Source organism: Nicotiana sylvestris, chromosome 12 (assembly GCF_000393655.2).
Source record: "Nicotiana sylvestris chromosome 12, ASM39365v2, whole genome shotgun sequence".
In the NCBI taxonomy this organism is placed as follows: domain Eukaryota; kingdom Viridiplantae; phylum Streptophyta; class Magnoliopsida; order Solanales; family Solanaceae; genus Nicotiana; species Nicotiana sylvestris.
The window spans coordinates 21,338,922-21,411,010 of record NC_091068.1 but is presented as its reverse complement, the minus strand read 5'-3'; positions in this window follow the sequence as shown (position 1 = coordinate 21,411,010).

The following is a 72,089-nucleotide window of genomic DNA, read 5'->3' as shown; positions in this document are numbered from 1 at the left end:
CAATTCTGAGACGTGGGCCCAATGGGCATTTTGGTCATTTTACCTATTTTGCGTATTAGCTTAGAATTTCTTTGTAGAACTAGTACTTGAAGTGTTATTTACATTATGGAATTGAATTGAATAGAATTGGGCCATTTGGAGTCGAGTACTCGTGGCAAGAGCGTGGTTTCAGATTGATTTGAGCTAGTTCGAGGTAAATGGCTTGCCTAACCTTATGTGGGGGACCTTCCCCTTAGGATTTGGTATTATTGATAATTGAAATGCCTTGTACGTGAGGTGACGAGTGCGTACTTGTGCTAATTATAGGAAATCCAATTTTCATTAAGTAATTCTAGTATGTTTCCTTTCCTGTTTTTATTACTTGCACTATTAAGGCTGTTGTTAGCTTAGGAAAGCATGTCTAAGTGATTTAATTATTTTATTTGCTCAAACTGCTTTATCTGAATTCTGTGCAGCATGCTAGACTAGAATTACTTGTTTGCCTTAATAAGAAATTTGACATTTCTGAATATTTTCCTATTACTGTTGTGTATTTACATTGGGACTACAGATGTGGGATTCCGATCATTCCCCCCCTCCCCTTGTTTGTTACATTTGGGACTATGGATGTGGGATTCCGGTAGATCCCCCTGCACAGTTATATGGAACTACAGGGCTGCACTCGGTAGATTCCCCCAGTACTGAGTATTTACATTTAGGACTACGGAACGGGATTCCGGTAGATCCCCATGCACTACGAGTTGAACTACGGGATAGTATCCCGGGAGACCCATTGGATATGTATATTTGGGACTACAGGATGGTATCCTGGGAGATCCCCGATTGTTATTTTAGTGCTGAGCCGTATTTCTTTTGTGTTTACCTTGCCTCTGCAACAGTTGTTGCTGCCTTTTATATCTTATGTAACTTTTACTACTGTACTTATTTATACTGTTCTGTTCTACACTGTTGAACTTTATATTTTATTTAACCTTAGTAGGGCCCTGACCTTCCTCGTCACTACCTGACCGAGGTTAGTCTTGGTACTTATTAAGTACCGATGTGGTGTACTCATGCCCTTTCTGCGCATGTTTTTCATGTGAAGATCCAGGTACTTCGACCCAGTCCTATCACCCTTGAGGCGAGGCGACTGTTCCAGAGACTTCGAGGTATATCTGCCGGCGTCCTCAGACCGAGGAGTCCCTTTCTACTCTCCCTATTGTATTATCCCTTATGTATTTCTTTTCTTTGTTAGATATTCTGGAGTTAGACACTGGTAGATATTCCTAGACTTGTGGTTTCATGAGATTCCGGATTTTGGGAAAATGCACTAGTTCTTGAGAGTTAATGTTGTATATGCCGAGCGGAACTTTTAAATGCTATTTTATTACACTATTTCTGTTTAAATTGTTTATCTTTAGCAAATTTGGTTTATCTTTCATATTTTAGGCTTACCTAGTTGTAGAGACTAGGTGTCATCACGATGGTTCATGGAAGGTGAACCAGGGTCGTGACAAAAGACTTGGCCTACACCCACAACACTGACGAAGGTTCGTAGGTTTCTCAGTTTGGCAGGCTATTATAGGAGATTTGTATAGGGATTTTTGTCCCTTTCAGCACCTTTGACAAAGTTGACTCAGAAGGGAGCAAAGTTTCAATGAACTGATGCTTGCGAACGGAATTTCCAGGCACTAAAGGACATATTAACTTCAGCACCGGTTCTAATGCTCCTAGAAGGGACCGATGGTTACGTTATCTATTGTGACGCTTCAGGCGTTGGATTGTGTTGTGTGTTGATGCATCATGGTAAGTTTGTAGCTTATGCTTCTAGACAACTATGAAAGCACGAGAAGAACTATCCGACTCACGATTTAGAGTTAGCCGCGGTGATTCATGCACTAAAGATGTAGAGGCAATACTTGTATGGCATTCATATTGGTATCTATACAGATCATAAGAGCCTCCAGTATATCTTCAAGTAAAAGAAATTTAATTTACGTCAAAGGAGATGGTTGGAGCTACTTAAAGATTATGACATTGATATTTTATACCATCTGGGAAAGGCGAACATAGTAGCCGACACCCTTAGCCGTAGATCTATGGGTAGCCTATCATATTTACAGCCGTAGATCTATGGGTAGCCTATTATATTTACATCCAGAAAAGAGGGGAATAGCCCATGAGGCTCATTAGCTAGCTAGTCTTGGTGTTCGGTTACTGGACTCAGGTGATATTGGAATTACTATTCAAGATACGACAACATCCTCGTTAGTAACTGAAGTGAAGGAACGCCAGTACGAGGATCTTATGTTAGTTCATTAAAGGGATACTACCCCTCAGAAGGAGAAAACAACCGTTTGAGATTTCAGAAGATGGGTCCTCAGATGTTAAAGACGATTATGTGTCCCTAGTGTTGCAGGGTTGCGTCAGCAAGTTATGGGAGAAACTCACTATTCTTGTTATTCTATCCATCCAGGAGCTACAAAGATGTATCATGATATCAAAGAGGTATATTGGTGGGACGAAATGAAAAAGGATATAACGGAGCTTGTTGCTCAGTGCCCTAACTGTCAGCAGGTTAAGATTGAGCATCAAAAGCCCGGTGGATTATTGCAGGCAATGGAGATCCCGACTTGGAAATGGGAAGTAATTAATATAGATTTCATCGTAGGCTTACCTCGTACCCAGTATAAGTTCGATTCGATATGGGTGATTGTTGATAGGCTTACAAAGTCAGCCCAATTTCTGCCCGTTAGGACTACATATTCCGCAGAGGATTATGCAAGGCTTTATATTAAGAAGACAGTACGACTGCATGGCGTCCCTATATCTATTATCTCGGATAGAGGAGCTCAATTTACAACTAACTTCTAGAGGTCCTTCCAAAAAGGATTGGGGACTCAGGTAAGTCTTAGTACAATATTCCATTCCCAGACAGACGGACAGGCTGAGCGTACTATTCAGACACTTGAGGATATGTTACGAGCTTGTGTGATAGACTTCAAGGGTAGCTGGGATGATCATCTGCTACTTATTGAGTTCACGTATAATAATAGCTACCATTTCAGTATTCATATGGCTTCATACGAAGCTCTTTACGGATGGAAGTCTAGGTCGCCTATAGGGTGGTTCGATGTTGGGGAAACTACGTTAGTAGGAACAAAATTAGTACAGCAGGCAATCGAGAAAATTAAATTTATACAGGAAAGGCTATTAGCAGCACAAATCTGTCAAAAGTCTTATGCGGATAATCGATGACGAGACTTGGAATTTCAGGTTGACGATTGGGTATTCCTAAAGATATGACCGGTGAAAGGCGTTGTGAGGTTCGGAAGAAGGGGAAAACTTAGCCCTCGGTACATTGGACCATATAGGATCATACGCAAGGTAGGACATGTAGCATATGGGTTAGACTTGCCTTCAGACTTGGAGTCTGTACATCTAGCCTTTCATGTGTCTATGCTCCGTAAATGTATCGAAGATCTTCCAGAGTTGTGTCAGTTGACAACGTTCAGTTGAATTATTTTTTTGGAACGGACTAATAAGGAAAGTGCCATTTAAATTGAAATGAAGGAAATATATTGTTACATCTCGCATTTTCGTACGTTAAAATTTCGTCTTCAGTTAATCGACGTAGACGCGAGATGAGGTTATCTTAAGGTTAACGTATTTATGCTATTTATAACAAGAGATAAGTAAGTGTCATGAAAGATATAGGGTAAACGAATTAAAGAAAATGAGTTTCATTGAAGGTTGTCGATTTGGGATAAAATACGACCCGAGCCATAATACCCGGTATTTATGGACTAGTGCTATACAAGGTACCCCATGACCACGATAGTAGGGTATGTAAAGTACATTAAGAGTGAGTAGTATTTTAAGTAAGTTAAGATAATTCTTAATTATATGGGTAATTGGTTGATTATTAGTTAATGGAGAAATTAATAAGTTAATTAAAATTAGTGGATAATTAATTAATAAAATAAGGTTAGGATGAGACTTAAATCCCCCCACACTAAGTGTGGGGGAAGGTGTCATACCTTAAGTGACACTAAGTTTTTTATGTGGAGCCACCTAGAGTTAAGATTAAAATCTCAAAAATATCAAAAATATCAAAATCTTTCCCTATAATATCTTATGAAAGCATTACAAAAAACTTTTCCATAACATTAGTAACGTTTTTGTTCTAAAAGAGCTTCATTCAAGCTTTTCATTTCATAAGCCACTTAAGGAAAATGGTTCAACCAAGATGGTCTTTGCATAAGTAACGTCATTGCTTTAGGCTTTTCATATAATTTGTTCCGTATTTTATCGTAATTAATGTGTGTTAGAGGATTGTCAAGAGATTCGACTCAGATATGTTAAGGTCATTCCTTCTTTCTTTTTGGCATGATCGATACGACACAAGCGAAACGAGCAAATGCACAACTTCCATAAATTACTCTATTCATAGAAATGCTAGAGATGTGTATATTCTTAATCTCCCATAAGTCATATTATTCTATCGTCTGTTCATGGGTCTCAGAAAATACGTAAGTTGATAAAGTCTATTTCATGATATTAACCGGAGGCAAAATGGTCTTATAACACTCCGAAAGATTTTATTGACATATTTATCATGCATTGCATTCATTTACATTGATCCATGACCAGATGGCGTTATATACGCGTATATATGTAAATATATGTATATGGGATATGGAAAAATATTACGTCGTTATATACGCACCACCACCTGATCAGTTAGTATATGTTGATGATGTTGTCCACAGTGGCCGAAACGATATGATGGGATGCCCTCAGAGGCTTGATGATGTAATGTACACCTATACCTATGCATGACATAATATTTATATGCACGTGCATGACATTATAAATGTTGCAGAATTTATAAAGCTATTCAGACTTACAGGTGGATGTCTTTATTCCATATTTCATCTATGTCTTTTATGTACTGATTTTTATGCCTTACATACTCAACACATTACTCGTATGACGCCCTATTTCTCGGAGCCTGCGTTTCATGCCCGCAAGTGCAGGCAGCCAAGCCGACGGTCCCCCTTCTTAGGATCCTTGATCAGCGAGAGTTGGCGTGCTCCACTTGATCTGAAACTGCTTTTGATTTTGGTACGATATGCTTATATATATATATATATATATATATATATATATATATATATATATATATATATATATGTGGGTATGACGTGGCTCAGTCCCGTGTTTGTACAGTTATATTTCTATTAGAGGTCTGTAGACAGTTATGTATAGTTGGATATTATGTGGACTTGTCGACTTTCAATTTTGAGTATTTAGTTGTCTAAAGCTGCCTTGCCGGCTCGCTCACTATATTTCGCATGTATATATACATATGTCTTTTGGATAGATTTCCCCCACGTATGTTATTCACGCTTATATCTTAAACGCATGCTTAAGGATATTCGACATGTAGAATTCGGGTATCCGTCGCGGCCTATCAGTTTGGGCCGTGACATATATTTTTAGGCTATTATTTAGAAAGTGATTGTATAATGTCTTTTTTCCTCTTCTGTTTGACACACGGATGATATTTCCTTTCTTGCCAAAGGAAAGTGTACAATCACTACGATAAGTAATTGGACTTGAAAGAGAAAGGACAACCGTCATAATAATTTAAGTTATAAAATATATTTACATCCTTGTATCATTTGTAAGAAATAATAAGTAAAATTTTAAAGTAAATCTTAATGGTAATATGGTAAAACTAATAACAAATGTTAAACTATTCAATATAAGTACATGCATTTTGTCCATCTCCTCTCTTATACTTTTTTGTTTCCTTTTTTACTTTTCTCGGTGGTGAAGATAACGTGGAAATTTGCGATGAAAACATGCTTAGAAGCTATAACTTGTCTTGAGACTTAATATTTGATTTACATCATTTGATAGTTGTCATTACCTAATCTCTAATAATAAAGTAACAATATCCACCCAAGCCTAATCATTTTCATAATATAAGAATATAATATCCCAAAGCCTTATCTCATGTGTCCTTTATTTCAAAAAATAAAGAATAAAATAAAATCCACTAGGATTCTAATTAATTATTCCCTGATCCACAATAAGTGACCATTTTACCTTTATCACATTCATTAAGAAAATACGAACTAATAGAGAAAAAAATATGTATTGACTAAATTAACCTTAATTAATTGTTATCTCGACACATTGGAATATGTAAATAAGGGTAAATTTTGGGAAAATAAAATTAATTCCTTCTTGATTATGTAAATGGACACTTATTTTGGACCATAATAAAAATGTAAAATGGTCACATATTATGGACCAGAGAGAGTAATTTGCAAGGTTCTAAATTGAATCGTACTCCTAATTCTTTAGTCAAAGCGCTCGAGTTACTTAACATGGGGCATTTGCATCCATATCCAGTTTTTGGGTCATCTTTTAACTTATACCCGCTTTGTAAAAAAATTGCAAGCATATCCACTTTTTGCGTAATCTCAGCCATACGGGCCTGAAGTAGCAAAAATTTATGTCTGAAGTTTGAACTTCAAAATTATTTGCCTGAAGTTTGGCCTGACTTGCAAAGGCAATCACGCAAATTTCAGTTCAATTGTGTATGTCTGAAGTTTGAACTTCATAATTTTTTGCCTGAAGTGTAGCCTTATCAAAGCAAAACTTCAGATATTTTTGCCTGAAGTTTGGCCCGATTGCAAAGGCAATCACGCAAACTTCAGTTCATAAACAAGGGCAAACTTCAGTTCAATTGTATACTTCAGATATTTTTCTATGAACTTCAGTCATTTTGATATAAACTTCAGATATTTTGACATAAACTTCAGACATTTGGTTATGAACTTTAGACATTTGGCTAAGATTGTCAAACATATGAGGTATATACTTTAGATACAAAAGTATAAACTTCAGATATTTGAGTCTAAAGTTAGGTGCTGCTATTGGCGAATTTCAGATGCCCAAGTCTGAAGTTTTATTTAATAATTTCAGTCCGACGAGTGTGCGAGTAGAAGAGAAAGGCAACACTACCAATGAAACCATGTATTACCAAGAAATGCAAATTCGGAGAGCGAAGATGACGATTTTATTCTTGCATATTGCCATGAACTAAGAGATACAGTTCAACTTGAACTCTCAAGATCTTAAACTGGGAACTCAATTGAAAAGAAGAGGAGGAAGAAAGGAATGCATATGTCAGGAAGAAGAATCGGAGGCGTCTGAAGCTGTTAAATAATTTTAAAAATATGAGTATAGGTTAAATGAGATCGACCAAATAGAGCGCCCCGTGCAGTTTTTACACTTAACTTAGTTAATACTATTTCTTTAATCCCTCCTCAAGTTCCAACTACTTTCCATTAGATATCCATTTGAAGTGGTCAATCAATATAATGACACCTGCAAGATCTAAAATTGAAATTAAAGCTTGAATAGAGTAGGACAATTTTAATAATAAGCCAAAGTGTGGATAAAAAAATGAGCTTACGTTAGGCTATAGATTTTTGATATATTTTTTCAATTTTTTTAAAAAAATATTTTGTTCATAAATATGATCATGTTTTGGAAAAAAAAATTTCAACTTTGCAAAAACTGGTTTATGCCGTATTTGGATGAATTTTTTTCACTCACAATACTTTAACTTTTCTTCGAATAAAATACATGTCCAAATACAATTTTAACTTCCAAAAATTATTTTTTAACACAACTTTAAAAATTCTTTTTTGAGATTTCAACTAAATCTATCTCCAAACTCCTGCTAAATTATGTGAAAAGAGTTTCATCATAAAGTTTTTATGTAACTTTATAACAAGTCATTTTTTCTTGAAAATATATAGGGGACAAGTATCGCAATTTTTCTTGCCTATCTGGACCTAACTCTTTATCAATCAGGTATACTAAACAAGTACATGACATTTGTCACTGTAGTACTTGATTAAAGTTGTTATCACTTAGCTTAAGAGAAATGAAAATTCTGGGGTAGCTTTCCTTACATGTAAATGAAATATGGTATCTTTTGGTGTAATGGACAGATGTCAGGTGGAATATCCACACAAGCTCAATCATTTTCATAATCTAAGAATATGCTATCCCAAGCCCTTTTGTCCTGTGTCATTTATTTCAAACAATAAAGAATAAAATAGAATCCACTAAGAATATGCTATCCCAAGCCCTTATGTCCCTTCTCAGTTCTCGTTTCTCAGTTCCAACCACCCCCATTAGATATCCCTTTTGAAGTAGTCAATAAATATAATGCAGCTAAGAGGGTATTAAATTGTGGTTTTGTATCGTGTTATTAATACTGTTTTTGTCTCAATTTATGTTATACTTTCTTTTTTAGTATGTCTAAAAAAGAATATCACACTTTTTTTATTTAAAAATAATTTAACCTAAAGTTCATATTTTACCCTTAATGAGATGATTTGTAATCATATAAATATTCATGAGTTGTTTCTACTCTGATGTGGAATTCAATGTAACGACCCGGCCGGTCGTTTCGAGAGTTGTAGCCCCGTTCCCCCATTTTCTGCTTCTTTTGTGTTCTGCAACTGTATTATGACTTACCGAGTTAGTTGGTTCGGGTCCGGAGTGATTTCGGAGTGAATTGAGACACTTAGTCTCTTAAGTAGAAGCCTAAGTTGGAAAAGTTGACCGGATTTCGACTTATGTGTAAACGACCTCAGATTTGTATTTTTATGGTTCCATTAGCTTCGTTAGGTGATTTTGGGCTTAGGAGCGCGTCCGGATTGTGTTTTGGAGGTCCGTAGTGGAATTAGGCTTGAAATGCCGAAAGTTGAAATTTTAGAAAGTTTGACCGAGAGTGGACTTTTTGATATCGGGGTCGTATTGGATTTTCGGAAGTTGGAGCAGGTTCATAGTGTCATTTATGTCTTGTGTGTAAAATTTGAGGTCAATTGGACGTAATTTGATGGGTTTTAACGTCGTTTGTAGAATTTGGAAATTTCAACGTTTATTAGGCTTGAATCCGTGTGTAATTCGTGTTTTTATATTGCTTGAGGTAATCTGAGGATTCGACTAAGTTCGTATCGGGTTATAAGACTTGTTGGTATATTTTGATTGAGATCGTGAGGGCCTTGGGTTGATTTCGGATGGTTAACGGGACAAGTTTTGAAGTTTGAAGATTGCTGAAGTTGGCCTGTTGCTGGTGTAAACGCACCTGCGAGGATATTGCTACAGGTGAAGTGGGGTTGGCGTAGATGCGGAGCTGGATCTAGCTTGGGGCAATCGTAGGCGCGAAGTAGAATGCCCATCTGCGAGCCTGCAGATGCGAGAATGGCTCCGCAGATGCGATATGTGAAGGCTTGGATGTTTCCGCAGAAGCGGACGAAGGGTCACAGTAGCGCGTCCGCAGGTGCGAGTCCTGGAGCGCAGGTGCGAGCCCAGTGATTTAACTGATTTCCACAAAAGCAAAGTTTTGACCGCGGAAGCGGCTCCACAGGTGCGGATAAATAGCCACAGGTGCGAAAGGCCTAGGCAGAATATATAAATATAGGACTTCGAGATTTTTCACCATTTTCATCACCTTGAGCTCGGATTTTGGAGGATTTTGAGAGGGATTTCGAAGTGATTACTGAGGTAAGCTCCTTGTGCCCATTTATCTTCAATAATATTGTTTTACCACTAATTTTACACCTAGTTCGTGAGTTTTTGAGGTGAAATTTAGGAGTTTTGTGCCTGGAATTTGGAGAGTGAATTTTGGGGATTGGATGACCAAATGGTGTCGGATTTTGATAAATTGGTATGGTTAGACTCTTGAGTGAATGAGCTTTTGGTTTTTTTTTACTTTTCTCAGATTTCAAGACGTAGGCTCGGGGGCCGGGTTTGAGCGGACTTCGGATTTTGGCTCTAATTTAGTAGTTTTCTTGTGGAAGTGATCCCTTTAGCCTATATTAATTGTATTGTACAACTTATGGTTAGATTCGGGACATTTAGAGGCCGACTCGCGAGGAAAAGGCATTGTGGAGTAGCGTTTTGCTCGGATTAAGGTAAGTAACAGTTATAAATCTGGTCCTTAGGTTATAAAACCCCAAATGTTGTGGTATGTAATTATTTTGGAGGCGACACACATTCTAGGTAACCGACATGTGGGCGTGCACCGTGGAAATTTTGACTTGGTCCATCCCATGGAACCGTAAATTGGAATAACTTGTTATTAGATATATGTTTCTCTCAGTGTTATAGAAATTGGACTGAAATCCATGTTAGAAATCATGCTTAGGCTATATGATGTCACTTTTGGGACCCGCAAAGGCATGTACTTGTTGAATTAACTGCTATTTGTTGTCTTGTACTTAGTCATGATTTTCTTGCGTATTATACCTCCATCTCTTCTTGTTCCTTGTTAATACATGTTATTATCTCTGTTTGGGCTGATTTATATGATTTCTGAGAGCCGGAGAGGCTGGAGAGGTTGGTGACTGAGATAGGGCTTGAGCGCCGAGTTGTGAGCTATGTGTGTATATATGGATCGGGTTGCATGCCGCAACGAGCCTGAGGGCTTTATGTATATGGATCGGGTTGCACACCGTAACGAGCCTTAGGGCTGTATATATATATATATATATATATATATATATATATATATATATATGGATCAGGTTGCGTGCCACAACGAGCCTTATGGTTATTTATATATTATGGATCGGGTTGCATACCGTAGTGATGTACCACTTGGGCTGAAGGATCCCTTCCGGAATCTGTACACTCCCAATGAGCGCATGCACCTATTGAGTGCGAGTACTGAGGGCTGAGAGGCTAGTGATTGAGCTGTTGAGATGAGTTGAGTGACTGTTTCCCTGAGAGGATGTACTTGCTTTCATTTGTTGTTGCACTTAGTTGCTATTATCATTGTTGCGAAATTTCTAAAAGATTTTATATCGGTTTACTTGAACTTGAAACTGTATAAAACTGATTTGACTTAAACTGTCAGATTTGAAAACATGTCTACTCTTTACTGAAACTACTGAAAATGAACTATAACTGTGTAGCTCGTCACTATCTTTAGTTCATTATTTATTATTGTTACTTACTGAGTTGGAAGTACTCATGTTACTCCCCGCACCTCGTGTGTAGATCCAGGTATTTTCGGACACGATGGACGTTGATCTCGTGTGTGGTAGACTGGTCGTTTAGATACTCATTGACTTAGTGATACCCTGATGTCGCGCTATTTTCTGCAGTTATGTTTTTGGGTTTACCCCATTTTTATGAAAAACTTCGATTATTGTAAATGTCTTAATTCATTTCTATTAAATGTTGAAAGTATTTTGAAAATGTTGGCTTGTCTAGTACCACGATAGGCACCATCACAACGGGTTAAGTTTTGGGTCGTGACAAGTTGGTATTAGAGCCTAGGTTACATAGGTCTTACGAGTCATGAGCAGGTTTAGTAGAGTCTTGCGGATCGGTATAGAGACATCTGTACTTATCTTCGAGAGGTTGTCGAACCCTTAGGAAACTTCACGTCTTTGAATTCTCGTCGTGCGAATCTGTTGATTCTAGCAACTAAACTTTTGTTATTGTTTTCTCTCACAGATGGTGAGGACACATGCTACTGGGCAGGACGGACAACCACTAGTACCACCAGTCAGCGCCGCGAGATGTCGAGGTCGCGGTAGAGGCCGTGGTAGGGGCAAAGGTGCAACTGATACAATAGCTAGGGCAGCACCTACAAATCCACCAGTTGCCCCAGTTCAGGATCAGGTCCCAATTGTGGATGTGCCAGTGGGACCAGCTTAGGCACCAACTGTGCCTAATGTTATTCCAGGACTTCAGGAAGATTTGTTTTAGATTTTGATCGTGTGCACCAGTCTTGCTCAGGCGGTCTCTATTCCGGCCGCCGCAACCACTTCTCAAGCCGGAGGAGGTACTCAGACTCCCATTGCCTGCACACCAGAGCAGGTGATGCAGGGACTCCTGACATTGGGGGCACTACCAGCACAGCCGCTGGCACCTACTAAGGCCTATGTGTTTCCTACTATGACTAATGATGAGCAACAGAGACTAGAGAGGTTTGGTAGACTTCAGCCTCCATCTTTCAGCAGGGCAGAGTCGGAGGATTCCCAGGGTTTCTTAGACAGATGTCAGAGGATCCACTATACAACAGGTATTCTGGAGACCAGAGGGGTCTCGTTCACTACTTTTCAGTTCACTGGAGCTGCCTTCACTTGGTGGGAGGCTTATGAGAGGAGTAGGTCGGTCTATGCAGCGCCACTTTTATGGTAGGAGTTCTCTGTTCTCTTTTTGGAGAAGTATGTACCGCAGTCTCGCATAGAGGAGCTGCGCAGACAGTTTGAGCAGTTGTGTCAGGATGATATGACTATAACGCAGTACGAGATAAGGTTTTCTTAGTTGGCCTGTCATGCGGTTTATCTAGTTTCCACTGATAGGGATAAGATTAGGAGTTTCGTTGATGGCCTCACATTTCAGCTGCGGGTGCTTATGACTAGAGAGAGGGTGTTTGGTGCCACTTTTGAGCAGGTTGTTGACATTTCTCGGGAGATAGAGTTGGTCCGTCTCCAGGAGCGGGTTGAGAGGGAGGCCAAGAGGTCTCGTGGATCAGGTAGTTTTGGTGGTGTTCCTTTTGGAGGTCAACTCCACCACGGCAGGGGTTGTCCTTGTAGGCATGCTCAGACGGCTCATCCAGTTCACCATGGTGCTTCATCTGGCCATGGTTCTCATAGTTCTCAGCAGGGACACTCATCTCTTAGTGCCCTTCCAGCTGAAAGTTCGTCTCGTTCTCCATTGGTTCAGGGCTTATCTATGCCAGGTTCTTCTACCAGTTATCCCGTTGTTCGGGGCTCCCTTCAGTTCCCACCACCAGCACCGAAGAGTTGTTACGAGTGTTGAGAGTTTGGTCATATCAGGAGGAAGTGTCCCCACCTAGTGGGAGGTACAGATCAGCAGATGAGCCAACCTGCGACTTCAACACCAGTTACTTTCCCACCCCCTAGTCATCTCGGGGTAGAGCTAAATCAGCTAAGGGTCGCCCTAGAGGGGAGGACGATCAGGTGGCTGTCAAGCCCGTTTCTATGCACTCCCAACCAGAACAGATGCTATTTCTTCAAACACAGTGATCACATGTATTGTCTCAGTATGTCACCGTGATGCTTCTGTATTATTTGACCATGGTTCCACCTATTCATATGTATCCTCGTATTTTTCTCATTATCTGGATATGCCCCGTTAGTCTTTAGTTTCATCTGTTCATCTATCTATACTGGTGGGCGATGCCATTATTATGGATCGTGTGTATCTGTCACGACCCTAATCCCCGAACTCGGTCGTGATGACGCCTCTCGTGAAGACAAGGCCAGCCAGACCAAAACAGAACACCTCATTTAAACTGTTAAATATCATAAATAGTTCTAAGACATGATATAGTAATCATAATTTGCGGAAATAACGATAACAACAGTAGAAACCATCCCGACACAGCCCTAACCGGTGTGTCACAAGTCACGAGCATCTATTAGAGTATAAATACAACAACAAGGCCTGAAACATACAAAATAGGACTAATGAACAAAAAGGGAGAAAAGCGACGCTGCAAACGCTGGCGGCCACCTTGCTAAACTCCGATAACTCTGCCTTCGATTAGTCATAACCCGATACCGGGTGTATAAATACCTGCATCTGCACACAAGGTGCAGGGAGTAAAGTGAGTACTCCAACTCAGTGAGTAATAAAGGTAAATAACAACTGAGAAGTAAGAAATCACGTAATGCAAATCAACATACTGTATAGAAGCAGTGTAAAACCTTTGAGAAAAGCAATGAAGCTGTGAAATCTTTAGAAACATCTTAGCTCAGTTTAAAACCTCTTTTGAAAATGGCTTCTTCAACAGTTAAGCAAATGAATGCAAAACAGTTAGTGCCGATAAGCACAGAACATCCGCCCCTCGGGCACAAATACCACAGTATAACAGGTAAAATGCCAAGTAAATATGAAAGATGAACACATAAAGGTTTGCCCCTAGGGCAATCTCTCAGAACAGTACCAGCCCCTCGGGCTCACTCTCAGAACAATATCAGCCTCTCGGGCTCACTCTCAGAACAATATCAGCCCCTCGGGCTCACTCTTAGATAAATATCAGCCCCTCGGGCTCACTCCCAGATCATGATGGGTACTCGCGCTCACTGTGGGTGTGCAGACTCTGGAGGGACCCCTTACGGCTCAAGCGTTATATCAAGCCACCTCGTCGTATCATCTTTCGGTACTCGGCCTCATATCACTCAAGCCACCTCGTGGCGTACAAAAATATCTCAGGGGCGCTAACAATTAAATCTTTATTAAGGAAATCCTGAAGTTTTTCCTTCCACTACTATAACTCCTCTCGGTGTCATACGATACGGTGCTCGACACCAAATCAATACTGAATTCAACAACCTTGCCCGGCGCCATGCCCGACCACAAGAAACACATCTGAAAAGTCCCTCACCACCGAAACTGAATCAATATAAGGAGCCTTATCACTGACACTCGTCACAAGAGCCCAAATAAGAAAGACAAATCCTTCCCAGCCGTCCGCTGGATCATCGGCATGTAAAATTCCTCCAATGGGACATAATCCGCCGAACATCGCCACTCAATCCATAGCACTTTCTGGCATAGTCAACAGCGCTGCCTTAGCGCAATAGTCCAGAATGACACCACACGAAGACAACCAGTCTGACCGCAATATCACTTCCAAATCTAACATACCAAGCAACAAAATATCCGCTCGGGTCTCCAAACCCCTATAGTCATTACACAGTGCTGACACACGCGACTCACGACTGCAACATAGCCTGAACATGAGGACTCCCAGTCTCCAACTCCATATAGCACACGAATCATCATACCTGATCCCAATTCTACCGTCCGAACACACACCACACCTCAAAAACCAAATCACTCCACGGGAGATATTCAAATATTCCCCTGTGCCCCCAAGCAAACTTGAATGTCACCAGTCAATCTAACAAGAAAGTGTCGTATTACTACCGAAGTGCCATCAACTTAATCACATTGCCCTTCTACTGAAACATATACTCTCGTAAAATCACTTCCAATTAGTAGTACCATTTCCTTAATCATCTGAGGCTACCCGCTGCTTAAGAGTGTCATGAACTTCCTTTCAGAACTGACCGTAACTTTACACATGCAAATCTCGAACCTCACAATATAATACATATACCATACCGTCCTAGGGTAACATGATAACTTCATCTCCCTTCCGAGCCACAGACAACTACACACTCCACTAGTCAAAACCTTCCATTGGTCCCATCTAGAAGAAAAATCACTATACATCCCATGCCCATAGAGTATATACATCTCCAAACCTCGGTAACAACCATCAAGAACTCTCCGAGTTCCCTTTACACAAATCAGACCTATTAGGACTGCATCATTCTAACTCAATCAAGCTAAGCAAGCCATCAAAACCTAAGAGCATCGCCACAAAATACCTGAAAGAACTTATTACCTCGAACACACGCAAAGAATTAATCATATCCTTATCATACCGGTTCAGTCAACTATCAAACTATTCCATCTATCTAAATTTCCTTCTGATTCATTTTCAATTTGATATTCTCTCTTGCTGTATCACCACAATTCCTCAACCCAGGCTCACCACACAAGACCCAAGCACAAGACCACACTGTCTAAGACCTATACGCCGCTGAATACTCACTCAATTACTCCCAGAAACACCACATCCCGGAATACTTTACTCTGAAGAGCTTTCTGCGAATTAACTTTGTTACCTTTACTTTCCTGATACCGATACATAGAGTCCCATAAGTAACATAGAAATACCACAAGTCTTGACCTCTTCCAATGAAAACTCAATTTCTAACCGCATATGCAACTTTAGAATACTCAATTGATGTATGCAGACTCTTTGAACGCATTAGAATCATTCTGGCAAGTCATTCACTCATATTCAAACTGCAATTTACCTGACCCAACGAACAGAACCACCCGTGCCTCATTGGCACTCCGACACCACAGAATGAAATCCTCATCCTAATACAACCAAGCAATTTCCTGCTCTATGCACCGAGCATTCTTTACCAACAACCACTTAAGACATCCCGTGATTCTCATACCCTATGAAGCATAATATAACCTTTGTAAAAAAATATGCCTTTACTCGAGCCATCCTCGGTCTCTATTTCCGCAACCATAACTGATTCGCCCGCACGCCTCCAACTAGAACTAACGTAGCACCTAACCGTGCAATCAACTACTCACAACAGACTCCCCCACTTGGCTCAGATCCATAGATCAAAATACTCTCAATAACTCATAACACTTATACTCTATTGATGCCACAATACCATAATGAGTTTAAACTCAAATCTTTTATAAACTGGTGAAAACACAGATAATCTAGAATTTTAACTCTTTTGCAAATCTCGCAATTCACTCACACAACAATCATGCCTGCTCTCTGAAGTGACCCATATTCAAATTTCAACACTTATATTTCACTGGTAAATGAGATCTTCTAACAGACACATAAGGATCACACAACCCCAGAATTCTTCGCAGGGGATAACCCACCTGCTTTGCCTTCAATTAATATTTCTATATATCTTACACCGTCACAAACCGTACGTAGTTACTTAGTCTTCTTGAGTCTGAAATCATACCGCAACATGAAATTTACTTCACTCTCAACTGGGAAACATTGAAAGATCTTTCATACGCCCATAACTCGGGGCTACACCTCGAATCAAGATGGAAATAACTTCCAAGTCATATAGATACATCTCGCAGTACTAACATACTCATCACATAGTTACCCAACCGTCATTCCCACTAATAGGGGCGCTACCAAACATATAAGTTCAAAAACAGTGCCTCACACAATCAGCACCTCGGTGCACAAGCCATAGGCAAAGATCCGTCACAAATCCTCCAGACTGGCCCAACATCAAACTCACAGAGATCATATCTCGCCCCTCGATCGGGGAATCTCAAGCCATAAAGGCATATCTGATACTGAGCGCTCATGCGCACATGAAAACGCGTGTAAAGAATTGCAAGAGTTACCTTTCAAGGATAAATACAGATGTCTCCGTACCGATCCGCGAGACTCTACTAAACCTGCTTATGACTCATGAGACCTATGTAACCTAGGCTCTGATACCAACTTATCACGACCCTAATCCCCGAACCCGGTTATGATGGCGTCTCTCGTGAAGACAAAACCAGCCATACCAAAACAGAACACCTCATTTAAACTGTTAAATATCATAAATAGTTCTAAGACATGATACAATAATCATAATTTGCGGAAATAACGACAATAATAGTAGTAGAAACCATCCCGACACAGCCCTAACCGGGATGTCACAATTCACAAGCATCTATTAGAGTATAAATACAACTACAAGGCCTGAACACATACAAAATAGGACTAATGAACGAAAAGGGAGAAAAGTGGTGCTGCGAACGCTGGCAGCCACCTTGCTAAACTCCGATAACTCTGCCTCCGATTAGCCATAATCCGCTACCAGGTGTATAAATACCTGCATCTGCACACAAGGTGCAGGGAAAATGCAAATGAATGCAAAATAGTTAGTGCCGATAAGCACAGAACATCCGCCCCTCGGGCACAAATACCATAGTATAACAGGTAAAATGCCAAGTAAATATGAAAGATGAACAAATAACGGTTTTCCCCTCGGGCAATCTCTCAGAACAGTACCAGCCCCTCGGGCTCACTCTCAGAATAATATCAGCCCCCCGGGCTCACTCTCAGAACAATATCAGCCCCTAGGGCTCACTCTCAGATCAATATCAACCCCTCGGGCTCACTCTCAGATCATGATGGGTACCCGCACTCACTGTGGGTGTGCAGACTCCATAGGCCCCTTTACGACCCAAGCACTATATCAAGCCACCTCGTGGCATCATTTCTCGGCACTCGACCTCACATCGCTCGACACTGGGCCTCACATCACTCAAGCCACCTCGTGGCGTATAAAAGTATCTCAAGCCCTCGGCCTCATATCACTCAGAATATCCTCACATATGGCCCTCGGCCTCACTCAGTCCGAAAATCATCACAAGCCCCTCAGGCATTAGTAAAACAGAAATTCTCAGCCCAAAATATCTTTTAGAAATATCATTTAAGTTTCAAATATGAGTAAAAATGTCTGAGTTTGTAAAACAATAAATACCAATAGGACTGAGTTCAAGTAATAAATCAATACAGTGAGGAAATAGTGATCAAAATTCCTGAAGGGTTCAAATAATTGGCACGAAGCCCAAATATGGCAATCAGCCCAAATCATGATGCTAACAAATAGGTTTCAGTCAAATACGCAGTAAAATCATCAATCGGGACGGACCAAGTCACAATCCCCAAATAATAAAACAACCCCACGCTCATCATCAGTGCGTATCTTACCTCAATATAGCACTACGATGTGCAAATCCAGGGTTTCAAACCTTCAGGGCATTATTTACAATCATTACTCACCTCAAACCGGCAAAATCTCTAGCTCGCGATGCTTTTGCCCCTCAAATCAGCCTCCATGCGCGTCGAATCTATTCAAAATCAAAACGAATACGTCACAATATGCTAAAGGAACAAAGCCCAAGCGAAAATAATCGAAAAATATAAAAAATCCCAAAATTAGCAAAATCCGAGCCCCGGGCCCACTTCTCGAAACTCAGAAATTTTCACATCATTCGATTCCTCGTCTCCCCACGAGTTCATGCATATCAAAAACACAAGAATTGGAGTTCAAATGACCCCTCGAATCCTCAATTTAAACCCTCTTAAACTCAAGCCCTAAACCTCCATTTTTCACCCTTAATTTCCATGATTTCTAGCTCTAATCCATAAAATAATAGCATAGGAACAAGTTTTAGGTCCAAAATCCTTACCTCAATGAAGTTCTCTTGAAATCCCTCCCACAAATCGCCCAAGAAGCTCCCAAGCCGAGGTCAAAAATGGTGAAATGACCAAAATTTCGTGAAGGGCTCTTTTAATTCTTCTGCCCAGTTATTCCGCATCTGCGGCTTCAATCGCCACTTATGCGGTACCGCATATGCGGTCGAACCACCGCTTCTACGGTCCCTCACTTAAAATCCAAAATCGCATTTGCGGTAGGACTTCCGCATTTGCGGCTTCGCAGATGCGGCCATTTTGACTGCTTCTGCGGTGCCTGCTGGCCAGGCTCATTTTCGCTTCTGTGACAACCCCATTGCGGCCCCTAAACCGCAGGTGTGAAAACACCAGAAGCAGTAATATCAGTTGCTGTAACAAGGTTCCAACCTCTCCGTTAGCCATCTGGAATCACCCCGAGGCCCCCGGAACCTCAACCAAAAGCATCAACATGACCCAATACCTTAATCAAACTTGTTCGAATCATCAAATCACCTCAAACAACATCAAATTAGTCGAAACACATCGGATTCAAGCCTAATTTTTTAGAAATCTTCCGAAATACGCTCTCGATCAAAAACCCAACGAAACCACCTCCGAATGACCTGAAAATTTGTACATATCTCAAATGACATAACGAAGCTACTGAAACTCTTGAAATTCTATTCCGACCATCGGATCAAAATCTCACCTACCAACCGGAAATCGCCAAAATACTAACTTCGCCAATTCAAGCCTACTTCTACACCGAACCTCCAAAACCAATTCCGATCACGCTCCTAAGCCATAAATCACCCAACAAAGCTAACCAAATCATAAAAATTCCGATCCGAGCTCATATACAAATAAGTAACTCTTGGTCAAACCTTTCAAATTCAAAGCTTTCAACTGAGAATGTTCTTTCAAATTCATACCGATTTCCGTGAAATCCAAAATCAACGATTTACATCAGTTATAATACATTACATGGGGAAAGTCATGCCCGAGAACTGGTGATAAAAGTGCAAAAGCTCAAAACAACCGGTCGGGTGTGTAAGCACGTGATTTTTGCCCTATATGAGAATTACTCCCAAAAAATTCAAAAATAAAATGATTTTTCTTTGGTGTACAATTTTGTGATATTTTGAAGAATTATTTGTATTTGTCTGTGCGTGTTTATTCGCTAAATTAATAAAAAATACAAAAATATGTCGCATTTTGCATGTAGGATTTAATTCTACAATTGTTAGTAATTAAAATTGTTTTACAAAAATTAAAAATTACAAAAATAGGCATCGTTTGCATTTTTAGCATTTAATGTCCAAATATACAATTTTATGCTTAATTAATACTTAATTGTGCGTTAATTGTTATTGGGAGTTAATTTGCGCCTTTATAACTTAATTTAGTTCTTAATAATAGTTTAAGTATTTTTATAATTTAGTTTTAGAAAAATAAAAGAAGAAAAGAGAGCGAAAATATAAAGAAAGTCGGAATTGGGTCTCTTCTTCAATTTCAAGCTATAGGCCCAAAAAATGGCCCAATCTTCCCTACGACCCAGTCCATTTCGAACTGGGTCGACCCAGTCCATTAACCCAACACCCCTTCTTCATTTTTGTCCAACACAAAACAAAACCAAAAAAAAAGTAAAAAAATAAAAAGTGAATTATCACTATAAATAGTTTTATTTTTTGTTTTTTTATATATATAAAAAAAAATCCGAAAATATTTTATTTTATTTATTATTTTTATTTTAAAAAAAATATATATATATATATATAGTAATTTCGGAAATGGTTTTAAAAAAATAAAAAAAAGTAAAAGAATGTAGAAAATTTTAAAAAAAAGTAAAAAGTTTTAAAAAATTTAAAAGTAAAAGAAGGTTGGAATTAAAAAATAAATATAAAGATATCTGAAAATTTAAAAAAATTTAAAGTAATTGAAAGTAGCATTTTTAAAAGAAAAAGAAAAGATAGTGGTTTATTTTTTAAAGAAAAGTTAAATAAAGTGAGATTCTCTTTTAAAAAAATAAAAAGTGGTATTTTAAATAAGATAAAGTAATTAAAGTTGGAATTTTAAAAATAAAAGTAAATAAAGGTGGGATTTCTTTTTCTAAAAAAATAAAAGCAATTTGTAAGTGGGATTTCTTTTAATTAAAAAAATAATAAAATAATAAAAAACAAATCTGAAAATTTCGAAAATTTTGCTATAAATAGAAGAGAAAATTTAGGAAGAAGGGTGGAAAAAAAGAGAGGAAAAACTAGATAGAGAGAAGAAAAAAAGAGGGGGCGGAGTGAGAAGTATACACCCGATATACATTCTGTATACACTGAATATACAGGGGCAGAATTCATTTTGGAGAGTTTTGAAGTTGAAAAAAAATAGTTACTGCTTCATTGCCTCGCTTAAGATCTGAAATAGTCAGAACCTTCCTGCCTTTTACTTCTTCACTATACTTGGAGTCGTTTATAGTCTCCTGGGTTTTCTGCTATTCCTACTGTACTGGTTTGCGATGTTGCTGAATCTGCTGTTGCTGTGTTATTACTGCTGCTGACTTCTCCTTCTTTTGTTCTTGTACTGCTATTTCCAGGTACACATTTGTACAATCTCGGCTTGAAGCAAAAAATGAAATATTAATCAGGCTTTGTTCCTGTTGAATTCCTCCTGTTTAGATTTGTGGTTGAATATAATTTTTCTTTCTTCGTATAAAGATGTAGTTGAATGATTAATGAATAATGAGGTTGCATATGTATACTTTCTTCATCTAATAATGTTAGTTTAAATTACGGAGAATAATTAATCTGTTTTGATATTATGGTCAATCTCATGTTCTAGTATTATTGAATAACAGAATATAAAATGAAAGCAGTTTTTCTTTGTACAAACTCGATCGCAATTTTCCATTCGCATTAGCCGTAAACTAATAACTAATAAGTTACGTTTTTCAGCATGTAAATAATTAAGAGATTTTCTTTTAGTTTAGAGACGAACTTAATAGAAAATATAGTCATTGTAGGTTTATCCTGTAAAAATAAAAATGAGACGAGCCTCGCCAAATAAAACGTATAGATTGCGGGGCCCTCACAAAATGTATGGTTTAATTAGAATTCGGAAGGACCGTTTAGCGAATTTCACGGTCTTCCCCAAAATAATAACGCGATAGTCTCTTTAGGCGCGTGTTTAATATTTTACTTTCTTAAGCCTGGGTGTGCATTTCATGCGACCCGAATCCAAATCCCAAAACATCAAATAAAACGTGTTCCGGATTGTGGGTGCATTTCATGTAACGCAGTCCAAAGACGTGTTTTAAGCGATGTTCATATTTCTTTTAAAAACAATAATAATAAAGCGGTTAAAAGATAAAATTTGCACATAAGTTCATATTTGTATAAAATCAGACAATCAAGCCGAATATAACAGTTGAGCGACCGTGCTAGAACCACGGAACTCGGGAATGCCTAACACCTTCTCCCGAGTTAACAGAATTCCTTATCCGGATTTCTGGTACGCAGACTGTAATATGGAGTCATTCTTTTCCTCGATTCGGGATTAAAATTGGTGACTTGGGACACCCTAAATCTCCCAAGTGGCGACTCTGAAATAAATAAACCAATCCCGTCTCGATTGTCCTTTAATTGGAAAAACTCTCTTGCTCCCTCGCGGGTGCGGAAAAAGGAGGTGTGACAGCTCTGGCGACTCTGCTGGGGACTTGGCCCAGAACCACTGGTTCAGGGTTAGAAATTCGAGCTTAAAATAACTGTTATAGTTGGCTTTATTTATTATCTGATTTTTACATGTTTATGCTTAATATGCTAAATGATGCTTTTACCGCTTTAATATTATCTGAATTGTGTATAAAACTGCTACGAAACTCTTCTTCTTTCTGAGTCTTCTAAATTTATGGTGTACACGTGCGCGTGACCCACCTTTCTGTTAGAAGTCATACCAAATAAGACGAAGTTGGGACAAGTAACTAGGCCGGGCAGACTTTCGTGCTCCCGGTACGTTGCCCCCATTTCGGCTCAAGCTGTCCACTTGGGTAAGCCAGGGCTAGAACAATATGCCTCAGGTTTTTTTTCACTTAGAATAACTCAGCTTCATGCCGGATCCCTAGTAGGAACGTTTGTTTGCATCACGTGCATTTGACTTTGGAGGCTCAACACAGGGGTTGGGTCTGTCTAGGACAGGTGTACCAAAAAATGAAAATGACCATCCTGATGCATCTTACTTGCTGCTATTTGCGCATTTATTTGATTCGGACTTTTGTGTTGACTGACTTTTGAATATCAGGAATAATATTTTGAAATTGAAAAAAATAGCGGTTAGGGAATTGATTGTTTATTTTTGGAAAAAAAAAACAATGCCCAAATAACTGTCAAAACTCTGCCGAAATTTTGAGAAAATGAAAAAAAAAATATTTTATTAGTTTGTTTTATTAAAAGCAAAGGAAAAATAGAAAGAAAAAAAAGAGTCGTTGTTCTGTCTTGTTTTTAAAAAACAAATTAGAAAAAAAAATAGTTTGTCTTGCCATAAAAAAAATGAAAATGAAAAAAAGTCTTGTTTTAAAATGAGTTTTTATTTATTTATTTGTTTAGATACCAAAATAAAAATAACTAATAAAATAAAAAGAGTCGCGTCGAAAGTGGTTTTATTATTTGTTGCAAATATGTATATATATAAAAATCCAAAAAAGTTGTTCTTTATTTCCAAAAAATGTATATATATCTTTATTTTTTGCAAAAATATTTGTCGTGCCAAAAGTCTAGAAAAGTTTTTTTTAGACTCTCAATTTTCAAAACAAAAAAAAAATCCAAATTTTTTTTTCCGTTATTGACTTCTTTAGAAAGTCTTTTTAATTATTAAAATATATATATATATATATATATATATATATATATATATATATATATAATAAAATAAAATAAATTCGAAAATATTTTCCTTCTTCTTTAAAAATTGAAAAGAAAATTCAAAATTCAAAAAATATTTTTTTTTAGAAAGCGTTTCTTTTATTAAAAGTAAAATTCCAAAAAAATAAATATTTTCTTTCTTCTTAGAATAAGAAAAAAATATATCTTCCTTTTACTTTTGAAATTCTCAAAGTTCAAATCAAAAGAAAAGGAATTCTTAGAAATCTTTCTTTCAAAAAGAAAATCAATCAAAAATCCAAAAAAAAATATAAAAATACTTCCTTTCTTCTTTTAAAGCAGTTCTTTTACAAAAAAAAATCATAATTTAAAATCAGTTTATTTACTTTATTCATGACCGGCCCGAACTACGCGGGTTTGATTCTCACCGGATGTGAGATACGTAGGCAACCCTCATCGGGTCCAACCCCCATTTTTGCTAAAATAGCCAAAAACCAATAAATAAATAAAAAACATGTCAAAATTTTAATTTTTTTTCATAAATAAGTCGGGCAGTGTCCAGCCTCCACTTTTTGCTAAAACAAAATAGCCAAAAAAAAAAATATGTCAAATTTTAGTTTTGTCATAAAGAAGTCGGGTGACGCTGTTTTATCAAGACATAGCCGAATGTTCCCGAAAGGGACGCCGGAAGACTGACTTTGCATAAACAGCCACCTTTGGGTCATTTTTTAAAATTTGGTTCAGTTGACCCACACAGCCTTAAAAAATCTTCGTCCCCGAGGCGCTGAAAGGCCGTGTTGCAACACCTGGTTTTTATTGTAATTTGAAAAAAAAAAAAGAGTCAACGGTCAGGTGAATTTTTTTTTAGTCAAAAATAAGCCGAGCTAGCTTCGACAGTGTCTTAAACCGTTCTTGCCAAAATAGCCTTAGAGTATCTTTCAGTTGTCGAAAGGCTATTTTCGTAAAAGAACGAACAAGTTTGTAAAGTGTCAAAATAATCCTCCCCGGCCTTAAAATTCATGTGAGATTTGGACGGGGCCACATTTGCAAAAATAACCGTTTGGTTGCATTTGTCAAACGGAGAAAGGAAGCTGGCCGTTTGTTTTGGAGTTTGTAAAACTTTTGATTATAATATGTGGGTCGTTTGATTTTCTAGTTTGTAGGTCATTTTTAAACCTTTGAAACCCAATATGAAAATTGAAAAAAAATGATTAGTATTGCTTATCTTTTATTGGTCCGAACTACGCAAGGTCTGATTCATGCAGGGGCATGATACGTAGGCAATCTCTATAAGATTCGACCACCACAATAAAATATATATAAGAAAATAGAATAAAATAAAAGTGAATAAAATTTTCAAGAAAGCTGGGACGACACAAGCAGTCGAGCAAATGCATAATAGAAAGGGGATATTTGTCTAGGAGCATTGCATCTCAACGTGTAATTATATATGTGTTAAATTCTCAAAACTAACAAGTTTGTTCATTTTCAGAATTCAAGCAGTTAGTTTCTCTAAAGAGTATACTGGCATATTATCATTATCACACGAGATCAAAAGGACGAATACCCGAAAGTATGTCTATCCCAGATGTTGACACATGTATTGAGCTAGAGGAGATGGATGTCGGGAAAATGAAAGAAGAGATGTTTAAACTCAAACAACAAATGGCTGAAATGTACCAGGCTTGGTCTACAGGGCAGTTACCCCTATCTTACCCAACTAACCCTGCTCCATCAATGACCCAAACTCAGGATAATATTACCACTGAATTATCCCCAAATTTCCCCATTTACCAACACTACCGAGGAACCACCTCTCAAACACCGCAGTCTCCACCTCCAAAACCAGTTTCATACTTTCCTCCACCTGTGACTCCTGTTTTCGTAGCACCTCCCCCGGCTACATTCCACAAATCTCCTAGTGAGCCTACATTCCAGGCCCAGGACAACCAATATTACCCCCCGGAGCCCACCCTCAAAGCCTCCGAAATCCATTCAACTGCTCCTCGTTTTGATATCCCAACCGAAATTGACAAGCCAGCCAAAAATGCTGAACAAGAAGAAATGTTCAGGAAGGTCAAAAGTCTAGAACAATCATTCCGAGACATGCAGGGATTAGGTGGGCAAGTCAGTGTAGCTTACAAGGATTTGTGCTTGTTCCCAAATGTACAATTACCAGTTGGTTTCAAGATGCCTAAATTTGACCTATACGATGGGCACGGCGACCCAGTAGCCCACTTAAGGGGTTTCTGTAGCAAGATGCGAGGAGCTGGGGGAAAGGATGAATTATTGATGGCTTACTTCAGTCAAAGTCTAAGCGGATCAGCTTTGGAGTGGTATACACGCCAGGACCATGGGAGATGGTACACCTGGGATGACCTGGCACAGGCATTCACATACCATTTCCAATACAATCTGGAAATCATCCCAGATAGATTATCTTTGACAAAATTTGAGAAGAAACATAATGAAAGTTTCAGAGAGTATGGTTTTCGGTGGAGAGAACAGGCAGCAAGAGTGGATCCTCCTATGAAGGAGAGTGAAATGGTAGACTACTTCCTCCAAGCCTTGGAACCAACTTACTATGCCCATTTGGTTTCAGCGGTAGGGAAATCATTCAACGAGGTAGTGAAGATGGGAGGTATGGTGGAAGAAGGCCTCAAGACAAATAAAATTATGAGCTATTCAGCAATTAAGGCAGCTACTCAAGCTATTCAAGGCAGGGTAGGAGAAATCGGAAGAAAGAAGAGAGAGGAAGCAGCGGTAGTTGGTTCAGGAATTTGGTCGGGACCCAGAGGTTCACCGCCTTACTATAATCAACAACGACCTCGCCAATCAACTTACCACCACAATTCATCCCAACACTACTATCACCTTACAGAGCCCCATTCTTCCATTAACCAAGCCCAAACATATACTCAGCCTCCGGTTCGCTCGCAATGGCGCGCACCGGCTCCCCAGAACACACATACACCACTGCAAAACACCTATTCACCACCAAGAGCCTACAAGAACCCTCCAGGGGTAGGTTTCCGGGGAAATCAGGCTTTCAGAAATGAAAAAATACAAAGAACATTCACTGAGTTAGGGGAAACCTATACTGCCGTGTTCCACAAATTAAGGCAGTTAGGCTTGTTGAGTCCTGTTGAGCCCAGATTGCCAAATCCCTTTCCCAAAAATATGGACCACTCGGTAAGCTGTGAGTATTGTTCGGGGGCTCTCGGTCATGATACCGAGAAATGTTGGAAGTTGAAACATGCAGTACAAAATCTTATTGACACCAACAAGATTGAGGTTCAGACACCAGAGGCACCCAACATCAATCAGAACCCGTTGCCGGCACAACTTGAAACCCACATGATTGAGCTAATGCACGAAGGAGGGAAGCTAAAGAAACCCTCACAAACAGTGATGATGATCCGTGTCGGTTCAAAATAAATGTTAACCAGTGGGAAAACGGTGGTATAGTTGGAAAAGGTGGATAACAAGCCAGTTATGGTGTTGGGAAAAGGGTCCAATGAGGCAGATGTACAGTTTGTGGGGTTGAAAGCAAAAATCAACAATTGAATGGCTACTCCTCTTCCTATACGAAGGGAGTCTTGGTAGTGGGCTCTGATTTTCTTTTTTGTTGTCTGGATTATTCCAGGGTTGTAATCCAAATCTTTCTTGTGCTCGCCAAAGTGTGAAACCTTGCTATCCCGTATTTTAATAAAGTGAAAGTTTTTTTCCCTCATTCCTTATTTTGTTTTAATTTTTCTTTTTATTTTTGTCTTCTGAACAGTTCTCTTTCTACTGATTCTAATGACATGGCATGCACGACGGATCTTCAACCTAGTCTAAAAAAAGAAATCAATCAATCTGATTTCGAACTTATAGTACAAGATTGTGATGATAAGTCGGAATACGATGAGGACTAAGCCTTCAGAAAAATTAACAGAGAGTTGAGCCAAGTTGAAAAAAAAAAGAGCCCAACTCAAATGACACGGAAGCCGTCAATCTAGGGGATGCGGATGACATCAGGGAAGCTAAGATAAGCATCCACATGGAACCAAACATCAGGGAAGAACTAATCAAAGCACTTACTGAATTCAAAACATTTTGCATGGTCATACGACGACATGCCGGGCTTAAGCACCAATCTAGTGGTTCAAAAATTGCCCACTGACCCGGCATTACCCCCCGTCCAGCAAAATTCAGGAAGATCAAAACCAACGTGAGTGGGAAGATTAAGGAAGAAGTGACCAAACAGCTGAATACTAAGGTTATTCGGGCCGCTCGATATCCTGATTGGTGGGCTAATGTGGTGCCAAAAAAAAAAAAAGAAGGAAAATCCGAGGTATGTGTTGATCATCGCAATCTAAACAGAGCAAGCCCGATGACGCTTTATGATCCACAGATATCGAAGGGAAATGCGTCGACATGGCTATCAATTCTGACGCAGTTAAGAGATATTATGATTTCTGGTAATTGTAATTGTTGTTTGTTTGTACTTAGCATTTATCAGAGAATGAAATGACGGAGGCAATTCTTTCTTCTATCCAAACACTTTGACCTTTGCTTCCCCTTTTGAGCCTTATTTACTCTTTCATACCCCTCTTTTGGAATCTGTAATGAAAACGAAAAAAGTAATGATAATAAGAACAAAAGAAAAGTCAAGAAAAAAAAACAAAGGAATGGGAACTACGTTTGACCTGATTCCTCAAAGAAGGATACGTAGGCGCCTCACGGCTCGGTCATAGTGTAACATAGTGTGCATAAGGTAACATATTGTGACAAAATAAAAATCCCCAAGCAAGAAAAACTGGGGCAGAAGTTGGCGCTTGTAATTTTGGCAAGAAAGTTTGATTCCAAGAGTTGTACTATTTTACCCCTAAAAATTATTTTTGAACTTTTGATACCCCCTTCTCCTTTCAGCCATACACAAAAATCCCTATTGATGTCCAAAAAAGACCTCCCGATCAGTATCTGAGAAGTGCTAAGTCAATGCAAATGGAAGTCGGGAATAACACTCTGATCCCCAGCAAAGAAGAAGATCATAAGCTGGAACTGAATTGATAGCCGAAAGAATCCCCAACAGAGAGAGTCATATCGGCAACACTCCAATTCCCAGCTGAAAAATAAAATAAAATGAGAGAGTCTTATCGGTGAAAACCTTCACAGGCACCATAAGGCGACAGGAGTTGAGAGAAATGAGAGAGTCTTATTAGTGAAAACCCCTCGAAGGGCACTATGAGGCGACAAAACAAGATTGGCGGGAAGGATCCGCAAAGAGTTGAGTGCCTGTTTATCCCCAGCAACATGAGGCCGTCTGGAAGGTTGATTGATACAAATAGACTGGGTTGATTAATCCGGAATGCGCGACATGATCGTTGGAATCGGTTATATCATTCAGATAAGTTCTTTTCTTTCCTTTTCCCTAGCATTTGTTCAGAAAGACTTCTTCTTTTTTCTATTTTTTGAAATCATCACTTTTTCATTTCTTGGTTTAAAAGACTTACCTTCCCAGCAGTTTGTTTTTGAAAAGGATTTTCAGAGCTTACTACCAGTTGCCAAAATGATGCAAAGCAAAATGCGAATAGGACACGCCAAAGATAAGGCGATAAAGAGAAAAGAAGTTGGTCGCAAGACCAAATGATGAAAGGGGCCTAGATCCCAATAGGACCAAATTTCCAGGGGAAGTTGGAGAAAAACAGGAAAACAACAGTTGAGAAAATTGTGGACCTAATTCCAAGAGGGCCCCCGACAGATCATCGAGATGTAGGAGCATCCCCAACAGATTTTCGACCAAGTTCCAAGAGGGTCGGACAACATAGAGTGGGGAAGGGAGAAAGGGAAAAACCATCCCAGTAGGAGTATCATAACCAACCACCGGGTTTTTAAACTAACAAATTTTGTTTGGTTTGAAACAGGTAAATGGAATGGCAGTGAAGACCATAAGGGAAAATGCAAACTGGGGCAGAAAATTTTCTTTTCAGTTAGAAAATTTTCTGGAAATCAGGTACCCATTTGGGGAAGAATAAAGATAGCACCAAGGAAGTGGTCTTTGAACCAGGGTTTCCCCCAACATAATAAGCTTCCAATGGAGGAAGTTGATCCCCAGCAGACAAAACAAAGAGATGACATTTGTGCTCAGAAAAGCAAAGAGCCATTATCCTCCCCAGCAGCTTCCAGAAGAATGAAGCATCGATTTGAAGGGATAAAATTCCCCAGCAGCGTTATCCTCAACAACGTTATCCCTAGAAGATAACACTTTTATCCCCAGCAGTGTTAAGAAAGAAAAAAAAAAGAAAAAAGAAAAAAAAATTGAATTTGAAGGAAGTAAAGAAAGGAGACTCCCCCAGTGGTATTATCCCCAGCAATCAGGCATCCACCTGGAGAACAAGGATGAGTAGTTGAAGTATTAGTAATCAGGCATCCACCTGGAGAACAAGGAAGAGCAATGAAATATCAGAAATCAGGCGTCCACCTGGAGAACAAGGAAGAGCAATGAAAGAAACAGCAATCAGGCATCCACCTGGAGAACAAGGATGAGTAGTTGAAGTATTAGTAATCAGGCATCCACCTGGAGAACAAGGAAGAGCAATGAAATATCAGAAATCAGGCGTCCACCTGGAGAACAAGGAAGAGCAATGAAAGAAACAACAATCAGGCGTCCACCTGGAGAACAAGGATGAAGAAAAGAAATAGCAATCATCTGGAGAACAAGGATGAAGAATTGAATTAGCAGTCAGGCGTCCACGTGGAGAACAAGGAAGAACAGTTGAAATATCAGAAGTCAGGCGTCCACCTGGAGAACAAGGAAAAGCATCAAAACTGGGGCAGAAGATTTTCTGCCATGGTCGAAAATTTTCTCAGAAGAACAAGGAAATCAATTCAAGTTTTAAGAGATAGCAAGACAACAAGATTTGGAGAAAAACAGTCGGAGGTAAGACAATTCCAAGATGTTGAAAATGGGATCATCCGCCCTCGAATAGGATATTTGGGTTCATCCACCCTCGAATAGGATATTTTGGGATCATCCGCCCTCGAATAGGATATTCTGGGTTCATCCGCCCTCGAATAGGATATTCTGGGTTCATCCACCCTCGAATAGGATATTCTGGGTTCATCCGCCCTCGAATAGGATATTATGGGTTCATCCGCCCTCGAATAGGATATATTGGGTTCATCCGCCCTCGAATAGGATATTTGGGTTCATCCGCCCTCGAATAGGATATTTTGGGTTCATCCGCCCTCGAATAGGATATTTTGGGTTCATCCACCCTCGAATAGGATATTTGGGTTCATCCGCCCTCGAATAGGATATTTTGGGATCATCCGCCCTCGAATAGGATATTCTGGGTTCATCCGCCCTCGAATAGGATATTCTGGGTTCATCCGCCCTCGAATAGGATATTCTGGGTTCATCCGCCCTCGAATAGGATATTCTGGGTTCATCCGCCCTCGAATAGGATATTCTGGGTTCATCCGCCCTCGAATAGGATATTCTGGGTTCATCCGCCCTCGAATAGGATATTCTGGGTTCATCCGCCCTCGAATAGGATATTTTGGGTTCATCCGCCCTCGAATAGGATATTTGGGTTCATCCGCCCTCGAATAGGATATTTGGGTTCATCCGCCCTCGAATAGGATATTTGGGTTCATCCGCCCTCGAACAGGATATTTTGGGTTCATCGGCCCTCGAACAGGATATTTGGGTTCATCCGCCCTCGAATAGGATATTTTGGGTTCATCCGCCCTCGAATAGGATAGGATATTTTGGGTTCATCCGCCCTCGAATAGGATATTTTGGGTTCATCCGCCCTCGAATAGGATATTTTGGGTTCATCCGCCCTCGAACAGGATATTTTGGGTTCATCCGCCCTCGAATAGGATATTTGGGTTCATCCGCCCTCGAATAGGATATTTTGGGATCATCCGCCCTCGAATAGGATATTCTGGGTTCATCCGCCCTCGAATAGGATATTCTGGGTTCATCCGCCCTCGAATAGGATATTCTGGGTTCATCCGCCCTCGAATAGGATATTTTGGGTTCATCCGCCCTCGAATAGGATATATTGGGTTCATCCGCCCTCGAATAGGATATTTTGGGTTCATCCGCCCTCGAATAGGATATTCTGGGTTCATCCGCCCTCGAATAGGATATTCTGGGTTCATCCGCCCTCGAATAGGATATTCTGGGTTCATCCGCCCTCGAATAGGATATTCTGGGTTCATCCGCCCTCGAATAGGATATTTTGGGTTCATCCGCCCTCGAATAGGATATTTTGGGTTCATCCGCCCTCGAATAGGATATTTGGGTTCATCCGCCCTCGAATAGGATATTTTGGGTTCATCCGCCCTCGAATAGGATATTTTGGGTTCATCCGCCATCGAATAGGATATTTGGGTTCATCCGCCCTCGAATAGGATATTTGGGTTCATCCGCCCTCGAATAGGATATTTGGGTTCATCCGCCCTCGAATAGGATATTTTGGGTTCATCCGCCCTCGAATAGGATATTTTGGGTTCATCCGCCCTCGAATAGGATATTTTGGGTTCATCCGCCCTCGAATAGGATATTTTGGGTTCATCCGCCCTCGAATAGGATATTTTGGGTTCATCCGCCCTCGAATAGGATATTTTGGGTTCATCCGCCCTCGAATAGGATATTTTGGGTTCATCCGCCCTCGAATAGGATATTTGGGTTCATCCGCCCTCGAATAGGATATTTTGGGTTCATCCGCCCTCGAATAGGATATTTTGGGTTCATCCGCCCTCGAATAGGATATTTTGGGTTCATCCGCCCTCGAACAGGATATTTTGGGTTCATCCGCCCTCGAACAGGATATTTGGGTTCATCCGCCCTCGAATAGGATATTTTGGGTTCATCCGCCCTCGAATAGGATATTTGGGTTCATCCGCCCTCGAATAGGATATTTTGGGTTCATCCGCCCTCTGAAGAACAGAATGGCGATGTATTGGTTGAAGAGAGGAATGACATTCATTTTTAAAGTTGTTGTTGAAGTTGGGAGCCCGCCCATAGAACAGAGGCATACATTTCAGTCTTTAATTTTCAAGCATTGAACTTGGGAGCCCGCCCAGATAACAGAGGCATACATTTCAAGTCTTTAATTTTCAAGTATTAAAATTGGGAGCCCGCCCAGATAACAGAGGCATACATTTCAAAATCAAGTCAGAGGACAATAAAACAGAGGGTTACAATAGGAATCCCCAGCAGGAAACAATAAAATTCCCCGGCACCGGGAAACAGAAGGTTGCAACAAGAGGTCACAGTACAAACTCAAGTACATGTGTCAAAAGAAGTAAAGCACCGAAAGAAATGCAAGCAGACAAGGAAGCAAGGCAACAAAAACAAATTGTACTCTAGCCTAGCTTCTTGTTTTTTTAAGCACGGTGTAACAAGGAGATCGGTAAGCAGTAGTAATAGCATGCAACAACAGTAACATTGCAGTCCAACGGTAGTCTCAGCTACCAAAATTTCTCGAACTACATTGACCTGATTCCTGTTTAGCCCAGGATATGTAGGAAACCTTTGAAGCAAAGGTTCGGTCAAATCTTTTTCAAAAAAATGCTTCAACGGAGTACTCGGATGGGCAAAAATCGCTCGCTTTATCTTTGCACGAAAACCCTTCGTGTCTCCGGGCAAAGAGGGGCAGCTGTAAGCACGTGATTTTTGCCCTATATGAGAATTACTCCCAAAAAATTCAAAAATAAAATGATTTTTCTTTGGTGTACAATTTTGTGATATTTTGAAGAATTATTTGTATTTGTCTGTGCGTGTTTATTCGCTAAATTAATAAAAAATACAAAAATATGTCGCATTTTGCATGTAGGATTTAATTCTACAATTGTTAGTAATTAAAATTGTTTTACAAAAATTAAAAATTACAAAAATAGGCATCGTTTGCATTTTTAGCATTTAATGTCCAAATATACAATTTTATGCTTAATTAATACTTAATTGTGCGTTAATTGTTATTGGGAGTTAATTTGCGCCTTTATAACTTAATTTAGTTCTTAATAATAGTTTAAGTATTTTTATAATTTAGTTTTAGAAAAATAAAAGAAGAAAAGAGAGCGAAAATATAAAGAAAGTCGGAATTGGGCCTCTTCTTCAATTTCAAGCTATAGGCCCAAAAAATGGCCCAATCTTCCCTACGACCCAGTCCATTTCGAACTGGGTCGACCCAGTCCATTAACCCAACACCCCTTCTTCATTTTTGTCCAACACAAAACAAAACCAAAAAAAAAATAAAAAAATAAAAAGTGAATTATCACTATAAATAGTTTTATTTTTTGTTTTTTTATATATATAAAAAAAAATCCGAAAATATTTTATTTTATTTATTATTTTTATTTTAAAAAAAAATATATATATATATATAGTAATTTCGGAAATGGTTTTAAAAAAATAAAAAAAAGTAAAAGAATGTAGAAAATTTTAAAAAAAAGTAAAAAGTTTTAAAAAATTTAAAAGTAAAAGAAGGTTGGAATTAAAAAATAAATATAAAGATATCTGAAAATTTAAAAAAATTTAAAGTAATTGAAAGTAGCATTTTTAAAAGAAAAAGAAAAGATAGTGGTTTATTTTTTAAAGAAAAGTTAAATAAAGTGAGATTCTCTTTTAAAAAAATAAAAAGTGGTATTTTAAATAAGATAAAGTAATTAAAGTTGGAATTTTAAAAATAAAAGTAAATAAAGGTGGGATTTCTTTTTCTAAAAAAATAAAAGCAATTTGTAAGTGGGATTTCTTTTAATTAAAAAAATAATAAAATAATAAAAAACAAATCTGAAAATTTCGAAAATTTTGCTATAAATAGAAGAGAAAATTTAGGAAGAAGGGTGGAAAAAAAGAGAGGAAAAACTAGATAGAGAGAAGAAAAAAAGAGGGGGCGGAGTGAGAAGTATACACCCGATATACATTCTGTATACACTGAATATACAGGGGCAGAATTCATTTTGGAGAGTTTTGAAGTTGAAAAAAAATAGTTACTGCTTCATTGCCTCGCTTAAGATCTGAAATAGTCAGAACCTTCCTGCCTTTTACTTCTTCACTATACTTGGAGTCGTTTATAGTCTCCTGGGTTTTCTGCTATTCCTACTGTACTGGTTTGCGATGTTGCTGAATCTGCTGTTGCTGTGTTATTACTGCTGCTGACTTCTCCTTCTTTTGTTCTTGTACTGCTATTTCCAGGTACACATTTGTACAATCTCGGCTTGAAGCAAAAAATGAAATATTAATCAGGCTTTGTTCCTGTTGAATTCCTCCTGTTTAGATTTGTGGTTGAATATAATTTTTCTTTCTTCGTATAAAGATGTAGTTGAATGATTAATGAATAATGAGGTTGCATATGTATACTTTCTTCATCTAATAATGTTAGTTTAAATTACGGAGAATAATTAATCTGTTTTGATATTATGGTCAATCTCATGTTCTAGTATTATTGAATAACAGAATATAAAATGAAAGCAGTTTTTCTTTGTACAAACTCGATCGCAATTTTCCATTCGCATTAGCCGTAAACTAATAACTAATAAGTTACGTTTTTCAGCATGTAAATAATTAAGAGATTTTCTTTTAGTTTAGAGACGAACTTAATAGAAAATATAGTCATTGTAGGTTTATCCTGTAAAAATAAAAATGAGACGAGCCTCGCCAAATAAAACGTATAGATTGCGGGGCCCTCACAAAATGTATGGTTTAATTAGAATTCGGAAGGACCGTTTAGCGAATTTCACGGTCTTCCCCAAAATAATAACGCGATAGTCTCTTTAGGCGCGTGTTTAATATTTTACTTTCTTAAGCCTGGGTGTGCATTTCATGCGACCCGAATCCAAATCCCAAAACATCAAATAAAACGTGTTCCGGATTGTGGGTGCATTTCATGTAACGCAGTCCAAAGACGTGTTTTAAGCGATGTTCATATTTCTTTTAAAAACAATAATAATAAAGCGGTTAAAAGATAAAATTTGCACATAAGTTCATATTTGTATAAAATCAGACAATCAAGCCGAATATAACAGTTGAGCGACCGTGCTAGAACCACGGAACTCGGGAATGCCTAACACCTTCTCCCGAGTTAACAGAATTCCTTATCCGGATTTCTGGTACGCAGACTGTAATATGGAGTCATTCTTTTCCTCGATTCGGGATTAAAATTGGTGACTTGGGACACCCTAAATCTCCCAAGTGGCGACTCTGAAATAAATAAACCAATCCCGTCTCGATTGTCCTTTAATTGGAAAAACTCTCTTGCTCCCTCGCGGGTGCGGAAAAAGGAGGTGTGACAGGGTGGTTACAGTATCAGTCGTGTGTAGTGACTATTGGGGGATTGAAGACTAGAGTTGATCTTTTGCTACTTATTATGGTAAATTATGATGTGATATTGGGTATGGATTAGTTGTCTCTATATCATGTTATTTTGGACTGTCACGCTAAGACTGTGACACTGGCGATGCCGGGGTGGCCACAGATTGAGTGGCGAGGTTCTTTAGACTATGTTCCCAGTAGAGTGATTTCATACTTGAAGGCCCAGCGGATGGTTGGGAAGGGTTGTTTATCTTATTTGTCCTGTGTGAGGGATGTTATTACCGAGACCCCTACTATTGATTCTATTTTGGTGGTGCGAGATTTTTTGGATGCGTTTCCTGTAGACCTACCAGGCATGCCATCCGATAGAAATATTGACTTTGGTATTGACTTGGTGCCGGGCACTCAACCCATTTCTATTCTTCCGTACTGCATGGTACGGGCTGAGTTGAAAGAGTTAAAGGAGCAACTTCAGGAACTCCTTGAGAAGGGGTATATTAGACCTAGTATGTCACCTTGGGTTGCATCGGTTCTGTTTGTGAAGAAAAAGGATGGCACTATGAGAATATGCATTGATTATAGGAAGTTGAACAAAGTCACAATCAAGAACAAGTATCCTTTGCCACGTATTAATGATCTATTTGACCAGCTTCAGGGAGCGAGGGTGTTCTCCAAGATTTATTTGAGGTCAGGGTATCACCTGTTGAAGATTCAGGGCTCGAACATTTATAAGACAGCTTTCAGGACCCGTTATGGTCATTATGAGTTCCTTGTGATGTCTTTTGGGCTGAATAATGCCCTGTCAGCGTTCATGCATCGGATGAACAGTCTGTTTAGCCTTATCTCGCCTCATTTATTATTGTATACATTGATGATATCTTGGTGTACTCTCATAGTCGGGAGGAGCATGCCCATCATTTGCAGATTGTGTTGCAGCGCTTGAGCGAGGAGAAGCTTTATGCTAAGTTCTCCAAGTGTGAGTTTTGGCTCAGTTCAGTGGCGTTCTTGGGGCAGATGGTGTCCAGTGAGGGTATTCAGGTAGATCCGAAGAAGATAAAAGTGGTTTAGAGTTGGCCCAGACTGTCCTCAACTATGGAGATTTAGAGCTTTCTTGGTTTGGCTGGTTATTATCATCGGTTCGTGCAGGGTTTCTCGTCTATTGCATCGCCCTTGACCAAATTGACCCATAAGGGTGCTCCTTTCAGGTGGTCGGACGAGTGTGAGGAGAGCTTTCAGAAGTTCAAGACTGCCTTGACCATAACTCCAGTTCTAGTTCTACCATCAGATTCTTGTTCTTATACAGTATATTGTGATGCTTCTCGGATCGGTCTTGGGTGTGTTTTGAAGAAGAAGGGTAGAGTGACTGTTTATGCTTCGCGTCTGTTAAAGCCTCATTAGAATAACTACCATGTTCATGATTTGGAGTTGGCTGCCATTATTCATGCATTGAAGATTTGGAGGCACTATCTCTATGGCGTGTCTTGTGAGGTATTTACTAATCATCGTAGCCTCCAGCACATGTTCAAACAGAAAGATATCAATTTAAGACAACAGAGATGGTTGGAGCTGCAAAAGGACTATGATATTACTATTCTGTATCATTCGGGAAATGTCAATGTGGTGGCCGATGCCTTGAGTAAGCAGTGAGTGTGGGCAGTCTTGCATTCATTCCTGTTGGGGAGAGACCTCTTGCAGTTGATGTTCAAACTTTGGCCAACCAGTTCCTGAGATTGGATATTTTGGAGCCTAGTCGAGTTCAAGCTTGTGTGTTTACTCGGTCTTCTTTATTTGATCGCATCATAGAGCGCTAGTATGATGATCCTCATTTGCTTGTCCTCAAGGACAAGGTTCACCACGATGATGCCAAAGATGTGACTATTGGTGATGATGGGGTGTTGAAGATCCAGGGCCGGATATGTGTGCCCAATGTAGATAGGAGGCCTACAACTCGCGGTATTCTATCCATCCGGGTGCCGTGAAGATGTACCAGAACCTGAGACAACACTATTGGTAGAAGAGAAAGAAGAAGGATATAGTTGAGTTTATTGCCCGGTGTCTCAACTGTCAGCAGGTAAAATTAGAGTATCAGAGACCGGGTGGGTTGCTTCAGAAGATGGAGATTCCAGAGTGGAAGTGGGAGTGGATAACCATGGATTTCATAGTTGGGCTCCCACGGACATCGAGGAAGTTTGATGCTATTTGGGTTATTGTGGATTGTCTGACCAAGTCCGTGCACTTCATTCTTGTGAGTACTACTTATTCTTAAGATTGGTTGGCTGAGATTTACATCAACGAGATTGTTCGCCTTCACGGTGTGCCAGTCTCCATCATTTCTAACAGAGGCACGCATTTTGCATTGCAGTTTTGGAGAGCCGTGCAGTGAGAGTTGGACACTCAGGTTGCAAAAGTCACAAAACTAGAAATCCCATTCACTCACAAGTCCATACATACAAAATTTATCAAAATCCAGCCCCATTTGGTCACTCAAATCCTCAAAATCCATTATCTAATTTTCAAGCCCTAAATTCCCAAATTTCTAGCTCAACTTCTCAATTAGATGATGAATAAAACCAGAGATTCATGAAATTTAATCCATTATAGGTTAGAATCACTTACCCCAACGTTGCTTCTTCAAATCCCTCAAAACATCGCCTCTCTCCCGAGTTCCTCAAGCCCAAAATCAAAAAATGGAGAATAAAATCTCGAGCTGGGGTTTTCTGCCCAGCAAAACCGCACATGCAGTCACATTTCCGCTTTTGCGGCACCGCACATGCGAAATTTCCCTCGCAGGTGGGAACTCACTTATTGCACCACATCCGCATTAGCGGACGCTAAATCACACTTGTAGCCAATCCTTCACATCTACGGTCCAGCCCTATCCTTCCATTTCTGCAACTGTGATTCTCTGAGCGCACCTGCGGTTCCCACTACGCAGGTGCGGAAACATTAGAAGTAGGAGCTTCAGCTGCATTATTCCACATCCAAACTTTCCATTAACCATCCGAAATCATCCCTAGGCCCTCGGGACCTCAACCAAACATACCAACACGTCATATATCAACATACAAACTTAGTCGATCCTTCGGAACACTCAAAACAACATCCAAACACCAAATTACACTCGGATTCAAGCCTAAGAACTTCTAAATTTCTAAATTACCTATCAAACCTTGTCCGAATGACCTCAAATTTTGCACACACGTCACAAATGATACCATGAACCTACTCCAACTTCTAAAATTCCATTTCGACCCCGATATCAAAATTTGCACTGCCGATCGAAATTCACCAAATTTTCGATTTCGCCAATTCAAGCCTAATTCCACCACGGACCTCCAAATCACATTCCGAGTGTGCTCCCAAGTCCAAAATAACCTAATAGAGCTAATCAAATTATAAAAATCTAAATCCGAGATCGAATACTAAAAAGTCAAAACTTGGTTAAACCTTTTAAATTTAAAGCTTCAAACTGAGAATCATTCTTCCGTATCTATTCTGATTAACCTAAAAACTAGAATTGACGATTTACATAAGTCATAATATATCATACGGGGCTATTCATGCTCGAGAACTGGCGAGCGAAGTGCAAACGCTCAAAATGACCGGTCGGGTCGTTACAGGGGGGCACTGCTAGTAGTTGGAAGTGTTAAATAAACAAGGTAGCTCACATAGCCTCTGCCATGAAGGGCTGCAAGTGGAGAATGGGAACCACTATATCCTCTAGAATCTCGAGGCCTCTTGGCCTCAATGTCCTCCCTTTCATGGCCCCTCATACCCTCTAACCTATGCGCGATCTCTACCACATGCTGATTTGGAGTGTCCATCTCCACCTCTTGAGCTATGTTATATCTAATAACATAGTTAAGCCACTCGATGAATTTGAGTACTCAATCTCTTACTATTATAACCAAAGTGGGGGCATGTCGGTACAACTCACTAAATCTGATAGCATACTTTGACACTGACATGGTTCCCTGGCACAACTGCTTAAACTCTGTGCGCTAAGCATCATGAAGGGTCTAAGAGAAAAACTCCCTCAAGAACATCTCTGAAAACTTAGGCAACACAAATGAAGTTTCATCGGCTGGGCTACCTAAGCCTTCCACCTTCAGTACGCTACTCCATAAATCTAAAATATAGTGAAAGTAACTCCGCTCGTCTCGATAATACCCATGGTGCGGAGAATACAGCGGCACTTCTCTAGAAAACCCTGTGCATCCTCAGAAGCCATGCCACTATAGGTAGGAGGATGAAACTTCTTGAACCTCTCAACCCTCAGCTTCTCCTCTTTAGATGCCACTGCCGTGAAATTCGACACCTAATCAATATGGACTCTCTACTCTGGAGTACGGGGCTAAGGGAGTGTGAGCTCTTCCCCTAGCCTAGTATGTAGTTGGTGTAAGGGGTATCAATCCCGCCTGAGCTAGAGTGTCGAACATGCTCAAGAACTGTGCTAGGGTCTCCTGAAGTCCAGGGGAAGTAACAGGCACCTCAGGTGCCTGTCCCCCAACCGGAGCTACTGGTGGCTCCTCAGTCGCTCCTCATGCAGGTGCTCTGGCTGTGGCACGTGCCTCACTTCGACCTCTACCCCGGCCCCAGCCTCGCACGGCTCTAGTAGAGGGTGCGGGTTTTTGATCATCGGATCCAGTAACGCGTGTTCTCACCATCTGTAAGAGTAGAAAGACAAAGATTCAGATTTTGAAGTCAACAAATTCACACGATAAGGAATCAAAGAAGTGGAATTTCCTAATAGTTCTGTACCCTCTAAAAAATAACTACAGACGTCTCCGTACCGATACGCAAGACTCTACTAAACCTGTTTATGACTCGTAGAACCTTTGAACATAGAGTTGTGATATCAACATTTCATGATCCCAATTTCCCATCTTAGGATATAGTGATGACACCTATTCTCTAAGACTAGGTAATACTATTATGTATTGAGAAGCAACAAAAATTATAATAATAATAAAACTTCAATTAAACCATTTAAACTATGATAATAAAACCCAACAGTACAGCTATTAACAACTCCCCAGAACCTAGTGGAATGGAGTCATAACTCTACAAGAATGTGCTGATAGTTTCAGAATACAATACTGTTATTGAACAAGAAATAAATAGTAGAATATCCAAAATGCAGAAGGTGACTTCAAGGCCTGCGAATGTCGAGCAAGTATACCTTAAAGTCTCCAAAAGAAGCTAATAAATCACTGGCGTCCAGCATGGGCAGATATACCTGGATATGCATGAATATAGCACAACGGTAACCAGTAAGTAGGGTGTGCATAGGCCGGGTTGGTTCGGATGTTTCAACTACCAAATCAAATCAATTATCTCGGATTTTTAAATTTATAAACCAAACCGAACCAACAAAAGTCGGGTTTTTCAATCACGATTTTTCTCGGGTTTTTTCACTTTTCTAGGGTTTCTAGTATTTTTCGGGTTTTTTTTTCCAACAAAATATTTATAACATAAAATTTATAATTTGTTCTCTAATATTTCTTAGGTTCTAGTAGGATAAAACTATATAAGATGTTATCCAATAAAATAATATAAAATAATGTGAGATGAGTCATAATTATACTAAAATACTCAACAAATCGCATAAGATAAATATTGCTAACTAATAAGCCATAATAAAAATAAGCATAATCTAAAAGTACTAAGTCATGTTAAAATAAATACGACTAATAAGTACTAAGTATTAATTACAGGACTAAATAATATTAAAAGTGAGTTATGCATTTTCACTATCTAAATCAATGCGAAACTAAAAAAAAAATATCCAATACTGTTGTCATTTCTAGTATTGAATTAATTTTTTTTTGCTAGCATTAGTATTGATTTGATTCTGCTTTGGGCTTTATTTAAGTTACTAAATTTTATGGGCTATAAAACATATTTGACCATTCAAAAATTCTATGTCAAAGCTTGAAATAACACATTAAAATAATAGAACTATTAAAGAGTTTAAATTATATTTATAAATTACATTACAATAATTATTTTTATGTATAAAATATTTTTAAAACTTGTATACATGTAATGTCGGATTGGTTAAGTTTCGGTTAGACCTTTTTTTAGTTAAAATCAAAGCAAACCAATTATGGTCGGGTTTTCTTTCTAACACTAAACCAAATCAAACCAAGCCACAGTCGGGTTTTTTTTTTTCTCGGTTTGACTCGGATTATTGGTTTGGTGCAGTTTGTCGGTTTTTTTTGTACAATCCCACCAGTAAGTATCAAGTCTAACCTCAGTAGAGTAGTGATGAGGCCAGGTCAAGACACCTACTAGAATAAGAGCAACTACATAGAGTATAAGATAATCTAATTATGGGAAACGAGGAAGTAAACAATTCAATAATGTAAGCTAACAACGAAAATTTAAGCAATAAAGGCAACTAGGAGTAAACACATGAAGTAACAACGAGAAGACAAATACGGAGAATTTACAAGTAAAACAATGAAGAAACAACAAGAGTTGTTTAACCAACAAACCTTTTCAGCATGGAGTGTACAACAAGAATCTCAACTGAGATATCGCCTCGTATTAATATTTTATAATTTGAATCATAATTTTTCCTTATACCACCACGTGAGCCTAAAATTTAGTCTTAAAAATCATTTTTCCCGAGATAGCTAAACGTGTTTTAGCCCACCTTATCTCACCGTGTGGCTTTAAGTAATTCCCTTACTAGTAACACGCGTATCAAACTCACCTTATCTAAAAGCATGCATATCAATCTCTAGTCTTATAACACTGCATGTGTATCAATATCACAACACAATAACAACTCGCACCACAAGCGCCCATATGCCACAACTTACCCAAAATCAATAATATAAATATTTTCACAACAAATAACCCATGGCTCAACCACAATGTTTATAAAAATCTTAATAATGACATAATGAATGAGAAATACTCAACAAGGAAAGATATTTCATAAATCCACACCTTCAACCTCTATATGATAATAGCTTTCACTACTTCAACGTCAATAACACAACAAGGAGATAATTCCCGCGAGACAACAACTTCAAGTAAGGGTAATGCAACAATAAAGAGGTAACAAGACTATAAGGAATGTAACAAATTCAACTAGATCATATGAGAGCAATATAACAAGTAAGAGATAGAACAAGTATAACAACGTAAAATAAAGCATGTAAGAGTATATTAACATATCTAAGAGTAAATTTTCAATGAAAGATATAACATGTTATGACAATTCAATTAAAGGCATGAAAAGAGTCTAAATAACCTAAACCGGTCAAATAGCATATAATACAAATAGCACAATCAAGATGAATCCTAAGGGATATTTCTCCAACACAAAGTTAGGCAAGATACTTAGTTCGACTAGGACAAATCAACCTTCGAATATAGATTTTCCCCTAAAATTTGCCTCCATACAACTCAAATCTAAAAAAATGACTTAATAACATTAAACAATGCAAGGGAAACTAATTACAATAGATAAAGCTATGGTCTTTACACTTTTACTTAAAAAATCAACAAAAATTAACCCCGGGCTCGCCCGGTCAAAATTCGGGTCCAAGGGTAGATTCCGACTACCCATAACCCCACAAGTCCATATATGTATTTTGTTTTCAAATCCAAGTCCAATCTGTTACATTTTGCATTTTCGTACGTTAAAGATTCGTCGTAAGTTAATCGATGTAGGCTCGGGAATGAGATTAATTTTGAGGTTATAAGTATTTATGCTATTTATAACAGGTGATAAGTAAGTGCCATGAAGTTTAGAGGGTAAACAAATCAAAGAAAATGAATTTCGTTCAAGGTTGTCAATTTGGGATAAAATACGGTCCAAGCTATGATACCAAGTATTTATGGCTAGTGACATACAAGGTAACACATGACCATGATAGTGAAGTGTATAAAGTATGTTAAAAGTGATTAGTATTTTAGGTAAATTAAGGTATTACCTTATTATGTTGGTAATGGGTTAGTTATTGATTTAAGTGGGAAGTTAACAAATCAATTAGAAATGGGGGGATAATTATTTGGTAGGAAACATCACCCCCAATATGGCAGCAAGGGGTAATATTTGCAAGGCCAAACAATGACTCTTTGGTTTATGTGACTAGGTGGCATATTTAGGGGAGTTTTGGGCAAAGTAATCCACAAAAGTGGGGCCCACAACCCACAGTGATAAGAAATCTTCCTACATCTTTAAGTGTGATATTTTATGTTTGCTTAGTAATGGATGGAGCTACAAAAGCATTCCGATGAAACTACATAATATAATAGCAATGTGATTTTCAATTCTAAGGGAGGTCGGTAAAACCTTTCTCAAGAACATCATACGGATTTTTCCCTACTTTGATCCACCGCTATGTGTTTTGTCGCGATTGACATGTGTTAGAGGGATTGTCAAGAAAATTGGCTCAGGTATTTTACGGCTATCCTTTCTTTCCTTTTGGCACGATCCATATGATAAAAACAAAACGAGCATGGCGGAACTTTCACAAATGACTCTATTCCTTGAAGTATTAGGGGTGTCTATGTTCTTGATTACCCTTGTGTCCTATTATTATACTGTCTGTTCATGGGTCTTAGTAAATACGCAAGTTGATAAAGTTTATTTCATGATATTAATCGAAGGTATATTTATCTTAAGACCTCGAGAGATCCTATTGACCTACTTCATATGCATTGCATTCAGTTATACATGTACAGTGACCCATGACCAGATGACGTTATATATGCATATATATATGTATATGTGGTATAGGGAAACAGTTATGGAATTATATACGCACCACCACCTGATCAGCCGGTATACGTTGATGATTTTGCCTACAGTGGCCGAAATGATATGATGGGATGCCCTCAGAGGCTTGATGATGTTATGTATGCATATACCTATGCATTATATGATATTTATAGACATATTCATGACATTATAAATGTTTCATGATTCACAGAGCTATTTAGACTTACAGGTTGAGTCTTTTTTCTCCATGTTTCTTTCATGTCTGTTATATACTACTTTCGTACCATACATACTCAGCACTTTATATGTACTAATGTCCTTTTTTCCTGGGGATACTGCTTTTCATGCCCACAGGTGTCGATAGATAAGTTGAGAATCCTCCAATTAGGCTATCAGCTCAGCAGAAGGTGTTGGTGCACTCCATTTTCCCCTGAGTAGCCTATTTGGTCAGTATGATTTGGACATGTATTGATTGGTATGGCGGGGCCATGTTCGGACCTTTATGGCATTTATGTACTCTTAGAGGCTTGTAAATAGATGTCATGTATATGGATACTTGTATGGCCTTGTCAGCCTATGTTTTGAGTATAGGCTCATATGTCATCTGTATAAGTTGGTACATCATGTTGGGTCATCGTATATCGAGTATTTCCTCATGTTTTATTCTAGTTATCTCGCGACAACCTTTCCAAATCATTTACCTATGATATTAAGATACAAAATATATGTTACGTTGGTACTCATTTGAGTAAGGTATTGGGTGCCCGTCACGGCCCGTTGGTTTGGGTCATGACAAATGTAGTATCAGAGTTGTTCTGTCTTTGGGATTCTATAAGCCGTGTCTAGTAGAGTCTTGTTTATGGGTGTGATGTGCACCACACTTATAATCAGAAGGCTACAGGGCATTTAGGATTGTCACTCTTTCTTCTTACTTTAGATCGTATGGTAGAGCTCAGTTGTAGGAATTCAAATTCCTAAATTCTATTCTATTCGTGATACAACGATACCTACATCCAGAAAGACAGTTGGTAAGAGATTGAATATTGTTGTAGAAGAGTTGAGTAAGAGGAACTTGATTTTGCATCATGCTTATGATGAGTAAATGTGAGGTCTTCAGTAGATCATATGTGTACTAAGACATGTAAACTTCTTGATAAGGAGCCTTAAGGCAAGAATATCTATTCACCCATATGGTAAAAGGAAGTAAGAGAATCAGAAGGTAGATACAAGTTTCATCCGGTAAAAGAAGCAAGATGAAGCAGGGTACGAGGTACCTAGTTAATGAAGATTGTCAGTATTTACAATTCTGGTAGAGAAATATAAACATTCTAATGTTACTTTTAATAGTAACAAAGATATATACAATTGGACACACCCATCTCAGTTATGCCTTATGGGAGCTAGCATATATTGTTTAAGAGAAGGATGGGAAATCAGAATCTAGCTGGGGTTAGAGTAGCCCAAAATGGTGGATGTATTATTAGCATTAGCTCAAATTTCCGAAGGATATTGCAAACATGGTAATTGTTCTTCTTGTGAGAAACCTCGATGGTGCACTCTAGAATAGTACATTTGGATGTGAATACTAGAACGTTCAGAAAATAGGGGGTGGAAATCCTAGAAGGGATAAATATTTACCTTAGTACAACTCATGTCCCCAGTAAAGAGAGAATGTTTAGCGTCTTAAAGAGCTAGTGAGATGAAGCCAGGGGAGCTAGAAGTGAAAGAACGTTTTGTTGAAATTTTCAGAAGAATGTGATAGACAGAAATATTAGCCAGAGAATAAGGATAGAGTAAATGAAGCACTATGAGATGTGAAAAATAGTTGACAATGGTAAATCAAAATGTGATAGGATTACAGAGTCTATAGTAAAGAGAAGGGAAAGACAGGAGTAGACATGCCTTGAAACAATAAAGGAGTATAAGCCATAGACTGATATCCTCTTTTCGAGAAATAAGTTGGTGACTCCAACGTGATTACCAAAATGAAAAGTTAAACCCCAGAGTAATAAAAATCAGTATGTGCTAGTGAATAAGATAAACCGAACATGAATTAGGGGATTTTATAATAATCGGCATCATGAGAATTTGAGAAATTTCATTCCGGCGATAGTGGAATGGGCAACAGAAGAATAACCTTTAAAGGTCATTCAGGAAGATGCTTCCCTAAAGCAAGCATTGTGAGCAGAGTTAAGCTTAAGGGATGAAGTGTGCCAGTTACACTTGATATAGAAGGATTACCGCAAGGAGAGTAAGAGTCAGTGAATGTATGAAAAGACGCCAAAGATGAAGAGAGGGGGAAATATTGTGTGATATGGTATTAAGTAGGAGCTATATGGTTCAGGAACTATGGAATAGTAAGGGAAGAATGCGATAAATATGAGAAAGGGATGAGATTGCACTTATTCAAATCCCATAGATAGGTTACGATCCACAACATTACGCAAGCACCAATCAGTCGTGGTAGAGGCAGAGGTGGAGCATCTAGCTCGAGCGATCCTCAGAATTGCATTTATGCATTAGCAGGTTGACAGGATCAACATTTGTCACCTGATGTTGTTACAGGTATATTATCAGTCTCCTCATATGATGTATATGCATTGATTGATCCAGGTTCCACCTTATCATATGTTACTGTATTGGTTGTTAGTAAGTTTGGAATAGAACCTGAGTTGGTTAAACCTTTTGAGGTGTCCACACCTATTGGGGATCCAGTGATAACTAGGAGGGTATATCGAGGTTGTATAGTAGTAGTTCATAGTCGATCTACAGTAGCGGACCTAATTGAGTTAGATATGGTAGAAGTTGATGTTATACTGGGTATAGACTGCATGGCTTCTTGTTATACCAACGTTGATTGTAGATCAACGATGGTTTGATTCCAGTTCCCAAGGAAGCCTATTTTGGAGTGGAAAGGTAATACGGCATCATCGAGAGGTAGGTTTATTTTCTATCTTAAGTAAAGGAAGATGATTGGAAATGGCCATATTTATCGCTTAGTTCGGGTACAGTATGTGAAATTAGAGTCACTAACGTTTCAATCTATCCATATGGTTAATGAGTTTCCCAATGTTATCCTCGATGAGCTTTCGGGTCTTCTGCCAGAGTGAGAAATTGAGTTTGCTATTGACATATTACCAGATACTCAGCCAATATCTATTCCTAACTATAGAATGGCACCTGCAAAGCTAAGAGAGTTGAAGGAACAACTAAGGGACTTGCTTGAAAAAGGCTTTATCAGACCTAGTACATCATCGTAGGGAGCGTCTGTGTTATTTGTGAGGAAGAGATATGGTTCCTTGCTGATGTGTATTGATTATAGATAGTTGAATGAGGTGAAGATCAAGAATAAGTATCCGCTCCTGAGGATTGATGATTTATTTGATTAGTTGCAAGGTGCCAAGTTTTCTCAAAGATAGACTTGAGATTCGGGTACCATTAGTTAAGGGTTAAGGAGAAAGATATTCCAAAGACAACATTCAGGACCAGACACGGACACTTTGAGTTTCGTGTTTATCAATCGGTCTGACCAATGCCCCAACAGTATTCATGGACTTTATGAACCGTGTGTTTAGACCCTTTCTAGATATGTTCGTGATTGTATTTATCGATGAAATATTAGTTTATTGTCGTTCAGAGATTGAGCATGCTGATCATTTGCGTATTGTGCTTAGAGTTCTACAAAAAGGGAAGTTGTATGCAAAATTCTCTAAATGTTGATTCTGGTTGAATTATGTAACTTCCTTGGTGCATATTATTTCAGGTGAAGGTATCTGGGTTGGTACACAAAAGATTGAGGAAACAAAGACTTGGCCTAGACCCACTATACCGACGGAGGTTCGTAGCTTTCTCGATTTGGCAGGTTATTACAGGGGATTTGTAGAGGGATTTTCTTCTCTTTCAGCACCATTAACAAAGTTGACTCATAAGGGAGCTAAGTTTCAGTGGAACGATGCTTGCGAACGGAGTTTCCATGCATTGAAGGACAGATTAACTTCAACATCGATTCTAACACTCCCAAAGGGAACCGATGGTGATGCTATCTATTATGACGCTTCTGGCATTGGATTGGGTTGTGTACTGGTGCAGCATAGTAAGGCTATAGCTTATGCTTCTAGACAACTAAGAAAGCACGAGAAGAATTATCCGTCCCACGATTTAGAGTTAGCCATAGTGATTCATGCACCTAAGATGTGGAGGAACTATTTGAATGAAATTCATGTTGATATCTATATGGATCGTAAGAGCCTTAAGTATATCTTCAAGCAAAAGGAATTGAATTTACGTCAAAGGAGATGGTTGGATCTATTGAAATACTATGACGTTGATATTTTATACCATCCAGGTAAGGCGAATGTAGTAGCCGACACCCTCAACCGTAGATCTATAGGTAGCCTGTCATATTTATAGCTAGAGAAGAGTGGGATAGCCATGAGATTCATCAGCTAGCTAGTTTTGGTGTTTGGTTACGGTACTCGGGTGATACTGGAGTTACTATTCAGGACACGACAACATCCTCTTTAGCAACTGGAGTGAAGGAATGCTAGTATGAGGATCCCGTGTTATCTCATTATAGAGATAAAACCCCTCAGAAGGAAAAGACACCGTTTTAGATTACAGGAGATGGAGTCCTCAGATATCGAGGATGATTATGTGTCCCTAATGTTGCAAGGTTGCGCATATAGATTATGGGAGAAACTCACTATTCTCGTTATTTTGTTCATCCAGGAGCAACAAAGATGTATCATGATATCAGGAAACTATATTGGTGGGACAAAATGAAAAAGGATATAGCGAGTTTGTTGCTCAGTGCCCTAACTGTCAGGTTAAGATTGAGCATCAAAAACCAGATGGATTATTGCAGGCTATACAGATTCTGACTTGGAAGTGTAGTTCGCCTATAGGATGGTTTGATGTTGGGGAAACTAAGTTAGTAGGACCATAGTTGGTACAACAGGCAATCGAGAAAAATAATCTTATACAGGAAAGGCTATTAGCAGCTCAAAGCTATTAGAAGTCTTAGACGGATAATTGACGACGAACTTGGAATTTCAGGTTGACGATTGGGTATTCCTAAATATATCACCAATGAAAGGCATTATGAGGTTCGGTAAGAAAGTAAAACTTAGCCCTTGGTACATTGGACCATATAAGATCATAAATAAGGTAGGCCAGGTAGCATATGAGTTAGACTTGCCTTCTGACTTGGAGTCTGTACATCCAGTCTTTTATATGTCTATGCTTTGTAAATGTATTGGAGATCCTTCTAGAGTCGTGTCAGTTGATGATGTTCAGGTCATAGAGCAACTATCACATGAGGAAACCCCCATTGCTATACTAGATAGTCATGTTCAAAGATTGAGGTCTAAAGACGTAGCTTCGGTGAAAGTACTTTGGAGAAACAATAAAGTGGAAGAAATGACTTAGGAAGCTGAAGAAGACATGAAATCTAGGTATCCTCACGTATTTACTCTTCTAGAGGAGGATCCGACTGAGACATCACATCCTTAAGGTACGTGTATGAATTCTTGTGTTAGTTATTGTCATTGGTCGTGTGAGGCCATTGTCGTTATTAATGATTGTGGCCTTATGTGGCATTGAGTTATAGTTTCTATAGGAAAGGTTGGTAGTATTACAATTACAAAGGCGACTCTGCCAAAATTTATATAGATCCCGGGGAATTAAACATTCGAGGATGAATGTTTCTAAGGGGAAAAGGATGTTACATTTCGTATTTTTGTATGTTAAAGTTTCATCATAAGTTAATCGACATTGGCTCAGGAATGAGATTAATTTTGAGGTTATAAGTATTTATGCTATTTATAACAAGTGATAAGTAAGTGCAGTGAAGGTTAGAGGATAAACAAATCAAAGAAAATGAGTTTCGTTGAAGGTTCTCAATTTGAATAAAATACGGTCCAAGCTATAATTCCTAGTATTATAGACTAGTGTCATACAAGGTACCATATGACCATGATAGTGAGGTGTATAAAGTATGTTAAAAGTGATTAGTGTTTTAATTAAATTAAGGTATTACCTATTATGTTGGTAGTGGGTTAATTATTGATTTAAGCAGGAAGTTAACAAATCAATTAGAAATGGGTGGATAATTATTTGGTAGGAAATATCATCCCCAACGTGGCGGCAAGGGGTAATATTTGTAAGACCAAAAAATGACTCTTTGGTTTATGTGACTAGGTGGCATATTTAGGGGATTTTTGGGCAATGTAATCCACAAAAGTAGGGCCCACAACCCATATTGATAAGAAATCTTCCTACATCTTTAAGTGTGATGTTTTATGTTTGCTTAGTAACAGATGGAGCTACAAAAGCATTCTGACGTTACATAATATAAAAGCAACATGACTTGCAATTCTAAGAGAGCCCGGTATCACCTTTCTCAAGAACATCATATAGATTTTTCCCTATCTCGATCCACCGTTACGTATTTTGTCGCGATTGACGTGTGTTAGAGGGATTATCAAGAAAATCGGCTCAGGTATGTTAAGTTTATCCCTTCATTCCTTTTGACATGATCCATATGATACAAACAAAATAAGCAAATGCAGAACTTTCACAAATAACTCTATTCCTAGAAGTACTGGGGGTGTCTGTGTTCTTGATTCCCTATGTGTCCTATTATTGTATCCTTTATTCATGGGTCTTAGTAAATACGTAAGTTGATAAAGTTTATTTCATGATATTAATCGAAGGTATATTTATCTTAAGACATCCCGAGAGATCTTATTGACCTGCTTCATATGCATTGCATTCAGTTATACATGTACATTGACCCATGACCAGATGGTGTTATATACACGTATATTATATGTATATGGGGTATAGGGAAAGGTTATGGCGTTATATATGCACCACCACCTGATCAGCTAGTATATGTTGATGATTTTTCCCACAACGGCCGAGATGATATGATGTTATGCTACTCAGAGGTTTGATGATGTTATATACACATATACCTATGCATGATATGACATTTATACACATATGCATAACATTATAAATGTTTCATGATTCACAGAGCTATTCAGACTTACAGGTTGAGTCTTTTCCTCCATGTTTCTTTCATGTCTATTATATACTGCTTTCGTACCTTACATACTTAGTACTTTATTTGTGCTGACGTCCCTTTTGCATAGGGACGCTGCGTTTCATGCCTGCAGGTACCGATACACAAGTTGAGAACCTCCAAGTAGGCTATCAGCTCAGCAGAAGGTGTTGGTGCACTCCATTTGCTCCGGAGTAGCCTATTTGGTCAGTATGATTTGGACATGTATTGATTAGTATGGGGGGACATGTCCCGGCCTTTATGATATTTATGTACTCTTAAAAGCTTGTAGACATATGTCATATATATGGATACTTGTATGGCCTTGTCGGCCTATGTTTTGAGTAAACAAATGATCATGTCGGCGTTATATGCCCGTATGTCAAATGTATAAGTCGGTACATCATGTTGGGTCATCCTATATCGAGTATTTCCTCATGTTTTATTCTAGTTATCTCACGACAACCTTTCCGACTCATTTACCTATGATAGTATGATATAAAAGATACGTTAAGTTGGTACTCGGTTGAGTAAGGTACCGGGTGCTCGAAGCGACCCATCGGTATGGGTTATGACAAAATGGACTCTCAAAACTCAAATCTTTATTTTTCAAAACTTTGACAAAAATCCCCAATTTTTCTCTTTGATTATCATAAAGTTGATGTTAAATCAAAGATATAATCATGAATATAGTTGGAAATTAATTAGAATCACTTACCCAAAGTTTGTAGATGAAAATCTCCTCTCCAAATCGCCTCTTATCGAGTCTAGGGTTAAAAAATGAGAGAATATGATGAAAAATCCCGACTCCCAACCCTTTTGTTAAATTGCAGATGTTGCAATTGTGATGATGGATTTGCAATTGCAAAGGAATTCTCGCAAATGTGGCCAATGGCAACCTAAGAGGGAGTCACCATTGCGACACTGACTGCGCATTTGCGAAGCCTTTCCTCATCGCAAATGCGAGCTTTCCCCATTCCTGGCATTCTTCATAATTGCGAACAACTTCTTTCAATTGTGATACATGAGCCTCACCTACCATGATCGCAATTGCGAAACTGGTGCTTGCAATTGCGACATCAGAGAACTAGTAACAAATTTTCTGTTTTCAATCCAAACCATTTCGCGACATGTCTGAAACTCATCTGAGCCCCCGGGACTCCAAACCAAACATCCATACAAGTATAAAAATATCATACAAACTCACTTACGTGATCTAAACAATAAAATAATATCTAGAACTACAACTCAAACACAAAAACGCATGAAATTTCAAAGAAAAGTTCAAAGTCTCTATATTTGCAACTAAGAGTGCGAATCCTATCAAATCAACTCGAAATTATACCAAATTTTGCAAACAAGTTCTAAATAGAAAAACGGACTTATTCCAAGTCCCAAAACTAAATTTTGAGCCCGGTATCCAAATGTCAACCTACGATTAAACTTCTACAACTCAAATTACCAATTCTCGGCAAAACAATGCAAATCAACTTACGGACCTCCGAATTCGATTTCGTGCATACTTCGAAGTCCAAAATCATGATATGAACCTATTGGAGCCATGAAAACATCATTCCAGGTCCATATTCACAAGTCAAAGTTTAGTCAAAATAGTCAACTTAGATTTTTAAGCCAAGAATTGAAGGGTCCAAATCAACCCAAAAACTTCCTAGAAGGAAACCAACTAACCCCACAAGTCATAAAAACCACAAATACATATGTGTAAAGCACCAAAAGGGGAAAAGAGGCACAAATACACAAAATAGTTGGTCGGGTCATTACCTTCTCCCTCTCTTAAAACAAACATTTATCCTCGAACGTGCATAGAGACATATCAAAAGTGATGAAAAGGTGAAGATAATATCTCCGCATGTCGCGTTCGGCCTCCTAGGTCACCTCTTTGACCGCATGACCCATGCATTGAACCTTTCCTAAAGCCATAATCTCCAATGACAACCTCCTTAGGAACATCGCACTGCACCGTGTTCTTCAACATTAACAAGTGAGGATTATGAAACTTGCGAGCCTTGATACACTCCAACAATGAGGAATGTGCCACAACACAAGTAAGAACCAGGCTAGTCTCTGAAACATACAATCTAACAAATTGATTGGCCAAGGCCTGAACATCCATAGTTAGTGGCCTCTCCACTACTGGTAAATATGTCAAACTGCCTATGCTCTCAGCCTTTCTACTCAATGCATCAACCACTACATTGGCCTTCCGCAGATGATATAATATGGTGATATAATCTTCAAACATCTCAAACCATCTTTGTTGCCGCAAATTAAGATCTTTTTGCTTGAACAGGTGCTGGAGACTCCGATAGTCAATGTAGACCTCACATGGAACGCCGTAAAGATAGTGCCACTAAATTTTTAGTGCTTGAGCAATAGTTGCCAACTCTAAGTCACGCAAAGGATAATTCTTCTCATGAACCTTCAACTCCCAAGACGTGTAGGCAGTCACCCTACTGGTGTACATCAGCACCACACCAAGCCCAATATTCGATGCATCATAATACACAGTGTAAGATCCGAAACTGTAGGCAAAACCAATACTGGGTTGTAGTGTGATGACCCAAAATGTCATCTTTAAATTAAATAATCATCTCGGTGTTTTAAGACCTTGAAAAGCAGAATCAATAATTTTTCGACTTGCGAACGCAGTCCGTATAACTTTCCGAAAGGTTTTTATGTGAAAAAGATGGATTAAATTGTGAACTGGAGCTTTAAAACTCAATTGAGTTGATTTCGGTCAACATTTTGAGCTAACGAAAACGGATACAAGACTTGACCATTCCGATAGTTCCGTATCGTGATTTGGGACTTTGTTATATGCCCGAAATTAAATTCGGAGGTCCCTAGATCAAATTATCGCCGTTTAACGGAATCAAAAAATCTAAGGCTGAAGATTTCCTAAGTTTGACCGGAGATTTGACTTTTTGATATTGGGGTCGAAATCCAGTTCTGAAATTTTTCATAGCTTCGTTATGTCATTTATGAGTTGTTGGCAAAATTTGAAGTCAATCGGATATGATTTGATAGGTTTTTGCATCTAATATAGAAGTTGGACGTTCCTAGTTTCATTAGGCTTGAATTGGGGTGTGATTCGCAGTTTTAGCGTTATTTGATGTGATTTGAGGTTTCGACTAAGTTCGTATGATGTTTTAGGACTGGTTGATGCATTTTGTCGAGGTCCCGAGGGCCGAGAGTGGATTTCGGAAGGTTAACGGATATAAAAGGCTGTTGAAATTTTCTGGGCAGTTTCTGCATTTTTCGCACATGTGAACAGTGACCGCACATGCATGAACAGTGTATGTGTATAGTACCCATGTACAGTACACATGAATAGTCCCCGTGTACAGTAACACGTGAACAGTACCCGTGTACAGTAACACGTGAACAGTACCATGAACAGTAATGTCGTGCTTGTTATGAACAGTAATGTTGAACCCTCAAAGGGATTGTTATGAATGTGATAGTACTAGGCACATGATGGGGAAATTGTCCTAGACTTAGGAAAAATATATTTTATAAAAGCACTCACGCTACGTGCCCCATTGCAATTACTACTCCACTTACATGACCAGCCAGAAGTAGGGGTCAGGATGTTAGAGGTGGAGGTGATACTCCTAGAGGTGGAGACCCAACCCGTTGATATATTTTCTATGGTATGACTGAGGTCGCAACACTAGATGGTGTCATTACAAGTACGGTCTCAAATTATTATAAAGTAACAAATTTCTTAACTTGATTCGGTTCTGAGTATCGAGGCAAGTCCTCCTATTGTTCTTCACTTATGAGTGAACTTTGTAATTCTGAAATCTGCTTATGTGAATACTCCTGTTGAGAGATTCGATGGAGATAGCTATGTCTATCATTATGTGTTGTGATTTTGTTAAACGAAAAATTATTCAAAAGAAGAAAATGGAACGTTCCAATTTGGCACAATGTGCATATTACTTGTGGTACAGAGTTGAGGATGAGATCCTTGTGTTCTATATAATGTGAAATATTTAAACTGGGCTACAAGCTGCGGTAGATGTTATATAAGGACGAGGTCCTTATGGTGAAAGAAAAAAAAATATGTTTTTAAATGCTCCTTTTGTGAAATTAAAATTTGTACTATAGTACTTATAGGGTGGCATGCCTATTAGACTTATTTGAAGAAAATTCTTGTATGAATATCTTTGTGCATAATTTGCCAGATTTGTATTGTAATTATTGAGTTTTAAACTACAAGGTGAGTGCCCGAAGGATGTAAATTGTTACTCGTTAATTCAGGTAAGTAATTATGAGATCTTCATGCCTTGTTGTTAGTAAACTGGAGGTCGTGTTTGAAATGGAATTTTTGTTAGCATGAGGTTAATTGGTGATGTTGTAATATTTTATGAACAACTATTAAGACCAGAGATGTGGTTATGGCCATACATATGTTGTGTTCAATGTCAAGATATCATTGTGATAATGTTGTGCTTGTAATACAGAGATTAGTGTTATTAATATATACTTTGTGGTGCTTTGTTGGGTTATGGACATGTTGTTAGGAGTTGTTTTGGTGTTACTCTAACAGGTGGATAGTCCTAATTACAAAGGAGACTCTGCCAAAATTTCTGAAAAATTTGGGAGTTAGAAAAATTTGGGATATTGAGATGTGCAAAGAAAGAGATAAGTTGCATTATGTGTTTAAGGACATGCCTTACTTCTCATTTGCGGACGAGTGACCCTAATTGGGGGAGAATGTAATACCCCATATTTGATGGGTGCATGGTACGAGTTGCTATCCAGTCGAGACAAATATCGTGTGTTGACGTGAAAATCGGACCTTTCTGGAAATGATTGGAGTGTAAGAAATTTGGTCTTCAAGTTTACAAATATGGATAAAGGAAATAATCTCAATTGAAATGGTGTTGTCGGACTTATATCGAATGTGGTAATGTGGGATCAATCGCAAATATTTTTGTAGAAGTAAAAGCATCAATTTGGTAACATGAGAATAATTCTTAGTACGTTCGAAGACGAACGTTTATTTTAGAGGTAAAGGATGTGATGACCCAAAATGTCATCTTTAAATTAAATAATCATCTCGGTGTTTTAAGACCTTGAAAAGCAGTATCAATAATTTTTCGACTTGCGTGCGTAGTCCGTATAACTTTCTGGAAGGTTTTTATGTGAAAAAAGATGGATTAAATTGTGAACTAGAGCTTTAAAACTCAACTGAGTTGACTTCGGTCAACATTTTGAGCAAACGAACCCGGATAAAAGATTTGACCATTCCGGCAGTTCCGTATCATGATTTGGGACTTGGTTATATACCCAAAATTGAACTCAGAGGTCCCTAGATCAAATAATCGCCGTTTAACGGAATCAAAAAATCTAAGGCTAAAAATTTCTTAAATTTGACCAGAGATTTGACTTTTTGATATAGTGGTCGAAATCCAATTCTGAAATTTTTCATAGCTTAGTTATGTTATTTATGACTTGTTTGCAAAATTTGAAATCAATTGGATTTGATTTGATAGGTTTTTGCATCGAATATAGAAGTTGGACGTTCCTAGTTTCATTAGGCTTGAATTGGGGTGTGATTCGCGGTTTTAGCGTTATTTGATGTGATTTGAGGTTTCGAATAAGTTTGTATGATATTTTAGGACTGATTGATGCATTTTGTCAAGGTACCGAGGGACTCGGATGGATTTCGGAAGGTTAACGGATATAAAAGGCTGCTGAAATTTTTTAGGCAGTTTCTGCATTTTTTGCACGTGTGAACAGTGACCGCACATGCATGAACAGTATCCGTGTATAGTACCCATGTACAATAAATATGAACAGTACTCGTGTACAGTACCCATGAATAGTACCGTGAACAGTAACCACGGAAATTCTGGACAGAATGTTGAGTTCTGCCCATTTTCCATTTTTACCAAATTGGAGCTCGGGGAGAGGCGATTTTCGGGAGATTTTCAGAGAAAATAATGGGTTAAGTGTTGTTAACTTAATTTTGGTTAGATTACCCGAATCTATCTAGTTTTGGCATTAAATCTGTGAATTTAGTTGGAAGAGTTTGAAAACCCTCTCGGATAGATTTGAGGATTTGAGAGTCGAAATGTTATCGAAATTTAGTAATTTTAGTATGGTTACACTCGTGGTTGGATGGGGGTTCATATTCCGTAATTTTTGTCGGGTTCCGAGACGTGGGCCCCACGGGTGAATTTTTAGTGCAATTTCGGATTTTTAATGGAAAATGTAGAATTTCATGTGGAATTAAATCCTATAATTTTTATTGACTGAATCGAATTATTGTGGCTAGATTCGAGGTATTTGGAGGTCGATTTGAGAGGAAAAGGCATTGCGGAGTAGGATTTTACTCGAATTGAGGTAAGTAACAGTTATAAATCTGGTCCTGAGGGTATAAAACCCCGAACATTGTGTCGTATGACTATTTTGGAGGTGACGCACATGCTAGGTGACGGGCGTGTGGCCGTGCACCGTAGGGATTATGACTTGGTCCGTCCCGCGAGACTGTGGAATTAATTGGCCTACTATTTAATACATGTTTCCTCTATTTTCATAGAAATTGACTGTACTTCATGTTAGAAATAATGTTTAGGCCTTATGTGATCATTGTTGAGACCTGCGAGGCCGTGTACTTGCTGAATTAGCTGCTAAATTATTGTTTTGTACTTAGTCATAGCTTTTCTTGCTTATTATGCCTCTGTCTCTTACTGTTCATTGTTGATATATGATATTACTTATGTTTGGGCCGTTTATATGATTTCTGAGAGCCAAAGAGACTAGAGATATTGATGACTGAGTGAGGCCGATGGCCTAAGTGTGAGGTTATTGATACTATAGCATGTGAGTTGTCCGTGCGGATCCAGATATTATATTATAGCACGTGAATTGTCCGTGTAGCACGTGAGTTGTCCGTGTGGATCTAGATATTATATTATAGCACGTGAGTTGTCCGTGCGGCACGTGAGTTGTCCGTGCGGCACGTGAGTTGTCCGTGCGGCACGTGAGTTGTCCGTGCGGATCCAGATATTATTATAGCATGTGAGTTGTCCGTACAGCACGTGAGTTGTTCGTGCGGATCTAGATATTATTATAGCACGTGAGTTGTCCATGCAGCACATGAGTTGTCCGTGCAGGTTATAGCGCTTGGGCTGAAGGAGCCCCTCCGGAGTCTGCACACCCCAATGAGCGTAGTCGACTACATATATGGATCGGGCTACATGCCGCAGCGATTATTATGAGGTACCTGTTGAGTGTGAGTGTTGATTGATGAGAGTTGAGTCATGAGGGATTGAGAGGCTTGCCCCAGGGGCTATATATACATACATACATACATACGAGTGATGCTTTGCCAGAGGGGATTGTTTTGTGAAATTACTATCTCCACTCATCTTTATACCGAGCCTCTATTAAAAATGTTAAACAAATGTTTTGAACAACTTTCATTGGAACTGGAGTTTTTTTTACGAGATGTTTGGAATTAAATTACTGATTTGGTTTTGTTATTTCCACTGAGATTTTTAAGTTATGATATGAGCTGAGTGACTGTTGCCTTGAGAGGCTGTATTTGTTTTCAGTTAATTGCTGCACCTAGTTGCTATTTATCCTTGTCGTACATATTTATGGAATATTTGATATCTGGGTTATTTGAGTACGCACTGATGAGACTTAAACTGTTAAATTGAAAGTATGGCTATTCTTATTGAAAGTTATTGAGATAACTGTATTTGCATAGCTCGTCACTATTTCTCAGTTCCTTATTTATTTTTGTTACTTACTGAGTTGGTGTACTCACGTTACCCCCTATACCTCGTGTATAGATCTGGTCACGGCGGTTGCTGATTGAGGAGTCAGACTCAGGAGACTATTAAGGTAGTTGCATGGTGTTCGCTGACCTTGACTCTCCTTTCCTTTCATGTTGTACTATTCTATATTTCCAGACAGTATTTTATCAGTCAGGTGTTGTTATCATTTAGATGCTCATGCACTCAGTGACACCGGGTTTTGGGGATGGATTGTTTAGTACTTTTGGAGTTATATTCTATTCTAAAAGGTTTTATTTAATATTAACTACTTCCGCCTTTATTTAAAAGTTCTATTGTATTGAGATGTTGAGTTGAGGCGCCTAAGTACCACGATAGGCGCCATCACGATAGGTGAGATTTTGGGTCATGACATGTAGTCAATGCAGTCTCGAGCTTCTGAAATCTCTTATAACACTCGTCGGACCATCTGAAAAGAGCACCCTTCTAGGTTAACTTGGTCAATAGGGTTGAGATAGATGAAAATCCCTCCACGAACCGGTGATAATAACCCGCCAAACCTAAGAAGCTTCAAATCTTTGTAGCTAAAGTAGGTGTAAGCTAGTTCTGAACTGCATCAATCATTTTATGATCTACTTCAATGCCATTGGAAGATACCACATAGCCCAAAAAGGCAACTGAGTCCAACCAAAACTCACACTTCAAAAACTTGGCAAATAATTGAAGATGTCTCGAGGTTTGAAGAACGATCCACGGATGTTGTTCATGTTCCTCTAGACTGCGGGAGTAATCCAAAATATCATCAATGAAGACGATCACAAAGAAACCCAAATAGGGCTTGAACACCTAGTTCATCAAATCCAGAAAGGCTGTTGGGGCATTAGTCAAGCCAAATGACATCACTAAGAACTTATAGTAACCATTCCAAGTATGAAAAGCTATATTAGGGACATCCATTTCCCTAGTCTTCACTTGTTAGCTAGATCTCAAATCAATAATGGAAAATACCTTGGCACCCTAAAGTTGGTCAAATACGTCACCAATCCTCGACAACGGATACTTATTCTTGATAGTGACTTTGTTTAGCTATGTATAATATATACGCATACTCATAGAGTCATTTTTCTTCTTTACATACAACACCAATCCACCTCCACGAAAGACACTAGGTGTCACGACCCAAACCGATGGGCTGCGATGGGTACCCAAGCCCTACCTGTCAAACACCCCTAAGCATGCATCTAAGATATAAACCTGAATAATATCTGCTGAATTACGAATAATGTACATGAAGAAAATCTGCCTAAAAGGGCATACATACATATACGTGCAACATACGTAGGGCAAGCCGACAAGGCTGCTATAGACAACTATACATCTCAAAACTGGAAGCCGGCAAGGCCACATACTATCCAACTAAACATACTATCTACAGACCTCTAATAGAAACATAACTGTACAAAGACAGGACTGGGCCACGTCTATATATATATATATATATATATATATATATATAGTACCAAAATCAAAAGCAGTTTCGGATCAAGTGGAGCACGCCAACTCTCGTTGATCAAGGATCCTAAGAAAGGGGACCATCAGCTTGCCTACCTACACCTGCGATCATGAACGTAGGCCCCGTGAAATAGGGCATCACTACGAAAAATGTACTGAGTATGTAAGGCATGAAAATCAGTACGTAAAAGACATAGATGAAACATGGAATAAAGAAATCCATATGTAAATCTTAATAACTTTGTAAATTCTGAAATATTTATAATGTCATGCACGTGCGTATATATGTCATGTCATGCATATGTATGTGTGTATATAATATCATCAAGCCACTGAGGCATCCCATCATATTGTCTTGGCCATTGTGGGTAACATCATTAACATATACCAACTGATCAGGTGGTGGTGCGTATATAACACTGTAACATTTTCCCATATCCCATATACATATATTTACATATATATGCATATATAATGTCATCCGGTCATGGGTCAATGCACATGTATAAATGGGTGAAATGCATGAAAAATACGTAATAATCTCAATATTCCTTCCGGATAAACTTTTTCAAATGTGTATTATTCTGAGACCCATGAACAGAAGATAATAATAATTCTCAAGGGGAATCAAGAATATAGACATCCCTAGTATTTCTATGAATATAGTAATTTATGGAAATTATGCGTTTGCTCGTTTCTTTTGTATAATTTGGACCATGCCAAAAAGAAAGAAGGGATGACCTTAATATACCTGGAGTAGGGAAATCTCCGTATAATATTTTTGGCGAAGATTGTACCGTACTCTTTTAGAATCGCAAAATTTGGATGGAATTAAGCTTCTGTTCTTTGAAGCATTTGAACGAATTAAGCTTCTGCTTGTCAAAATGTTTTGAACGAATTTTCAAGCTTCTACTCATTGAAGAAATTGAGCTTCTGTTCTTGAAATATTCAGACTAAGAAAGGATAGGTTCTTTTAGGATTTTTGGTCAATTTCTTTGGTTCCTTTTCTCTAAATGAAACATAGAATTAGATTGTATCTAAATGTTTTCTTATAAAGTTCTAAGTACTATTAGGTAGTCACCTAATACTTAGGATGACTAAGAGTCATTTTGTTTTTCCACGTTACTTGGGGTGTAAATTATTAACTTTTTATCCACTTATTAGTTAATTGGGTAATGTTCCGTTATTCGGTAATTAACTAATTACCCACATAATTTAAAAAATGCCCCAAATTACTTAAAATTCTACTTATTTTTAATATACTTTATACATTATACTACCGTGGTCATATGGTACCTTGCATGGTACTAGTTTATAATTATCGGGTATTATCGCTCGACCCGTATTTTATCCCAAATTGGCCACTTTCAATGAAACTCGTTTTATTTAATTCGTGTACCCCTTTATCCTTCACAACACTTACTTATCGCTTGTTCTAAATAGCGTAAATACATTAACCTCAAGATAATCTCATCCCCGAGTCTATGTTGATTAACTGAAGACAAAACTTTTAACGTACGAAAACGCGAGATGTAACAGCCTCCCCCCCTAGAAACATTTGTCCTCGAATGTTTAACTCTTTGTGATCTATATAACCTTGGAAGAGTCACCTTTGTAACAACACTACTACCAATTCTCTTCGTAGAAGCTTAATAACCCAACGCCACACAGGACCATATTTATGAATAACGATAATTGCCTCACATGACAAACGACAATAATCAATACAAGAATTTATACATGTACCTTATGGTTATGACGTCTCAGTCAGACCCTTCTCTAGAGAAGGAAATAAGTAGGGATATCTAGACTTCATGTCTTCCTCGGCCTCCCAAGTCATTTCTTCCACATTGTTGTTCCTCCAAAGTACTTTCACGGAGGCTACCTCCTTATTCCGTAGCTTACGGATTTATCGGTCTAGAACGACAACTGGAATTTCCTCATATGATAAGTCCTTTATAATGTGTACATCACTCGTGGGCACCACTCGGGTAGGATCACCAATGCACTTCCGTAACATAGATACATGAAAATACGGATGGACAGACTCCAATTCCTAGGGCAATTCTAACTCATAAGCTACTTGGCCCACTCTCTGAATGATCCTATAAGGCCCAATATACCGTGGTCTAAGTTTGTCTTTCTTGCCAAATCTCATCACACCCTTCATAGGTGACACCTTTAAGAATACCCAGTCATCAACCCAAAACTGTAAATCTCGTCGCCCCACATCAGAATATGACTTTTGACGACTCTGAGCTGTCAATAGTCGATCCCAGATAAGCTTCACTTTTTCTATGGCTCGCTAAACCAGGTTTGGCCCATGTAACCCAGATTCTCCAATATCAAACCACCCTATAGGTGACTTACACTTCCATCCATAAAGAGCTTCGTATGGAGCCATCTGAATACTGGAATGGTAGCTATTATTATATGTGAACTTAATAAGTGGGAGATGATCATCCCAGCTGACTTTGAAATCTATCACACAAGCTCGTAACATATCCTCAAGTGTCTAAATAATATGCTTAGCCTGTCCATATGTCTAGGGATGAAATGTTTTACTAAGACTTACTTTAGTCCCCAATCCTTTTTGGAAGGACCTCCAGAAGTTAGCTATAAATTGAGCTCCTCTATCCGAGATAATAGATACAGGGATACCATGCAATCGTACTATCTTCTTAATATAAAGCCTTGCATAATTCTCTGAGGAATATGTAGTTATAACAGGCAGAAAATAGGCTGACTTTGTAAGCCTATCAAAAATCACCCATATCGAATTGAACTTACGCTGGGTATGAGGTAAGGCTACGATGAAATCCACAAGTCGGAATCTCCATAGCTTGCAATAACCCACAGGGTTTCTGATGCTCAATCTTAACCTACTGACAGTTAGGACACCGAACAACAAACTCCGCTATATCCTTTTTCATTCCGTCCCACCAATACATTTCCCTGATATCATGATACATCTTTGTCGCTCCTGGATGGATAGAATAACGAGAATAGTCAGTTTCTCCCATAACCTGCCGACGCAGCCCTGCAACATTAGGGACACATAATCGTCCTTGATATCTGAGGACCCCATCTTCTGTAATTTCAAATGGTGTCTTCTCCTTCTGAGGGGTGGTATCCCTATATGAACTAACACAGGATCCTCGTATGGCGTTCCTTTACTTCAGTTACTAAAGAGGATGTTGTTGTATCCTGAATACTAATTCCAATATCACCTGAATCCAGTAACCGAACTCCAAGACTAGCTAGCTGATGAACCTCATGGGCTATTCCCCTCTTTTCTGGCTATAAATACGACAGGCTACCCATAGATCAATGGATGAGGGCATCGGCTACTACGTTCGCCTTCCCCGGATGGTATAAAATATCAATGTCATAGTCTTTAAGTAGCTCCAACCATCTCCTTTGATGTAGATTCAATTCCTTTTGCTTGAAAATGTACTGGAGGCTCTTATAAACTATATAGATATCAACATGAATGCCATACAAGTAGTGCCTCCACATCTTTAGTGCATGAATCACCGCGGCTAACTCTAGATCGTGGGTCAGATAGTTCTTCTCGTGCTTTCTTAGTTGTCTAGAAGCATAAGCTACAACCTTACCATGTTGCATCAGCACACAACCCAATCCAATGCCTGAAGCATCATAATAGATCACATAACCATTGGTCCCTTTTGAGAGCGTTAGAACCGGTACTAAAGTTAATCTGCACTTTACTGCCTGGAAACTCTGTTCTCAAGTATCAATCCATTAAAACATTGCTCCCTTTTGAGTTAACTTTGTCAAAGGTGCTGAAAGGGAAGAAAATCCCTCTACAAATCTCCTGCAATAACCTGCCAAACCAAGAAAGCTATGAACCTCCATCGGTGTTGTGGGTCTAGGCCAAGTCTTTACTGCCTCAATATTTTGTGTATCCACCTGGATGCCTTCACCCGAAATGATATACACAAGGAAAGCTACAGAGTTCAACCAGAATTCACATTTAGAGAATTTTGCATACAACTTTCCTTTTTGTAGAGTTCTGAGCAAAGTACACAAATGATCTGCTTGTTCAGCCTCTGAACGAAAATACACCAATATATCGTCGATAAATACAATTAAGAACAGATCTAAAAAGGGCCTGAACACACGGCTCATCAAATCCATGAATACTACTGGGGCATTGGTCAAACCAAACGACTTACACGAAACTCAAAGTGTCCATATCTGGTCCTGAATGTTGTCTTCGGAATATCTTCATCCTTATCCCTTACCTGATAGTACCCGCACCTCAAGTCTATTTTTGAAAAACACTTGGCACCTTGCAACTAATCAAATAAATCATCAATCCTCGGGAGTGGGTACTTATTCTTGATCGTTACCTTATTTAACTGTCTATAATCAATACACATCCGTAAGGAGCCATCTTTCTTCCTCACAAATAACATAGGTGCTCCCCACAGTGATGTACTAGTCCTGATAAAGCCATTTTCAAGCAAGTCCTTTAGTTGTTCCTTTAACTCTTTCAGCTCTGTGGGGGCCATTCTCTAGGGAGGAATGGATATTGGATGAGTATCTGATAGCAGGTCAATAGCAAACTCAATTTCTTGCTCTGGCAGAAGACCTGGAAGATCATCAAGAAAAATAAATTGGGAAACTCATTAACCACAGGGATGAACTGAATAGTTGGTGACTCTACTTCCACATCCTGAACCTGAACTAAGTGATAAATACAGCCCTTTCTTATCATCTTCCTTGCCTTGAGATAGGAAATAAATCTACCTATTGGCGACGCCGTATTACCTTTCCACTCCAAAACAGGCTCCCCTAGAAATTGAAATCAGACTATCTTTGATCTACAATCGACGTTGGCATGACAAGAAGCCAACCAATCCATACCAATTATAACATCAAATTCTACCATATCTAACTCGATTAAGTCTGCTATGGTAGATCAACCATGAACTACTATTATACAACCCCTATATACTTGCTTAGCTATCACTAAGTCCCCAACAGGTGTAGACACCTCAAAAGGTTTAACCAATTCAGGTTTTATTTCAAACTTACTAGCAACTAACGGAGTAATGTATGATAAGGTGTAACTTAGGTCAATAAGTGCATATACATCATATGAGGAGACTGATAATATACTTGTAACAACTTAGGTGATGACTCTTGGTCCTGTCGTCCTACCAACACATAAATGCGGTTCTGAGGACTGCTTAAGCTAGATGCTCCACCTCTACCTCTACAAAGACTCATTAGTGCTTGTGGACCTTGCCCATGGTGGTGTACTAATAATGACGAACCAGCTACCGATCCCGCTGGTTGAGCTATGCTTGCATCACCTCTCATTGGACAATCCCTCATAACATGGCCTAGATAACCACAAGTATAACAAACACCTAATCCCATACGGCACTGCTCGGTATGCTACTGGCCACATTGAGCACATTATGGCAAGGGTGGCCTCAACTGATTTGACTCACCCTTATACTGAGAACCTGAGGCCCTGAAATTTTGACCAGACCCTGAATATAAGGAACGATCAAATCACTTGCCGCCAAACTGAGGGGGCACGCTAGCCGATGGCTGGGCTGGATACCTCGGGTACTGCTACCTGTGACTACCTCAAAACTCACCAGAAGGACCCGAAGGCCTCGCTCTCTTATTTTTGGCCCTATCATGCTCACAATCGGCCCTCTGTTTCTATTTACGCTCCTTTACCCACTGAGTGTATGCCTTAATACGAGAAATATCCATGTATGGCTGAAGTGAGACCAATATACAATCGTTAAGCAAGTGAGGCTCTAATCCCATCACGAACCGGTGAACCTGATCCTCCATCTTAGATACAATAGTGGGAGCATACCTAGCCAACGAATCAAACTGAAGACTGTACTCTCGAACACTCATGCTACCCTATCGAAGGGTCAAGAACCTATCAACTCTGGCCCGCCTAAGCTCTGGTGGCAGATAATGACGAAGAAAAGCTTCTGTAAACTCCTGCCATACTGCTCGAGGGGCATCCTCACCTCTGGAAAATTCCCAAGACTCGTACCAATTAACTACAACATTTCGGAGTCTATAGGAAGCTAGCTCAACTGACTCAGTCGTAGTGGCCTTCATTACCTGTAACGTCCGTTGCACTCTATTAATAAATACCTGAGGGTCCTCGTTTGGATCTTCCCCAGTGAATACTGGAGGGTCTAAATTAATGAAGTCACGAACCCTCGCACTAATGGAACTATCTGCATGACCAATACCTATTTTCTAATGCCGAGCCTGCACAACTACTAATCGGTTTAATAGCTGAATAGCATCTCTCATCTCCTGACATGGTGCATCCGGCTGTGGTGCTGAATGTACAGGGGCGAGCGCTGGAGCTGGTGCCTCTCGGAGCTCTTCTGGAAAGGGTGGGGTATGTGAAGTCTGAGATAAAACCTCACCATGAGACTCTTTTTGAGCCCTGGTAACTCGTGGAGCTTGACTAGTAGTCTCACCAGCCACGGACTTTCCCTTCTGGGCGGTCGTACTCTTTGGAAGCATTGCTGAAAATATAACATACCGTTAGGAACATGAATCCTTGTATCGCACGATCTGAGATAAAAAGAGGGGATAACATCCTATATGTCCTTTAGCCTCATGTCTATAAGTATGGTAAACAACACCCATAAATAAGACTCTACTAGATGCGGTCTGTAGACAACCCTAGGACAGAACTGCTCTAATACCACTTTTATCACGACCCAAACTGATGGGCGGCGATGGGTGCCCGAGTCCTACCTGTCAAACACCCCTAAGCATGCGTCTAAGATATAGACCTGAATAACATCTGCTGAATTACGAGAATAACGTACATGAAGAAAATCTGCCCAAAAGGGCATACATATATGTACGTGTAACATATGTAGAGCGAGCCGACAAAGCTGCTATAGACAACTATACATCTCAAAACTGGAAGCTGGCAAGGCCACATACTATCCAATTAGACATACTATAGACCTTTAATAGAAACATAAATGTACAAAAACGGGACTGGGAAACGACATACGATATATATATATATATACAAACATATCGTACCAAAATCAAAAGTAGCTCCAGATCAAGTGGAGCACGCCAACTGTCGCTGATCAAGGATCCTAAGAAGGGAGACCGTTAGCTTGCCTGCCTACACCTGCAGGCATGAAACGCAGGCCCCGTGAAATAGGGCATCAGTACGAAAAAATTTACTGAGTATGTAAGGCATGAAAATCAGTACGTAAAAGACATAGATGAAACATAGAATAAAGAAATCCATCTGTAAATCTTAATAACTTGGTAAATTCTGAAACATTTATAATATCATGTACGTACGTATAAATGTTGTGTCATGCATATGTATGGGTGTATATAATATCATCAAGCCACTGAGGATATCCCATTATATCGTCTCGGCCACTGTGGGCAACATCACCAACATATACCAACTAATCAGGTGTTGGTGAATATATAACACCGTAACCTTTTCCCATATCCCATATACATATATTTACATATATACGCGTATATAACACTATCTGGTCATGGGTCAATGCACATGTATAAATGGGTGAAATGCATGAAAAATATGTAATAATCTCAATATTCCTTCCGGATAAACTTTTTCAAATGCGTATTATTCTGAGACCCATGAACAGAAGATAATAATAATTCTCATGAGGAATCAAGAATATAGACACCCCTAGTATTTCTATGAATAAAGTAATTTATGGAAACTGTGTGTTTGCTCGTTTCTTCTGTATAAATTGGACCATGCCAAAAAGAAAGAAAGGATGGCCTTAACATACCTGGAGTAGGGAAAACTTCGTATAATATTCTTGGCGAAGATTGCACCATACTCTTTTAGAACCGCAAAATTTGAATGGAATTAAGCTTTTGTTCTTTAAAGTATTTGAACGAATTAAGCTTCTGCTTGTCGAAATGTTTTGAACGAATTTTCAAGCTTCTGCTCGTAGAAGAAAGTGAGCTTCTATTCTTGAAACATTCAGACTAAGAAAGGATAGGTTCTTTTAGGATTTTTGGTCATTTTCTTTGGTTCCTTCTCTCTAAATGAAACATAGAATCGGATTGTGTCTAAATGTTTTCCTATAAAGTTCTAAGTATTCTTAGGTAGCCACCTAATACTTAGGATGACTGAGAGTCATTTTATGCTGCCACGTTACTTGGGATGTAAATTATTAAGTTTTTATCCATTTATTAGTTAATTGGATAATGTTCTATTATTCGGTAATTAACTAATTTCTCGCATAATTTAAAAAATATCCCAAATTACTTAAAATTCTACTTATTTTTAATATACTTTATACATTATACTACCGTGGTCATATGGTACCTTGCATGGTACTAGTTTATAATTATCAGGTATTATCGCTCGATCCGTGTTTTATCCCAAAAATGCTACTTTCAACAAAACTCGTTTTCTTTAATTCATATACCCTTTATCCTTCATAACACTCATTTATCGCTTGTTATAAATAGCGTAAATACGTTTATCTCAAGATAATCTCATCCCCGAGTCTACGTCGATTAACTGAAGACGAAAATTTTAATGTAAGAAAACGTGAGATGTAACACTAGGTCTAATGAATTCCTTGTCAAGCAAATCTTCAAATGCTCCTTCAATTCTTTCAACTCAACTGGGGCAATATGATATGGTGGGGCTAGAACTGGGCTGAGTGCTCAGCGAAGTCAATGCAAAAGTCGATATCTCTATCAGGTGGAGTCACGCCTCCTTTTTACACCCGAGGGGTATATAAGGGAGTGTTTTCAATTAAAGTGACATTAATCGATGGGATTATTTGCTTAACTTTCAGAGTCACCGCTTGGAATAATTTATTTTTTGGTGTCCTAAATCACCGGTTTATCTTTAAATCCCAAATCGAGGAAATTGTGACTTTATTTAAAAGTCTGCGAACCAGAAATTCTAGATAAGGAATTCTGTTAAATTGGGAGAAGGTGTTAAGCATTCCCAGGTTCCGTGGTTCTAGCACGGTCGCTTGACGATTTATACTTGGCTTAAATTATTTAATTACTCATTTTAGGACCTATGTTTGATTTACCTTTTACCACTATTAATCACTTGATAATCCGTATTTAAAGAATTAATTTATGATGAGTCACGCGTATGTGTACTCATTTTATTTGGCCCGTAAAAAATCATGTCACGCGTACATGTCCACAATTAATCACGCTTTATTATTATTAAGAAAATTCGGTCGAAGTTGGGCGAATGCATACCTCGATTTTGTTATTAGGATCATAATCATGTCACGCGAACGTGTACGCAATCACGATGATAGATTAAGTCGCGCCTAAAGCAAGCTACGATTTTATTCCTAAATTGGGATCACGTGTGAAAGTTTAAAATTATGGACTAAAGGTGATGACCAAATTACGAGAAATGTTCAAATATTAGTAAGGTATTTGGAAATGCCCAGCGGATTCCATTACTTAGAACCTAAATGAAAGCTCGTATTTTAAGAAGCTTCATTAACAAAGAAGAAATAACAGCCATAATATTTTAAGAGATTAAGCCAAGGATTCCTAATTATTCATTCTAGCATAATTGCAGCAACTGAATATATATTATGGAACTCATCGTTGAACACCTTTACCGGGGAAAGAAACAAATAATAATGAACAAGAGTCACCTTAGTCAATTCGTTGCTTCAGGCCCAGATTTCAAATGTCCATTAAAATTCAAAGAACAATACCATCTCAACTAACTGTCAGACCTCGAGCATTTTTACTAATTCAAAAATCATACCCAATTTGTGAATAGTTGTACAGATTCCCAAAGCACTTTATGTCTTATGTTAAAACTAAGCCAAAGTTAATAACTCCAAACAATTACAATAAAGTAAAATAAATAAATAAAAAATAAAGTTTAGAGAACAGACTTCACAATAGCTAGATATCATTTTTATTCAAGTCACCAAAATCGAGGTCAATAAATCCCAAACACATAGCAGATTCAACAGAAGACGGACATCTATTCAATCCGCCAGATTTCTTAGCTGAAATTAGCTTTCCAATATATTTGAATTTTTTTTTTTGACGATTACAATTTAATGAGAATTCTCACGATTGAACACGAAAAAGAAGATGAAAAATAGCCGCAACAAAATCTTCCAAATTCCCATTTTTGGTCTATTTTTAGAAGTTACTTTCAGGTAGGGCAAAAATTAGGTGCTCACATGTGGCATCCCCGGCAAATCTGTAGGAAACATCTCTTGAAACTCACGCACAACCAGAACTTGATCCATGGAAAGAACTTTTACACAAGAAACACGGATATAGGCCAAATACGCTAGACACCTTTCTCGACCATATGCCGAGCCTTCACATATGAAATGACCCTACTAGTATAATGGAAAGGAGTCCCTCTTCACTCCAATCGAGGCAACCCTGACATGACTAATGTCACAGTCTTGGCATGGCAATCCAAAATAGCATGATAAGGTGAGAATCAATCTATGCCCAAGATTACGTCAAAATCCACCATTCAAGTAATAAAAGGTCGACCCTAGTCTCATATCTCTCAATGGTTAGCACACAAGCACGATATACCTGGTCCACTATGATAGAATCCATAATAGGCGTGGACACATAAACAAAAGCATTCAATGATTCATGAGACATATCCAAATATAAAGCAAAATAGGATGACACGTTTGAATAAGTGGAATATGGATCAAATAAAACTGATACATCACTATGGAAAACTGAAACAATACTTGTGATGATCGCATCCAACGACTCTACCTCAATTCTAGATAGAAATGTATAGAAACGGGGTTGAGCCCCACCACTCTGATCTCCACCTCTCTGACGTACTCTAACTAGCTGGCCTCCACCTCTAATAGTTGACCACAATCTCTAGCTACCTAA